Source organism: Ruditapes philippinarum, unplaced genomic scaffold (genome assembly GCF_026571515.1).
Source record: "Ruditapes philippinarum isolate M1 unplaced genomic scaffold, ASM2657151v2 ctg1068_1_1_1_1, whole genome shotgun sequence".
NCBI lineage: Eukaryota > Metazoa > Mollusca > Bivalvia > Venerida > Veneridae > Ruditapes > Ruditapes philippinarum.
Genome location: NW_026864182.1, coordinates 913865 through 985953, shown reverse-complemented (window position 1 = coordinate 985953; position 72089 = coordinate 913865). Strand labels below are relative to the sequence as shown.

General features: G+C 30.6%; 1 protein-coding gene across 1 annotated transcript; it reads left to right on the top strand.

Annotated features, from left to right (window-relative positions):
• The first annotated feature begins 52000 nt into the window (after nt 1–52000).
• LOC132724747 (uncharacterized) lies at nt 52001–57921 on the top strand. The gene is made up of 4 exons (XM_060709705.1): nt 52001–52298; nt 52753–53808; nt 55352–55760; nt 56354–57921. Exons 1-4 carry the CDS (start codon nt 52062–52064, stop codon nt 56659–56661), a joined length of 2010 nt encoding a protein of 669 aa, XP_060565688.1. The 5' UTR covers nt 52001–52061; the 3' UTR covers nt 56662–57921.
• Nucleotides 57922–72089: the final 14168 nt, after the last annotated feature.

The following is a 72089-nucleotide window of genomic DNA, read 5'->3' as shown; positions in this document are numbered from 1 at the left end:
ATTAAAGAATTCCAACATATATTTACAAGCTGGTCGAAATTAAAATTTCAACATTTTCGAGTGGAAAAGTATTTATGAGAATATTTGTTTATTCATACACAATAATAATTCAACCAATACAATTTGCATACGCCTTTTAGTTAAATGAATTTGATATATGTAAGAAAAACACCGACATAAATTACACTGAGGACTTATTTTACACCCGACTATGAAAAAAACAACAGCTTTCGTTTAATTATCTTTTTACTTGCAGTTCGGAATGTTAAAGTTATTTATTATCTTCGTTTTTTTTAGTTAAAAATATGATAAACAAGATCAACAAGGAAAGGCGGCGTTCAATGAACGCAACCCCCACACGACCCGTCAACAAGGACCAGCGACAAGAAGTCCAGGCGGACCCCTAACAACAACAGGGCAGGGCACAAGGCAGAGCAAGATTACCGTTTTCTGTAGTTTGACATCTTAAAGGGTAACAGTCCGCGGAGAGCAACGACTTTATAATCCGAGGATCTCTGGTTTGTGACAATGGTTAGTATAAATCTGCTCCCCAGACTTCGAGACTAATGACATTTGTCTCTCACCTCTTGTTCTGAAATCAGGTAAGATTTATAGTCCGGCACTGGCAAAGAAGTTAGTAATTACTGGTCTGCCCAGATATGACTTAAGATTAATTTTGATTATTCTCTCTTTCGTACTTTATTGAAAAATATATAATAGTAAACATACCTAGCACCTGAACATAAAAAGTCAATTTATGGCCATTAAAGAACATAACTATTATGGTATGTTATGAAATTTCCAAAAGATATAATATTTCAAGCACCTTAATGTCACTTAATATTTATTTTCTGAATAAATATTATGCAGAAATATTGATATAAAAGATTGTCATCGTATTAGATGATTTTTCTTCCAGTTTTCACTGGACATTTGAATATGTAAAACATTGTTTTCTTTACATTAAAACATTAAAACGCTCACTATGATAATAATTTATGATGAATACCATAACAAACAATAAAGTTTATCAGAAATCAGCATTTTATACACAGCTTTTAGAGAAACATGATGTCAGTAAGTACTGCACAATCAAGATAAAAAAATGCGACGAGAACGCAATGATAGTTATCAAAAACATAATCTGCAAATCACTAGTATTGGTCAAACATTACCTTTAGATTAATATAATTATTCTATAACACGTTTTTATCGGAGCATCATATGCTCTCCTCTAATTAATTCACAATAGACGAACTATTTATTTGGTCGTTCATATCAAAAGCTTACATTTTCATAAAATCTTGTTGAATTGCTTCAGGAAAGCTTGTCTAAACAATAAATTATTAGATCGAATGCATATTCTTTCCGTTCATAAAGACGTTATAAAATGAACTGTTTTGAATTTGTTCGTTGGTGTTTTCACTGTCAAGCGGCGTTTATTAAGAAAAATTCGAATGTTATAAAATGCGAAGAAAATGATTGGAAGTTAAGCGAAAGACTTCTGCCGACGGCAAGTAATTCTTTTTAACATTTCCTTTACTAAACTAACAGCTCTAAAGGTTTACAGCTAAAAATAAATTTCAAAAGTTTTATACGGACAGATTTAAGTAAAGATTTAAGGAAAGTATACTGGAGATTTAAATAGAATTTTACCTGTTGTGCATCATTAACAAGTATCGTTTGCACAAAAAGATTTGGAAGATAAGCAAAGAATCAATTAATCTTTATAAAATTGTTAACAGCACATTCCTTTTAGCATCGCATTGCTAACTTAAATGAATAAAATCAATTATATATTAGATAAGTGTGTGTTTATACAAGCTGTATACATAAAAGACCCTTCTCTGAACTGATTACAAGTTATAAGAAGATTACAGGACAAATCGGAACCTGATCAATCATTGTTTACACATTAACCAGTTGCTTCTGTATGTGCTGAACATTTACCATAACTATGTTTTATTCATTTGCATGAAATTAGATTTTGTAAAAACTGTAAGTATTCAAAAAATGCTAGATTTATATAGTATAGTAAAACAAGATAAGCGCATAGACCCTACTCTGTAGATATACCTTGTCGTTAGCAACATAGAGATTTGATGCTAGTACATGTGATATAATAAGAAGACAATAATAAAATTATTCGCAACGTTTGATACACAAAATGAGATGCACAAGAGAATGAAAATAACCTTGAATTTTGAAATTACTTTGTCATTTAAAACCTTGTAAGAAAATTACTTTAACAAGCAACGAGCAACTAAGAAATAATCACAGGAGCACTACATATGAATATGCATTCACCTACACGACGTTTTTATACTGAATGTTGGCAAACCTATCAAATATAGAAATCATTGATATTATTACGACAGTAGTTCATTATGTATAGACGAAATATCGATTAAACTATATATTATAAAGATTTGTAATGGCTTGGCAAAAATAGCAAGCATTATCATCAAACATGAATCATTATTATCTGCTAAGTGAATGACGTGATATAAAGTCATTATCAAACTATTAATCTAATTTCCTTGTATTAACTGGTCATATGTAATATAAAAGAGACCTGTGCACGTAAGATTGATATTATTTAAGATGTCACAATAAAGGTGCATTTTAACAACAACAACAACAAATTTGAAACGATATTCATTTGAACTTCATATAATATCATGAGCAGTTAATTTGAAATCAATTTTTATTTATTTATGCCACCTGAACACATTCCATATTTTCGCCAGAATGTACATTAAAGAGCCATTATGCTTCTACTGTCGCTGGCAAGTGGGTTGATTTAGTAATGTATCTTAAAAGGCTGACTATTGTAATGGTTATTGACAATTATTGTAGAATGAAAAATGTGAGCAATACAATATAAAACGCCCTAAGTTCTACAAAGACTGCAACACAATTTTTAAGAATTGAACGTAACCGATTAATCTCGGTATTTACGCGAATTTCCGCTGGTCTCGTTGAATTGATTTTTTGACTTTGTTTTTTTTAATTAAAATAGAACTTTGAACACAATTAAGGCAAAGTGTCAAGTTATTTTGACTTTTTACTCTTCGCTGATCAATAGCACTTATTATCACTTTAACATTTGTCTTTAAGCTAAAGCAGCAAAGACCTATCATGTTTTTATATATTCGAGCAAACTGTATTTTCATATAATGATTTACAGCTCGCACATCAATAATTTCATTTCGAAATGTATTCGTTGGATTGATGATACAAAGACTTTAATTGTTGCTAATGTGAAGATTTACGTATAAAATAAATTTACGTCATCAAGATATTACGTCACATTGATCTTATTGAAAAATAATTCTCTAATTTTTTACGTATGTTGTTTGATTTTTAAAAATGATTTGTGCAGATATACATATCCTTTTTTTAATAAAGCATATTTTACTAATGACGGAATGTATATCTGACGATAGTTCCACTTATATAAGATATATTCTTTCCATAAGCATTCAGATATAATCCGGCTACTGTGAAAATTATATTTTATAATTTCACTTTGAAATGATCACAGTTTAATTAAGTCCTAGTCTTTTCATTGAAAGGCATGTAATACAAGAGATATAATCACATAAATGACATATGTTAATTGTGTTACTAATAAGACATAATGCATAGTAACGGACTATAACTATATTCATAGTTTTAAAGAACACAGACTACTTTACACCTCTAAAGATTCAATGACTTTAAATTCTATATATGGTGGTCATTGATTTAGTATAAGATTATAATTCAATTGGGGATAACAGCAATGAAAGAAACCAAAAACAAATGGTTTAAAATGCATGGCTCAATTCATCCATTCCGTGCGCAAGATTTGGATCCTCCTTAATATTTAGATACTTATTGGGTAAAACCGTTGTCTATTTCAATGTTTAAAGAGTAAACAGCTGATACGTTTATGAGTGGCATAACAACAAGTGAAAATGCGACAATAGTCGCTCATAAAAGAAAGACGAGTATATCCTTTTTTGTATATAACAAATATATATTTCATTTATATTTATTTGTTTTACAGTTTCCTGTCATGCTTTTTGCCGAACTCTCTTCCAAGTAGCGTCAACAAATCATGAAGCCGTCGATTGTAAAATTATCAAAAAAAAATATAGAATTTATAACAAACATGGTGACACCAATTTACAGAAACAATATATATATAGTTTACATGTAATATAAGAAAATGGAATAAATTCAATTGAAGAAAAAGTTAAATAAAGATGTTTGAATAAGAAAAGTGTCTTAAAGTATTAACCGATGTGTAACAGTTAATATATCAATAATTGCAGGAAGAATAAATTTTCCTTTTGTAAAAATAAACCTAAATACATAGATAGATTTTAACGACCCAGAAAACAAAATAGCATGAATGTTTCCTCGGTTTTTGATTTTGCATACAGTAACACCTCTTTTTTACAATTAGTTGAAAGATATAAGTGAACCTTCAAATTAAAATCCTCGACAACATATCATTTTTGTTAATGCATTGATTACATTGGAAATGAAAACTGGTTATTTTGTTACGAAAATGAATGTCTCTTTAACATACATTTATCAGTTGATCATTCATATATGTAGCTGTTTTCAAGCAATCAAGATAATTCCCAGACAGATAGAAACCTCATTCTAATTTTGTTAACTGTCTACGAAAATAGACCTCTTTATCCAAAAAGCTCTTATAAACAACACGGAAAGGATTAACTTGTCTATCACATACTTTTGTTTAAGAAGAAAAATAGATGCAAATGTCCAGAATCTCCATAAAATACACTCTATAGTTAAAAAGAAATAAACTATTATAAAAGCAATTAAAGGTCTCTCAAGTAAGAAATATGGCAAAATATTTGATATTTTACAGTCAGAAATATATATTAGTAATCTTAAACATACACAACAGCATATGATAGATGTAACAACACTTCAAAGAGCAATGTGCTTCTAACATTCACCGTATTACCTTTTTTAAGGTGAATATATATATAATATATCAGCCATAATAACTTGTTTTAAATGTGCAATTCCAACACGACTCGTTTATCCCTATACTCAATGGAAAAAAAACGGTGTACAACTGCCAATAAACATCGATTATTGTCCACATGTAAATAAAGCTGTTCTTTTCATACATTTTTTGATAAACATATGTAACATTCTTATTGCATTTCTATTTAAACCTTTCCGTTCCAGTTTTCTTTACATATTATGCTAATATAATAGCTCATACACATTTATGCACACTTTATATTTGATTTACACACTGCTGTTTAAGAAGTTCTACATCATTCATAGCCAGATAATTGAAAAGGCAACTCATTTAAAAAAGCGCATGAATGACATTATTTGACATCTTGTCAGGGGGTAGGGGTTATGATAGGTCTATATAGGTCTGGTGTTAATATTCAATCCTGCCTAATATGTTAGCTTAATTTGTTGTAAACTTAATGAAATAAATACTAAGAATAATGAAATGTACATTAAAGGGATTGTTTTTAAAATTTGCATTTGACTTCTTATTGTTTACTATTTATATCTTTAATGAAATGATGTGCAAACATTGTTACAGGAGAATTTTCTTCTTTCATCGACATATTCACAGAATACGGTCATTAGCAATAAAAATGGTAACTATATTGTCAAATAATCTTGTAATATTACTTCATTAAATATGTTCTGAATCAATAAATTCATGTTAAAATGAATATTTCCCCCGTTCAAAAAGTCGTCATATTGAAATGAACTCATTTAAAATTACTCATTGCTGCCAAAGACTACCAAGAAGCAATCAGTTAAGAAGACCTCCAAGCAAATCTCGTACATTATTATTATAATGCTTTTACAATATACTTGCCGCTACGTGTTATAAAATGTGAAGTTAGATGGCTTTTGGTTCTTTGACATTAAACAGAGGAACTAAATCTGTATTATTCCCATGTTTATAACGTTAAAATAACCCAGAGTGTAAGACAGATACAACTGGAATGCATAAACATACTTCATAATGGTTGTAAAATGAAGATAACTAACGCTGCCTTTACTTTTTCATAAATTAAACATGCACTAATATTCTAGCTAAATAATTGAGTCATCTCGCCAATCAGAAGATTTTAAGTTAGTGAATAATGATGCGAATGAAATACTAAAGTAGAAAATACCAACTTTTCTTGTCCTGTATTAGAGAATGTGACTTCCGATATAGTTTATTATTAATTCTTTATTTAAATTAGACATATTCAGTAAGAATTTCATAGGTTTTAATAAATTTCTTCGATTAAAATATTTTACTCAAAGATGAGCATAGTATATCTTTAATAAAAAAATAAATAAGTAAAAAAATTATAACAAGAAATAAACCTTTTTTTGTTAATAAGCTAAGCGTATTTTAGATATTCTATACTCATTTAAATTTCCTCACACCATTTTGTGGGGTCATATTGTTAATTGAAATTCAGTGTTAAACGCCCCAATAATGCAAACACTAATATGTTATTATCTTAACTCTTTTAATGTGGGTATTTTAAAACATTGGTCGCGTCAATCAGATAATACAAAAAAGTTTTAAAAGTGCTTTGCTGTAACATGCCTCCGTTTATTCCGAGGAAATTTAATCGGAAGTAAAGCGAAAACCTCATGCCAGCGGCAAGTCATTATTTTTGTCGACATTTCCTTTTCTAAACTAACATAGCTAAACGTTTTCAGCTAAAAATGAATTTCCAATTTGCTGAAACAGACATATTTAATGATAACCCAGAATTTAATTGGTTGTGCTGATTGTCAAATACATATAACAATATTGAATAATAATCATTCGGAAGATAAATACAGCTTCAATAAACCTTTTTTACATAAAAAGAGTAAATTCCTTAAATCCTCACATCCTTTAACTAGAAGGATAAATAACTGATTTGTAGGATAAATGTATTTTATACAAGCTATCAAATTCCGAAACTGTATTACAAATTATAAGCTAATTACTAAAAGAATGACCTTACATCATAACACAGACTATACCGTTCTTTATGTGTCAGCATTAATTAGTTTTTGTCAAGACTATTTGTAATGAGTTTCAAAAGAATACTATCAAATCTTTATTGCAAATCTTAAGTGAAACAAGGAATCTGTATGAACCCATTTTAGTATTAATATCTTATTGCCAGAAATGAATAGTTGATAATACATTTAAGAAAACAGTGATGAAATTGTTCACAACTTATAGAGATACAAAATTAGGTGCACAAAGATAATGAAAATAACGTTAATTGGTATACATAAACACAGACCGTGAAAAATTCGAAGCAACTAAATATATAATTCATACGATTACATAAAATGATTGGTTACTAACTGTTAAAATAGGATAAACAATATCAACAAGGAAAGGTGGCGCTCAACAAACGCAACCCCCACACGATCCAGCAACAGAAGGACCCATTTAACATTATTATCAACTTTCCAGTACCGTCCATTAACAGGCTCAATCAAACCGAACTTGCAATATTTTCAATTTTGTCGTTTTGGACGTTCTTTAGGGATTCCGTTTTCTCTATTTTATAATTGAATTTATTACGTCAATAGCTTTTAATGTTCAGACAAGATATTGATTGAGCTATAAAATATACAGATTTGTTACAAACATAACAGGCTTTATCTTTAAACACAAAACATTTTATCTGTTAAACGAATGAAGCGAAATAAAGTCATTATCAAACTGCTTACTCTTTCTGTAATCAATTAGTACTTTAAATGTTCACTCTTCGATTTCTCATTTTAAACTAGACATACTTTCAATCAGAAAGTCGTAACACGTAAGTCAAATTTCAACAAAGAAATAAAATCACTTATTATTTATTATAGTAAGGATATTATGAGCATATAACTTGAACACAATTTCATTCGAATTTGCTATTGAATCCATTCCACGTCTCTGTTGGAATGTAAATTGACATGTGTACCAGAGAAAAAGCAGGAAAGACAAACGTTTAACTATTTGAGCAAAAATATAATTTCATTTAACAATTTACAGCTTTCACTTCGACAGGCATACATCCCCGACATGTATAAATTTGATGGTATATGGATTTTTGCTGCTAACGTAAAGGCTTATTACTTAATATTTCTCAATAAATTTCATCGCATGCATTTATTTATAACCGCATATCGACACAATCACACAGTCAAATGACATATTTCATTTGTTTTACTTTACCATAACACTTTAGATACGATTTTAGCAATTGTTTTAAATAGCATAGACTACTTAAATACCTCAGTAGATTAAATTTTCTACATTTGGTGGCGATTCCTTAAGTATACCAATACATAAGTTCACAATTTAAGAAATAGAAGATCCCTTGAGAGAAATAAAATCAAACAGAACCAAATGGTTATAAAAGGCTGGCAGTATTTTATTGAGTCTACATGCCAGTTTTTGAAGAGTCTTACTAATTTCTATGCATAAAGTCGCCATGTTTTTAAAATGTGCTGAGAAAATTGTTTATAGTTTCAATGTTGGCATTGCTGCTAGTAAAAATGTGAAAACTTAAACACTCAAGTGAAAGACGAGCAATCATTTTGTGTAAAACAAATATATTTTTTTTTTTATTTTCTCTCATAATACGTCAAGAAAACATCAGGCCGTAATTTTATATGCATTTTCGTGTATATTGGTTACATTAAAACTCTACTTGTAAAAGCAAAGAACAAACATAAACAAAATAATGTTTCAGTGTTGTAAAACGCCATGTCAATATATTACATGCTATGATTATCTTATACAATTAAAAAAAATTTAAGCATATAAATACCATGTACACTTCTTATAAGAAGTAAGTTAAAACATATTTTATTCTAAAACCTACGCATTAAATCACGATATACATTTTTAAACATTCAGACATACATTGAAATATCGATACTGTGGAAATAAAGTAGAACGAGAAATATCAAAGATTATCAATTTCTTTCCTATAAATTTATATCAAAAGAGATGACATGAATTTACTCCAACAATGTGTCATATAGATCTATTAGAATGTTTTTTAAAAGAAAAAAATATTAAAGTTTCAACAACGTTTTTATTAACTTACTGTATAGTCATTGAGTAAGCAGTTTTCGGATAATGGTTATTAATATCTTGATAGATTTGAATAGCTTTTGCACATTGCTTTTTGTATAACGGATCTGTGAAATACATGAAATGAGATTTTCCGAAAGCTATAAAAACAAAATTTATATAATCGGCTTAAATATATTACTGTGCGAGGGAATAAAAGTGCAACATTTCACACCCTAGCACACTTTCATCTTTTTTCTCATACATTCTTCTTATATAGCAACAGATCTAATAAGGGCATGTCCATATTCTTTAATGTCTACTCCAGATTGAGTGATAAAATATTATACAAATATGGACTTTTTAGCTGTTGAATATCATGTGATATGTACTGAAAAAAATAATATATAATATTAATTTTTCAGTACATATCACATCATATTCAACAGCTAAAAAGTACATATCTGTTTTATTATATAATTTATAAATAGCTTTTATATGGTTGATCAAATCTGCCATTTTTCATCTTGTCTACTTTTTCCATAGTTTGGCCCTTTCTTTTTTAAATAAGCGCATTGACACGCTTATTTGTATTGTTATTGGTCACTTAAATAGACTTATTTGACTCTTATATACGAGTCACTAAATGTTTATTCTGTTATAACAACAAACTTAACATGACGTCACGTCATAGTCTCGCGTCTTTAGTGGGATTTCCAGAAGTCTATTTGTAGATGAAAAAACGGTGAATATACTCTGAAAATATATTTTTAAGGAAAAAAAAACAGTGAATATACTCTGATATTGACCTGTTATTTTTTTACAAAAAATTGCTTGTTAGCCAATCAGGGAAAGGCATTTCAAAGCTATTTATTGATTATATAATAAAACATTATATAATTCTCTTAAATCATCTTTACAATCGGAATTACACAAGTTAGCTGTAACCTTAGCAAGTGATACTTATAAAGTATATTCGCATAAACTTATCGGAGATTGCAGCTTAACAGGTCTTAAAGTTCTTTGATTTTTAATGCATTGATTGCAATGGAAATGATAGCTGGTTGCTTTGTAAAAGAATCTGATTCTACTGTATACTACATATCTGTAGATCATTCATATCTATAGATCATTTAGCCATTCTCGTGCAATCGATTTGTTTACAAGATAATTGCAATGCAGATAGAAACCTCGTTATCAAAATGTCTAAGTTGGTTAACTGTCTTCGAAAATAGATCTTTTCATCCAAAGCGCTACCATAAACAACAAAGAAGGGATTAACTTGTCTATAACGTACTATCTCTTAAGGAAGAAAATGTATGAACTTGTTCAGAATCACCATAAAGTACGCTGTGATATTTGTTAAAGTAATTCGTTCATTTACTTGTTTTTGTTTGAACGGCGAAATGTTAATAGACATTTACCATTCGTATGTTAAAGTTAACTCCTCGTCCTCGTTTATGTGAGGTAAAGTGCTTGAATTTATTGTATCCTTTACTGTTGTGTGGTCCTTCCATGCTATATTTCAAAAGCAACCATTAATTATATGAGAGGAATATGAACACATGAAAGAAAAACTCTCCAATTCCCGGGTATAAAAGAGCAGTAGATTCACTCCTTTTAAGCATTATTCATACTTGTTTGTAAGTTTTATAAATAGAGTAGTTAGCATACCAAACCCATGGACCTTGAGTTCTACTGATTTATAAATATATCTGATAATTTTTGTTTAATAATTTATATTGTTACGATTTCTGAATAGGTGTTGTACATTTTTATAATTATGTTATGGAGAAACAGCGCCTCGATCTTGTGATCTGTCCATTCTCTCACATAATGGACAGTTTGAGGAGTTTCTCTTAATACTTAAACATGCTCAATGTTGTCTTGATAATGAACAGTTGTATCAATCAACGATTTCCATGCAAAAATTGAAAACAACTTGCCTCTATACACTTACACCGGAATTAAGATTTTTTTCCCAGCTAAATCCGTATTTACAAACAAACTTTTACAGTTATTAGTACAGCTTCGAATATAAGCGAAAAGGGTTTACTAGTCTATTGTGATATGAAGTGCACCGTGAAGCTATAACGGTTAAAGTTAGTTTGTACCTACGGATTAGCTGGGAAAAACTACATTTGATAACGTCTTTTGTTAATTTATTGGACTATTAAAATAACTTTCTTTTTAGGGGAAAAGGAAATATTACACCAGGATGATATTCTTGTCTCACCGGTACATGGGAAAGTCCATTTAAGTGGTAAGTCTGCATATTATCGGAAATCGAAAGTGTCAACAATTATATATAGTTAATCAAAAAATAATTATACGAAGAGTGTGCACCGTCGTTGTGGCTCAGGTGGTAATTCAACGTCACTGTAACTTTTAATGATTTGGACTCATAGGTTCGAACCTTACGCTCCGCCATGTTATTATGATGCTGTTGTTATTTTTCTCCTTTTTTTATTTACTTTGTCTTTTATTTGAATATATTTTGTTCTTCTAAATTTCTATTTCTTTTTTTTCCTTTTTTTGGTTTCTTTTTTTTATTTCATTTTGAAAATCATATTATTTTAAAAACATTGCGATTACGTAATATTAATAATATTAATGATTTTGATATATACTGATCAATATAAACACACTTTATTTCGTTATTTTTTACATTTCTAATAATGCATTTTCCTGATGTTTGACGCTATCAAGGCACAAGGCAGTAAAATAAATTAAAAAGCAATATGTAAATATTGGACACTTTTTTGCACACATTGGATAGTTCCTTCATCTGTCAGTACATAAAACACATTCAACACAGTAATGTACAAATGAAACAAAAAAATGACGTCAAAAATATGTTTAAAAGCTAAATGCCTCCAGGTGAATCAAAATATTTCAATAAAATTGAACTTGAGAAAAATGTACTAAGATGTTAAGTTTCAAATTCAAGTAATATTTTACATATTATGTGCGTTTAATGACTGATTTTGCGTATTAACAACTACATTTCTACTTCGTTACTAACGCAGTAAATGCAATTTATGCATATTTTGACCGTTTTTTTTTTTGGTAATTTACGTGGTTTGTAAGTGCAATTGATAACGTGTAAATTGCTTTCTTTTGGTAACTTCACAATATCACTAATGAAAATACATTTTTGGAGGCGTGCTGCTTTAAGAAAGAGTGTTATTTGATTAGATGTCGTTTTAAATATACATTTCATTGGGCGTTTGACCAAGGTCGTAAAATTGTTTTCTTTTCTCTCTTTGACAAACAGCCCAAATAAATCTTTATTATCCTCAGGTTTATAATTTTTACATCATACCAATGGCAGGACAGATGCAACTTGAATGCATAAACATACTTTGAATATGGTAATAAAAAGTGAATGCACAACGCTGACTATACTTCGTCATACATTCACAAATGTACTTAAAATCCTTTCTAAAGAAACAAGTCGGCTAGGCAATAAGAATATGATAAGTTGGTGAAGGGTGCCCAAAAATAAAAGATCGCAATAAGAATATGTCTTATAATCTTTAGACAAATGTCAAATTATGATAAATGTCGTTTTGAAAGAAGACTTTGGGTAAATGGAAGAAGAAAAGTCACAAAAGCGTTTCCTATTGGACTAATGACAAAATTAGTATTTAGGTCATTTTAGAAGTATAATCTAACAATAATTTATTGCAAAATATATGAAAAGGAGCAGAAACAATCAGAAATAATCGTAAAAAGAACAAAAAAATAAAAATTAAAACAACAACAACAACAACAAATAAATAAAATGAAAAACTACACCAGCACCAACACCACCACCACCAACAACAACAACAACAACAAAAACCACCACAGTTTCATGTGGTAAACTTGTTACATTGGAACCACCGGTATGACACTTCTATAATGCAAATACTAATTTGCACCAATATTTTACTACCTCTAATGTGTGTATTTTAAAAACAAACAACGGTCGTGGTAATCTGATAATAAAAAAAGTTTTAAAAGTGAATTGCTGTAACGTGCTCCTATTATTTCTGAGGAAATTCAATCGGAAGTTAAGCGAAAGACTCATGCCAGCGGCAAGTCATTATCGTTTCAACATTTCCTTTACTAAACTAACATCGCTAAGGTTTTCAGCTGAAAATAAATTTCCAATTTGCTAAATCAGACAGATTTAAAGATAATGCATTGAAGTAAAATATTGTTAGACAATTTAAATAAAAATCTGATGAAATACTAATTGTCACAATAATCGACTTTAAACAAGCACATATAACCTTTTCTGAAATCAAATTACAAATTATAAGATGGTAACTACAAATCGAAATAAGTATCATACATTATTACCATATTGTTAGTTTGTTCTTTATTTGTTTAAGATTAATCACAACTTTGTTCTTTCCATTTAATTAGGTTTTGCTAAGACTATTTGTAAGATTCAAAAGACAGCTTTTAAATTGCGAATCTTACAAATGAAATACCGAAAGTTTATAAGAACGATCAACCCCTTTTCTGTAGATATACCTTATAAATAAAAATGAATAGATAATGCTCAGAATGTATTCAAGAACACAGTGATAAGTTATTCGCATCTGTGTGGAAGACAAAAAAGGTGCACAAGAGAATGAAAATAACGCTGCATTCTAACACAGAATTCAGAATATTACTTACTAAATTACGTAAAAAAACACAGAACAAACTTAAAAGAATCATAGGAACGAAAAGGAATAATTAAATCATAATAATAATAATAATAACAACAACAACAACAACAACAGCAACAACAACAATAATAATAATAATAACAATAATGACAAAACGAATCAAATATGCATACTCCTACACAAGTTTTTTTTTTATACAGCATATTGACAATTATGCAAACACTTATTTGCGCCTATATCTTAACTCTTTTAATGTGGGTATTTTAAATCAGCGGTCTTTTTAGTCTGAAAATACAAAAAAAGAAATGTTTCAAAAGTGCTTTGCCGTAACGTACATCCAATTATTCTGAGGAAAATCAAGTCAAAAGAAAGACTAATGCCGGTGGCAAGTTATTATCATAAAAATTACTTCTATTCATTCAAATTCCAATCACCAAATTTCGTCTCTAAATGTTTTTGTTTCATTTTTTTACAGTCTGAAAAATACATTCCTTCCACATGCAAAACTGCTCTTGATGACATTTGGGCATATTAAAGTATCCTACGAGCAATAACTGCCGTATGCTTTATGAAAGATTGAAAAGCAATGACAGCCATCACTCGTAGAACAAGTAAACCACCCAGCGTTCCTGAGCCAGTTTCCAAGTTTTGCATTGTCCTAGCTGCTTTTCAGAATGTTTTCACAACTGTCAACACTTATTTTTTGTCTGTTACAATCCTCATATAAGTTCTTTCTTTTAAAAAGGTGTATGACTAACAAATCCAAATGATATTCCTCTGAATCAAACACAATTATTTTCCTCCCGTGAAATACACAACTTTAAAAAATGGCTGCCGCTTACATTTAACAAAGCCAGGTCTAATATAAATTCGCAGTAAGTAACAGGAATATGGATGGATGGTTGGACTTTTTCTCCTACAAGAATTGCTTGTTTTTATTATTTAAACAAGCGACCATTCATATTTTTTAATATCACCGTCATTTAACGTTTATTGTCGAACTTATTTTTCAGCTCAAGACTTCTTGTTTTTAATGAGAAATTCCGACTAAATGGGGCTCTCAATGGGGAAAACAGATTTTAAAATTAACGTCAATATTATGGAAATTTCGTTTTAACTTGTTTTTAAGCATAAAATAAGAAGAAAATTTGTTTGTTGTGTAAGATGTAATTTTATTTCATCTCGTGAACTTTAAAAACAGTATTCTCACTCGTGGCTACGCCACTCGTGAGAATACTGTTTTTAAAGCCCACTCGATGAAATAAAATTGCATCTTACACACAAACAAACAAATATCCTCTATATCTATAGTTTTAAAGAACATAGACTACTTTAAACACCTCCAAAGATTCAATGACTTCAAATTCTATATATGGTTGTGATTGTATTAGTATACCTACCTCAGCATAAGATTACAATTCAATTGGGGAAACCATAACATCCATAAAAGAAAGCAAAAACAAATGGTTTAAAAAAGCAAGACTCAATTTATCCAATCCGTGCGTAACATTTGGATCCGCCTTAATATATGAAACTTTAGATACTAATACTTCTTGGTAAAACCGTTGTCTATTCCAACGTTTAAAGACTAAACAGCTGATACGTTTATGAATGGCATAACAACAAGTAAAAATATGACAAAAGAAAGACGAGTATATCCTTTTTGTATATAACAAATATATATTTCATTTACATTTATTTGTTTTACAATTTCTTGTCATGTTTTCTTTCGGACGCTCTTCCGCGTAGCGTCAACAAATCATGAAGCCGTCGATTGTAAAATTATTACAAAATTATGGAATTTATAATAAACATGGTGACATCAGTCTACAGAAACAATGTATATAGTTTAATATAAGAAAATGGAAGAAAGTCAATTGAATAAAAAGTTAAATAAAGATATCTGAATAAGGAAAGTTTCTTAAAGTATCAACCGAAGTGTACACGATTTCGTTTATATAGCAGCAAAACAGTTAATATATTACAAATTACAGGAAGAATAAATTTTCCTTTTGAAAAAATAAACCTAAATACATAGACAGATTTTAACGACCTAGAAAACAAAATAGCATGAATGTTTCCTCAATTTTTGATTTTGCACATAGTAACACATCTTAATTAGTTGAAAGATATAACCTTAAAATCGAAATCCTTGACAACATATCATTTTTGTTAATGCATTGATTACATTGGAAATGAAAACTGGTTACTTTGTTTTAAAAAATGAATGTCTCTTTAACAAACATTTATCAGTTGATCATTCATATATGTAGCTGTTTTCGTGCAATCAAGATAATTGCCAGACAGATAGAAACCTCATTCTAAGTTGGTTAACTGTCTACGAAAATAGATCTCTTTATCCAAAAAGCTCACATAAACAACACGGAAAGGATTAACTTGTCTATCACATACTTTTTGTTTAAGAAGAAAAATAGATGAACATGTCCAGAATCTCCATAAAATACGCTCTATAGTTAAAAAGAAATAAACTGTTTATTTAATTACATTTTCAATATTATATATTGTTCAGTTATTTGCTTATTAGAATACAATATATATAAAGCCTATAAAGGTCTCTCAAGAAAGTAATATGGCAGAATGTTTGATATTTAACATTCAGAAATATATAGAAGTAATCTTAAACATGCAAAACAGCACATGATAGATGTAACAACAGGTCAAAGAGCAATGTGCTTCTAAAATTCACCGTATTGCTTTTTTTAGGCGAATACAAATAATATATAAGCCATAATAACTTGTTTTAAATGAAAAATTCCAACACGACTCGTGAGTTTATCCCAATATACAATGAAGAAAAATAAACGGTGTACAACTGCCAATAAACATCGATTGTTGTCCACATGTAAAAAAAGCTGTTCTTTTCATATTTATTTTCATAAACATAATAATTATGTAACATTCTTATTGCATTTCTATTTAAACCTTTCCGTTCCAGTTTCTTTTCATATTATGCTAATATAACAGCTCATAGATACTAATGCACACTTTATATTTGATTTACGCAATGCTTTTTTAGACGTTCTACAGCATTCATAGACAGATAATTGAATAGGCAACTCATTTATAAAAAGCGCATGAATGACATCATTTAACATCTTGTCAGCGGGGGAGGGGTTATGATAGGTTTATATAGGTCTGGTGTTAATATTCAATCCTGCCTAATATGTTAGCTTAATTTGTTGTAAACTTGATAAAATAAGTACTTAGAATAATGAAATGTATATTAAAGAGATTGTTTTAAAAATTTGCATTTGACTACTTATTGTTTACTATTTAAATTTTTAATGAAATGATGTGCAAACATTGTTATAGGAGAATTTTCTTCTTTCATCGACTTATTCACAGAATACGGTCATTAACATTAAAAAGAGTAACTATATTGTCAAGTAATCTTGTAATATTACTTCATGAAATATTTTCTGAATCAATAAATTCATGTTAAAATGCATATTTCCCCCGTTCAAAAAGACGTCATATTCAAATGAACTGATTTAAAATTACTCATTGCTGCCATTGACTACCAAGAAGCAATCAGTTAAGAAGACCTCCAATCAATCTGGTACATTATTCTAAGTTTTTTACAATATACTTGCCGCAACTTGTTATAAAATGTGAAGTTAGATGGCTTTTGGCGTTTCTGTGACATTAAACAGAGGAACTAAATCTGTTTTATCCCCATGTTTATAACGTTAAAATAACCGAGTGTCGGACAGATGCAATTGGAATGCATAAACATACTTTCATAATGGTTGTAAAATGAGGATAACCAATGCTGCCTTTACTTTCTCATAAATTAAACATGCACTAATATTCTAGCTAAATAATTGAGTCAGCTCGCCAATCAGAAGATTTTAAGTTAGTGATTAATGATGCGAATGAAATACTGAAATAGGGAGGTCGTATGTGTATTTAACAAACAACTAAATAGAAGTATTGTGATGTTGGAAGAATACGATAAATACAATCATGTAAATGAAGACAGGACATAAAAACAAGACAACTGTTAAGATATGACTTATGGCACAATAACATTCATGTTGTTTGAGCAGACAATTCCTATGACGTTTTATAAAAAAGTTGTATTAAAAAGTCCATGAAAAGGAACAAACATAGAATTATATAAAAAGCATACAAAACTAAATAAACAAAAAGAAAAGAAAAACGAACAAACAAACAAAAACAAACAAGAAATAAACCGTTTTTGTTAAATTAGTAAAATACGCATTTAAATTTCCTCACACCATTTTATGTTTCATTTTATGGGGTCATATTGTTAATTGAAATTAAGTGTAAAACGCCCCAGTAATGCAAACACTAATATGTTATTATCTTAACTCTTTTAATGTGGGTATTTTAAAACATTGGTTGCGTCAATCAGATAATCAAAAAAAAGTGCTTTGCTGTAACATGCCTCCATTTATTACGAGGAAATTTAATCGGAAGTAAAGCGAAAACCTCATGCCAGCGGCAAGTCATTATTTTTGTCGACATTTCCTTTTCTAAACTAACATAGCCAATTTGCCGAAACAGACATATTTAATAATAACCATGAATTTAATTGGTTGTGCTGATTGTCAAATACATATAACAATATTGAATAATAATCATTCGGAGGATAAACACAGCTCAGCTTCAATAAACCTTTTTTACATTGGAAAGAGTAAAATCCTTTAATCGTCACATCGTTTTACTAGAAGGATAAATAACTGATTTGTAGGATACATGTAAATGTATTTTATACAAGCTATCCATTTCCGAAACTGTATTACAAATTATCACGACAGGTAATTACTAGAAGAATGATCTAACATCATTAACATACAGACTATACCCTTCTTTATGTGTCAGCATTTAACAAACTATGTTTCATTCATTTAATTAGTTTTTTTCAAGACTACTTGTAATGGTTTTCAAAAGAATACTATAAAAATTTTATTGCAAATCATAAGTGAAACAAGGAATCTGTATGAACCTATTTTAGTATAAATATCTTATTGCCAGAAATGAATGTTGATAATACTATGAATCTTACACCGGCTGCCGGTACAGACCGGAATATCTAGCTCGAGGGTAACTGTTTATAGCGGTAACGAGGCTCAGCCGAGTTTCCGCTTAACAGTTACCCGAGAGCTAGATATTCCCGTCTGTAAAAACAGCCGGTGTTTGATTCTTTTTCTTGCATATTTCATGTCAATTATTTCCGGAACCGAAATTATGCAAACTGATATTCTCATTACGCATCTTTTCTTCACTATTATCGTGTAGCGATATGAACAATTGACTAATTCTATTCGACTTAAATCTACCCGAAAAAATTGACATTTGGTTAACTACGGAAAAATAGTTTACTGTCACTATCTTCTAGTTAAGCTTGGACAGATCTTAAGCTCTATTAAAAAACTCACAGTAATCACTCTCTCACAAAGTCGACTAGCTCGTGCGTATTCACTTGATCGCACGGCGGTGGTAAGACAGAAGTTTTGTCGTAGCACGTGAGTAATGCGGTAGTCACATTGCCGGAGACCTGTCCTGAGATGAAGAAATTGGCATACCAACAGCAAATACTTGTTATGAAATGAAATTAACCACCACAGTTATTAATGAGATAACAATAGAGCGCATCAGGCTGAACAAAGATAATATAAAAAACACGAGATTAATAATAATCTTATCAGATTGTCTCATGAAAAACAGAAGCGGGGTTACATTATAATACCAAAGGGTCATAAAATAAGACACGGACGATATGCACAAATCGAAGCACTAAATATATAATTCATTAAACGAAACACAGGTGAGGAAAAAGTAATTTGGGGATAGTTGACTTAAGCATTTTAACTCCAGTGCGCGAGAGAACACAAGTGACTTTTATTGCTCTCTCAATATATCATCACTAAAGCTTGCTACATTTCAAATATTAGGTTTTGGAGTTCGGCACTGACGAGGAATTTTATCTATCGCTCAAGGATTGCGCACAAATCCGAGTATACCGCACAACGAGTGATGATCGAAGCAGATTTAAGAATTACCAGCTGATTAATGAAAATAATAATATAGTTACTCGTAATCATTAATTCAGCACATCACGAGCAGCATGGAGAATAGGGCTATATGTTCATGCCGTACACTGATAGTTTAATACATTCCACTCGACCTATTAATTAAGACGTTTCGCTGCGACGACAAAACTTATAAGGGTCTCCGTAATCTTTTTCCTCGTATTATATGAACTTAGTCGACATGTCATGCTAAACTGATTCGCGTCGAATGGCATGCTGATTCTAAACTAAATTTATATACAGGTCTTGTATCTAAATGATATTACCAGTAGATGGTTGAGAGGAACACTGCGGGCGTGTTATAAGACGCTCACGCTGTGTTAAGACACGCGCATTTTTAAGAATTGACACAATACCTAGTTTCAATCGGACCGCAGGCTATACCATATAATATACTTAGTGACCATCTCAGTTCTATACAGATTACCACTTCTGAGTGAGGAACACTCACGAGCCATGAAGATATACTCAATTCTTATAGCATCGCATTTGTAGCTTGTTTTTTTTCTAGGAACAAGAATTAGCTCGTTTTCAACGTTTAACCACACTACTATATTCTTATCAATAATTGAATTAATCATAATTAAACGCGAATCGCCAATATGATAAATGTTTCAGTTAAAACTACAAAGTATGAAATAAGGTTTACTATTTATTGGATCTTTTATTATGGATTTTGTTAATTCCAGAAACATAACAGCGCTTTCAAGTCTATTTAATCATCTTCCAAATATTTCACGTATAGTTACATGTCTAAATGAAATGACCGCAATAAAAAGGCGAAAAATATTAACTGGTGAGTCATGGAGAGAATAGACAGGATATGCACACTCTGCTTTCTGGGAGAGAGAAATATTCACACTATACTGATATAAAATGGTTACTATCTCTGAATGATCAATTATGTTAAGTACTAAGCACATACACCTTTTCAAATCAGAAAAGAGAGGAACAGAGTGAGAGCATCGTCAAGTTTATTATAGTTATTATATTATACCACTCACTACAATTAAAGTCAAATTTTCACAACAAACGAAGACACTCAAAATCTTACTTACCTTATGTGAGTGTGAATGAATATAAAGGATATTACTTGAAGTTTATAATATAACTTTGACACATTTTCTATCTCCACTGAATTGCTGTTTGAAATCCTTCCACGTCTACTTTGAGGTTTTGGAATGTAAAATGTTGCACCAGGAGAAAAAGAGAGAAAGCCATAACCGACTATTTAACTACTTTGAGCAGAGAGAAAACATATGATGGCAATTAATCATATGTATAACAATGTTGGTCATAGGCATTCAATATCAAGTGTATTATGTATTTTATTACATTGATACAAGCACTACATTCGAAGATGTGGATGGTACAAATACTGAGATTTTGAGTTTGCTAAAGTCACTAAATGGCTATATTACTTAATATATTATTTCTATTCAATAAAATTTTACACGCATGCATTTGTATATAACTGGCATATAGACAACAATCAACACTACTACAAAGTACAAAATATGAATCAATATTTTCATTTGTTTTATTTTAACCATACACATCTATAAAGAAATTCTGATTTTTAAGAGCGCTAATATTATTCGCTCTTTCAAAAATAACATAGACTCAACTCATTGGGTGAGTTGCGCTCAGATAGATTAAAATCCATATATTTAGGTTTGCGAAAATATCCCTTTTATAGTTGTAGGGCGGTATACATATAGTATACACCAATTTACGAAGAAAAAGATCCCTATCGAGAGATATGGAAATCAAACACAGAACTCTTACATAACGTTAAAATGGTTGACATAGGTTTTTATATTGGAATTAGACTAACCGGTGTTGCATATTTTGGGAAGAGTCTTACTGTGTGTTGTAGACTATTTTTTTCTATTTTGTTAATAACCCAAGTCAAATGTATTTCCATTTATTTTACCTGAGAAAAATGGTTATATAAAGTTTAGTGGAATGTTGGCAATCTGAGAGGCTATAATTTGATAAAAATGGCATGTATATACTACAACTACTCAAGTGAAAGATCAAGCCAGAGTCATTGCACTCTTCGTGGGTAAACAATATAATTGTTTTTATTTTTCTCTCATAATAACGCACAAGAAAACATCATGAGCCGTAATTGTTATTTGAACTTTTCGTGTATATTGGTTACATTAAACTCTTAGCTGTAAACAAAGAGACATAAAACACTATAAACTTTGTTTTGGTGTAAAATGTTGTACGGAACACGCTCCCAGACAGTTATCAAGGGAACTCAGCACATGTCAATATAAATACCTGCTATACAGTATATAACCGTTAATAGTAATTTTATAAAAATTAAAGCATTATCAAAGTACACATTGTACACTTCCTATAAAAAGTAAGTTCAAACATAGGTTTGTTCTCTATTAAAATTCCCTTAAATAACGCACCATTATTTTTAATATCACCGTATGTAAACAATATATTCTAATTATAATCAACAGTTAACTTTTCATGACCGTACAGCTGAAAGGTTATAAGGATTAGGCTTCGATTGGGAAATAGAATAAAGAAAGCGAACATTATCAAAATTTTCATTTATTTCCTAAGGTATGAAATGTTATAGTCAGAGTAACACGGACTAATATTGAATTTATCTTCTCTCTAGGAGAGATTCCAGGGACGGTGGTGTCATTAATAACAATTTTTAGGTATAGAAATTAGTTTTTTATATAAAAAGAAAAAAATATTAAAGGCTTTCATTTACATTTATTCTTTAAGGTCTACCTTATTATTAACATTATAAGTATGATCAGTCACTTTTGTGAGTAAGTACAAATTCAGTTTGGTTACATTCTTCGGAGATAAATGGTTCAGGAATATCGATATGATTTGATATTTAGCTTTTCTTTGTCAACACTTATGGTGTGACATTTTTGTATTATAGGCATTTCTTTGTGGAAATTTATACATAAGAAATTAGGTATTTTTTTCCCGAAAGAGACTAATAAAAAACCAAACTTTCATTACTTATAATTACGGCCTTAAATTTCTTCTAGTCTGTCAAGTAAGAGATGATAAATAGTGCCAACATTTCACATCGCCCTTCAAGCATTTCATCTTTTTTTCTCATCATTCGATATCTATATCTAGCATCATGTTATTAACTTTTATACAATTGTGTTCATAATCCTGCCAGAATTTGAGTAGGGTAGATGTTAAATAGATTACATTATATTAATGTGTGCTGGAACTTTAAATTTGGACGAATTGAGTCATTTACGGGGAATTCAGGATGATTTGAATCAAACATCGTTATAGCTGTGTAACACAATTAGTTCCACAGCTGGATACATTTATGGTTGTGTATAAATTGTAATATTTACTTCGCATATAAGCTTTACACTATCTTGGAGTATTTGTGCAGCTTACATGTTCTTAAAGATTCTTAGAATTTTCGATATGACATATTTGACATATGGATTACAATTGAGAAATCATGAATCTAGGTAGGTTACTTTCTAAGAAGTTAAATACTGGTGAGCGCACTTATGTGCCAATATTTTAATGCTTATTTTCTTATGGCCAGGGCAGTCAATTATAAATTATATATAAAAGATAAATTGCAAGCTAGAGTAGGAAACCTATTATTACGTTATTCAGTAATAATATATACTAAATATTGTGTGATTGAAAACTTCGTATAAATACCCTTGCGTATAAATAAGTTTTAGGATAATACTATATTAGAGGTCTAAGGTTTTTATATCACGCGAGCAGACATACATCCCACACAAAGTAAGGGATTGACACTTTTGTTGCTTTACCTTATTAGACGGTAACTATCTGTTAAGGACAAAGAACTAAAATGATTAGGAGCGATGATACGACTAGTTACAATTACTAATATTCTTTCTTTGGGCTTATAGAGACATGAAATATACCGTTAATTCATCACTTTACTAGACATCAATTACAGTAAACAATGGGATTATTGGTAATGCATGAGGAACTTAATGAATATTGAACAAATACCTTCACAGTAAATTTTTCAATGTCTATACTCACCACTCAGAGAAAGTCTACTTGTTTGAGCTACATCAGAAACTTTGATAAATTTTAGGTTCTATGTTATCTCTTTACCAATGGAAGAAACTATTGGGCATTAACAAGTATATAGATTATAAACGCATCCTTTGTCCAGCAAAAGTTGCTGAAAATATGAAGTTGTAAAGTTGAACTACAAAACTTGAAATAAATTTAAGACAGTGCTATAGGCCCTAACTGATTTGTACATTTCTATTCTTAAAATGGAAAATAAAAAATTTGAACAAGATACTAAATGTTTGTAGTATTTTCTTAGATGAAAATACAAAAAAATTGACAACTGAATAAAGATTTAAGCTACTAATCTGTTGTCACATCCTCTCTTTAAATGAGAAATACGAAAAATTTTGACAAGTAAAGTAATAACTTGCTGTCGCATTTTTTCATGTGGAAAAATACAAAAAAAACGTATATGACAAAGGTCAAAAATATACCTAATGTTGTAGTTCTTTCCTTTAGAATGAAAAAAATAACAAAATTATTGACAAGGTTTACTACACATTTCTGGCTACTTTTTGTTGTTAGACCATTGAGTTTTTCAATTTAAATTGTAATCTTGAGTTGCAGACAAGACACAATTAAACTTGAATAAAGGTTGAAAATATTTGGCGACCGGCTTAAAAGCTAATAGTTATTAGAGGATATATTGGCGGGTACAACGAGGTCGGATGACGTGCGAGCAAGTATACGGAAGCCACAAACCGAATACATAGCGCACATTTACGATTTTCATATCACTCTTAATTTGCAAATTTACACTGTACATTATATAATCTGTTCTCTACATCGACCATGCGCTATTTTCAAGTACGTTTTTATCGAGTATCGAGAGAGATCCTACGTTTCTATTGCAATATAGAGTGTATGTGGATGAATCAGTACTAAATTTGTCCAGTGATATTCGAAATTTTGTGTATGCTAACTTTATTAAGCATGCTTCGTTTCGAGTGAGCGTTTATAGATCCTGTAGTGACGATAGTCCTACTGAGAATTTGCCTTAATATTGCTATACCATTCTTGCTTGTAAATGTCCCAAATATTCTAATTATTACTTTGTTGAAAATTTTCGATTTCGCTCGAGACTGTTTCTTTGAATAGGTAAAATCCATTATTTATTGTTTTGATTCCTGTACCATAAAATTCAATTTTAATAAAGCTGTTTATAAAAATTTGGCATGCCCAGGGATTGTTATACCGGGATCTCTATATAAGAAACACCGTTTCTGCATCTAATTATTATAAGACATTAATACATTACGTTTATATCAGACAGTTTTATTTTAGTTAAACTAATTAAGTTCTTGTATCTTAATTTATTTAACATTATAAATTTACGATGTTTCGGCATTGGATTTGTTTCTTACCGGTTTCGCCATACAAGACATCCAGGTTGTTGCTTTCTTAACAGCATAAGACTTTTCTGAGAAATTTACAATGGATCGTTTTCTATATATTTTCCTTCCCACTTGATATCTCATAAACATCAGTTTTACAATACCTCAAATTTACATATAACGTTTTTCCTCAAAACTGCGGGAGTCCCACATCAGGTAACATTTATCAAAGTTAATTATTGTCTGCGTCAATTAGATAAAAAATTGATTTAATCCACTCTTTACATAGCCTAATTTAATGCATGAAAACGAAGCATGTTGTGCTAATTTCTTTTTCCGGAGCTTTCAAACATTTCAGCAACTTCTATGATATTTATTAAGAATTAAAATTATCGAGCGGCCAATTATCAAAACAAAAAGATACTTACCGTTATTCCACAGAAGTACCCTATTGTGATACATTATTATTCCAGTTTAGGGCCTCGACTATTGTAACTGCCTAGAATGTAATGATAGTCTGCCATTTTAGAGAAAAGAATCATCTTTATAATATAATCGATTTTTTAGTATTTTTAAATACTATAATTTCACAATTGAACAAATTTATACTTGTAAAATTCTTTAGCATAAAGAGATTGGAGTGCCATAAGGGCAGTAAGGTGGTGAGTCAATCAACACTCGGATTGACGTGCGGATCCCGGTAGACGACGCAGCAGATATATATATTAGTACAAGGTCGTATCGATTGTTATAAAAAAAGTGCCTGATACTATTAATTGTGATATAATTAATATTTATCTAACTATAGTCACTATTTCCGAAGTAATAAAAATAGAAATCAATGCGCCACTGGGGTCCCTTGTTTTGCGCCAATATTGTGAAGAAAAAAGACGAGACTGACTGTGTTTTATAGAATCTAGATACTACGTATTTATACGGATGCGTACATACATCTTCATAGCCGTTACAAATTTTGAACTTACATTCTTTTGAACAATAATTCTGAAAATTAAATGTTCGATCCAATTTGGTCAAAAACATTTTTTTCGGAAATCGAGAAACAGCATATAATTTTTTTTTCTTTCTGATTAATGACTATAATTTTATAAACGATTATATGAGTATACAAAGAATTATGCATCGTTTTGTGAGAATTTTCCCAGGTTCTTGGATACCATCAGATTGCTCAAAAATCTTCCACTATTGTTTAACGTTGACCACTTAGTTAGATTCGAATAAGTAAAATTTTGAGAATAAATTTTTTGCAATTAATATTAAATGAGGGTTATGACTGTATTTTAGGATACTCACATACATTTCTCTCCTCTTTTAAAAATTGGTATCATAACGGTATATACCAATCGTCACACACATTTGGAGATACATTCCCATATATGCTTCATTCAAAATTATTCTACTATATTAAATTGCTTATAAAATGTGGTGAACATAATATCATAGTAACGAATGTTTATGTTTAGAACACCCGAATAACAGAATCCGCACAGCCGCTTTTATTATTATTTTGGAGAAAACACAATCGCTACTATTTCATTATCGACGAGAGAACGAATGCACGTATGTAGACAGGCTATCGTCAAATGACGTCATTCATTTTATTAACACTTGGATTCGTAATTTTTGATCCTGTCATGTCGTATTCCGGCACGCAATACTAAAGCTTAAAGTTTATATGTAAAAGTAGATTCTTAATATCTAATTACAGAAATATTAAAATCAATTATTGCATCTGAAAAGAATTTTAATATGACGCGTAATCCATGTTTCTTTACTCCTTATCCAGAACTTCTGCGCGGTTGCGATTCTTACTTCATTTCGTAACGTAGATTATGCTTCGAGCCCAATTATTTATTATTTGTATACTTTTTGCTTATCGCTTGATTATACATAGTTTTGAACGTAGAAGTACAATGATTCGTCTTAAGGGTATCATTTTTTAGGTTTTAATCTTTTAAAACACATAGTTCCTCAGTTCTCTTTAAAACTAAAATCTGCTATTATAGCAAGCAGAAAAAAGGTGTTTTTTCTAGCAACGCGACACATTGGCGAACTCTTTTTAACTTAAAAATGGCGTCTTTTTACGTTACAATTTTATCGAGTTAGCTCACCGAACAAGGTTTTAGAGGCTAATTACATAACAAATAAACTCAGTTCACAATTCAATTATTAACTATTCCACCTTCGGAAGCTTATTTTTAATTATCTCATGTAAGTCATATGAGACACTAGGATCACTTTTCGTTAATTGCAATAAATATTTGTAATGGTAAATCTATCTCATTTTTATACAGTCATCCTCCCCATTTTAAATCTCATTCGATTTCTGCTTTAGATCATGTTTAATGGTTCGAGCAACCAGACTGTTTAATAGTTAATAACTTAAAAGTCGGAGAACAATCCAGGGCTTCTGAGTTGATGCATTTAGATAAATTTGTCAGTTTCCGAGGTTTGTTGTAAAACCTGAACAATTGGCAATGTGACGCAATATATCTAAAATTTAATACGGGAAGTGATAATTAAAAAGGCAAGTAAGTCCACTTGAACACTCGATGGCAGTGAGTTGAAATGTTGATATCGTTTAACACTTTCTGTACAATCACAAGGTCCGATCGTGTATCTAAATCCGTTAACCACTCCGGGTATAGACAGAAAATGCGAGGTCTGAATAATGGCACATAACGATCTTTGAATATTATAACGCCACTCCCATATTTTTATCCATATACTTGACTCCTGTTATGGGCTGAGTGTCGCGTAGGATTTAAAAACTTGGTGTTCAGAAGACACAATATAATTAATCAAGATCTGCAATCAAATATATACAGTGTCGATATTATACTAGATATATGAATACACATAACAAAGTCAAAGGGTAATGAGAAACTAATTTAACATATATATATATAACAACCAGTTACATAAACACATTATATACTTATTTCACTTGTTGAATATATATCTATTCTCTCTAAACCTTAAGTTTCTGTTACGTTTTCAAAGTCATAAAAATACATATATAAAGGGGTAAAATTACTTAATTGATTACGACCAAAAGCAGTGCAAGAGCATTATTTGGAAGTAATATACGTATTAACAAAATATAGATTCATTTTTACTATTCACACGGAATTATAGCCAAATTGGATTTATAGTATACAAGCAACATATTGGGACATGTTATATTAGTTTGTTAATCATGACAAGAGAATATGGATTTTATTACACCAATAATATATTATCATTGTTCATTCTTATTCTTTTAGGAAGCATAAACTACATGTAGTACTAAGAAGGTTCTTAATTGTTGTAGAAAACTCATGCATTATATTTAGATAAGAAACTTTTTCTGGAATGATCTTTATCTGGTGAAGTTGCTAGATTAATGATTACTCAGGAAGCGTGAGGTAATATGGATTTCTAGATTATTCTAAGTGAAGACTTTCTGTAGTTAAACTATATAGGTACGATTGACCTTTTCATTACCTTCGTACACCCTTCTCTAAGTCATCAGTGATCTAGTGATAAGACATCATACAGTTCCTTTTTAGTCCTGCAGTGATCTTTTAAGTCATCAATAATATTTGGAGTATAATTCAACTTGGAAATTAAGTGATTTATTGAGGCTTGGATTAATTAATTCTTCATTCGTTGGATTTATTTGTGGGAAACTCTATTCATAACAAGTATTTCTTTGGATGTTAAACTTTTGGTTTAAACCTCGTGGCACTATTCGAAAAAGGATTCATTACAAGGATAGACTAGCCATTTACGTATATTTTATTTGGACTTTCCAGGTATTTGTAAGGAGGAGTAGATATGTTGATTCTTAATTTTTTTTCTAACTAGACTGTTTTTCTGTAAATAGCATGGTCTTGTTATTGATAACAAGTTGATTTAGTCTAGGCTTCTATCTTTACAGTACTAGTACGACACCTGGCTCGTAACAGAACATTGGGGCTGGGATCGTCTCGCAAGAGATTTTGAATAAATATTTTGGTCTACAATTATAGATAATTATTATTCCTTTGAGTATATCTATTATACAGTGATTAAAATATAAATTTTAACCCGACTAAAAGTTTCAAAATTACGTATACTTAGTATATAATAATTCCAGTTTAAATTTGACCGAGTATTTTTAATAACCAGGACTGAGTGGTGAGAATCGAGAGATAGTTGTTGAGGATATCAAAGACTGTACTCTTTACATCCTGTTTAGAACATTTTATGAAAGAAGAACCAATTGGTCCAATGACCTTTTACGAACCTTCTGCCATACCTCACAAAGTCGATTAAACCTTAAACTCCAAAGCCAGCAACCAAGTCTATTCAATGTTATGTTAATTATGGTGTGAGGACAAAGTTGTAGCTGAAAACACCTTCCCAGAAGGGGTATTAGAGTTTGGCTAAGAAAATGAGAGAAGGTTGTGATGGCGATCGAAAAGAGGCCATTACGACAAAATAAGTATAACTTAAAATTTTAGAAATCCTAAATCTAATGCACGCTAAACAAGAAATTAAAGAAATAATCTCTTACACTGATCATAAGTAGATACTTGGTGAATGATGAATGGATTAATTATTTTTGACAAGAATGGGACCGCAGCGTATATTCTTACATTGTTGAAAAAAACACTCTGAATTTTCTGAAATAAAATCAAAAGAGACTTGGAAACTGGAACCTACAAATCTTATAAAATTTGCAACCTCAGTGAAAAGATGTTCATGCGTTGAAAAAGAAAGCGGAAGAAAAGACAGATGGAAAAAGACAGGAAGAAAGGCGTTTGAAAAAGAAGAGAAGAGAGGAGGAGAAGGTGTTTCAGTATTAAAGGAATGAGAAGAAATTAGAAATCAAAGAGAGAGCAAATCAGTTTTGAAACATAGAATCAATTCACAAAATTTGATGCTCACATTTGGAAATGTGATAGAACTATTTTTTCAAGAAGCATATGTGTTAAATCACTTATTTCCAGAAAAAGAGGAGTTGATACAGTATTTTCTATGCATTATTTGAGAAACGGTTGTGAAAAGTTCCTATAGAAATGCGACTCAAGAGTTATTCACTGAGGACCATTACATTAACTAAGATGATTTATCAAGCTGCGTCATTCAAACTGGTAAAGCTCGTGAAAATCCAAAATACATCACTTACTGAGAGTTGAACAAAAGCCAATAATTTATAGAGATAAATGATACAGGAACGAATCTGTACATAATTATGCATAAAGCGCTCAGAGTTAGTACCACCAAGAGGCCTACCAGAAGCAAAAAATTAGGCAAGCAAATTTCTAGGGAACAAAAGAAATATGAGGATCACCACACCCATGTAAGATTAGCAAATGAGAAAAAGAAGCAAAACTCTGGAGATCGGGTGGTGCGTCTAAATCTAAGAATTCACTAACAATCCAGGTAGAAACAGCTCATCCACGACTACTCGCTTAGCTTATTAGAATAATCAGTAAAACGAGTATACTTATATATACTACTCTAGGCATGGTGATAACAAATCGGTATAGATTCAGATGAATATATCAGGTAGAAATATATTGGTAAAGAAAGTCTGAGTACCCAGATTTAACATGCTGATAGGATTTATTCTCTTTATCAACCACCAAGATACCATACAATTTTTAAATAAAGGGAAGTCCAATCACTTTCACAACAAGATATTCTTTGGAATCCCACAGGTTATCACGTTCGCATTGGAGATTAATCTTTATAATACTGCCGTTCTCATAACTTTGTTGATCGGAGTCAAATAACTCCCAAACGCGAAAGTCAATCAAAGATGACTAGGAAGATCATGGAGATATCCCTATATTCTCCGAGTCCATGACAATGCAATTATTGCACCAAAAATGACATCTTATTTCTGGATTGTCTTTCACTTCCATTAGACAGGGAGGTGACAACATTATCGGAAACGATGCATTAGAGTGTACCATTAAAACACAACAGCACACAGGTCTTTTACACTCCTCAAGTCTGAACCTCAGTCTATGTATATGATTAACACATGAGTCAATTTTGAAAGAAGTCCACAAGGATACCCGAGATCATGATTCTCAATACTATATGAGAGATTCATTTTAGAACTAATTCTATCGGAAAGGATTTCCGTGACTTATTCGGTTCAGATACTCTTGCCATCCTATTTTTTCGATTTTTAAATTTGTAACTAGATGACAAACATGGATGGCTTCTTCGAATTCATCTATATTTTAGCAAGATATAGATCAAACTGCCTTTTTTATGCCCTAAGCACTCTTATACTAGAATGCTAGTCGTCTATATCTCCATCGGTGTAGAGGGGTTATATTATCTAATGCCTCTCCATAAATAATGTAATTGATGTCGTCACAAAGATTTGGATAACGATGGCACCGCGCGCGCATGATTGATGGATTATACACAAGATCTTTCTTACTTTAAAGGTGTTGCATTTATTGCTAGGTATGAACTTAGCTGGAGATAAGGTAGTGGTTAAATCCACTTGTAAACTGACACTTCTTGTGTGATCAGATCCCTGACCCCATGTGAGCAGGATTCTGACCTTTACCCTTCACTGGTGCAGTTACCTCGAGCTACTGGCTAAGAAGGCCATTCAGAAGATAATATATTGTATCAGATTTGACATTAGCTGACTACTTTATTATAGGTCAGTCTTTTGAATAATGCAAAAGAAGATTTTCTAACTTACTCCCATACACTCACCTGCACTGATAAATTTCAAGACATTTGAGCATTTTGCATATCTTGATCTTTTTCTACGGTACGCAATGAATTTTAATAGATCACATGGTAGATTGATATAACTGACTGGTCAAGGTCACAGAGCTTATTCCAAAGACACACACATATAGTATCCTGGAGATTATCAGGTTCATATATATCTTGAAATTAAGCGTCTTCTTTGTGGTAGTGAAGATGAAGCTATTGACAGAGTACCTGTTTTGTTTACTTCATAAAGAAGAGTGGATTTTACGAGTAGATTGAAAATTGAGCGACTTTCGCGCCCGATGTCACCCCTAGACATCAGAACCCAAGTTAAGGAGTGAGACGCTCTAGATGCACCATAAATTGTGGCTCTAAATCATACTCTGTCAATATTAGCTTGGCTATAGAACTCCCCATGGCAGGATCAATTCTCTAGGTGTTACATAAAACATCCATACTTTACCTTCATAAGAAAATTACTGCCTAAATTATGTACATTTATTGGCTCCCTGTACCTTAAAGACAGGAACCTCTATTCGTAGAGTGACTGGATATATAACTCAAGTCATTATACTTGTCAGATGGTCAACATCCCAATATGGTCTAGCACAATTATTCTAAAAGGCTCATTTATCAGCCAATATTACTCTGTGTCATTCAGATGAATCCTTTTAAGAGTGTAGTTTTTTGATCGTGTTGGTCATTGCCCATCCTAAAAACTTAATCAGGTTCTCAGTATTCGTATTTCAATACTCTAGTAATGCTGTGTCTTCGGATTACGTGCGCTTCCGCTGAAGCTAACGTTTACACTGAGATATATATAAGCCAAATCTATACTCCGTTAAGGTGCTGATAATTTACTATCACATGTATGTTTGGATTTATTACATAAATTCAGAGTCCATGACAAGGAGTTGCTGCGATCAATGGGTCAAATTTTATGTCTGGTATTTCCAGCGAGGTCATGGATAGAGAATTACGGAAATATTCTCACACTCACTCACCAAGAAACGTCTCTTACCCGACTCTATCAACCGCCGGCTCTTGATTATAGAGTCACTGTTAATTGAAGCTCTAGAAAAGATTTCACTTTTGACCGGACATTCACATTTGAAAAGAGGATAGGATATTAGGGTCATGATTGGTTTCTTATTCTACCCGGAAAAATAAAGACTGGGAATGAAGAGCATCATTTATTAGGTATATTCTGCTGTAAGTCAGATAATCTACAATCTAGAGCGAATCTCTTGATTAGCCCTTCTGAAGTGTATTTTGGTCTCCAAAGTCTATGATCCGTATGACACCCTCTAAGTATATTCTCCAAAAGAGAGCCATACCTTTATGTGCGAAGATGAACATACCATCATTAAATTTAGCTCTCGAGTATGTAATACAAGATTTTCGCGAAAAATATAGGATTGACCTAATGGCAGTGGTGAAGGTCTTAAAGCTAGGTTAAATATTATAAACCGAAGCACATTTAAAGTGTTAGAAACACCGCATTAATATGTAAGAGACATTAGAGGATGGGCAAGGAGTATGATGAGTAGATGCGCTCTCGAGAAAGTATAGTTTTGGTTATACCCTGGTGATGAGTATGCTTCTTTTACTATACTGGAAAACGCATTACACGGCAAGATCTTTGAGGTGCTTATACCTATTGAAAAGAAAGTCAGCTGACTTACGAATATATATCTATAACTTACATCCTCAGGATTGCGAATAGACATAATTAGCAATATTTGATGTCACTACTTAAACTATGTAATTATTATAATAAGTAGTTCTTGATCAAGAGATAAGAGCAGATTAGTAAGGTTAACCCCTCATATTTATATTGATAATCACTCTGCTATTACTTCCTCAATATAATTCTAATATAGGTATTTCAATATTGAAAATCCGTACATAGGTGTGATAATTCTTGTAAGTACTGATCTCTATGTCGTCAGACGAAATTGCTTGAGACATATCTCCTGATATTTCTGAACAAACTTTGTTGATGCAAAAAGTTGACTTACAACTTAGAAGTTCTCGTCGAGAAACAGATGAACTGAACAGCTTATTATTTACATCCGCACGTAAGAACCAATTTCACACTTAAATTTTATTCCCTTGATATTAATCTCACCACAGCGGACTTCCATTTATATCTCATCAAGACTGCCATGTCACTAATAAAATAATCCATTAAGAAATATCCTTCTGTAATTACACATTACATAATTTACTTACATACATCCTATGAAATCGAACAAATTCGTCTCTTGTATAACACAAAAAAACGTAACCTTAACAATCGGGCAATAAAGACAGAAGGGTTCAAGAATGAATTAATTTGCTGGCAGCTGAGTACGGTTATCAGATTTATTTTGAAAACCATAGCAATAATTCAATTTAAGAGAGCCAGTGGGTATCAGTGTGCTCCCACAATTGTTATTCTTTCTTGTAAATTCCCAATGAAATTCAAATGGAACATTTATAAGAAAGAAAAGTAGAGTACAAGAATTAACATAATAAAACCCTGACTACACTGTGGAAAAATAAAATCTGTTAAAATCATATTACGTAGATACCCACTAAGATTAATTGATGATCTGTATTGACAATTATTTTCAGTGGGAATTCCATGTCTAATTAGGTAAAGATTAAATACTCATTAAGTCTGGAAATCTTCGTAAAAGGATTCCTGGCAAAGTTCCACTTAATGATAGAGCTAAAGGAATATCAACCTTTGTAACACCAGACGAGCTTATATATATAAAAGTCGGTATTCAATTTTAGTCTCCTTTGGTTTTATAGAAATAAAACTCACACTCGTTTCGGAGGCGGAATACTATTCGAAGAAAATATACAAAACATGGTAATATCTGAGGTTAACCACGATTTATGTGACTGCCATAACACTGATCACAACGGACAAAATTTCAGTGGCACCTATTCTGAAGTTAGCAATTGGAAATGAGAACCAATTGCTCAAACACGAATCAGTAGACCTATTCTTTTCAAAAAGACTTAGTGATTGCTTATCTTAATAAATTTGAACTGTTGAAGTGTTCTTTTGTTCGTAATTTTACTTTTTTATACTGCCAAAAAGTGAATTTTTGTGTATACAATCTAAATATTCAAACATTTATTAGGAACATAGTAGTAGTGGACTATGAGGATATAAGCTAAAACTGAAAGAAAGCTATGGTCAAAGCTGATCATCTGATTATTACGTGTGCAGCGCCAAGACTGTTATTGTAAATAGACAATCGAGTAAAATACGAAATTGGCTTTGTCTTGCTCTATTAGGTCAATAGATGGGACATGAGTGTGATACTCTATCGTTATAAATTTTGTACTTAATCGAAGGATATTTTCCACTTTGTTCTCTTGCGTAATATATTTAAGCAGAAGATCTTATTTGAAATTTGTTACAGAAGAGACAAGAAACAAAAATAAGTCACCCCATATATTCGGAATTGACAAAGCAGTCACATGTTTGAAAGATTTAATGCCAACAGGGCACTAAAAAGCATCCACACTTTTAAAAAGGTTGAGCGATCAACACTATTCGTATTGGACCACTCCATTTATCAACTCGACCCTAGAGAGATTTTAATAAATTCAAACGGCTTTTCCAGTTTAGAGCTGTGTAATGCTGTACGAATTGCTAGTATGGGACATAATTATTGACAGTTCTTGGATGGAGGCTGATGAGTTGAATGGCGGAAACAAGTACGATCAATTGCTCGAGATACTGCTCTGGAACAACAAATGGGACACTTTTGTATACATGATTGTTTCTAAAAAAGTTTAAATGATTACATTTCGAAGAGAGTAGTTACTCCTAGACTTTTTAATAACATTGTTAATTTTTGAGCAAGAATGTAGCCTTGCTCCTTTGATTCTTTGGCTATTCAGCTATTTTTGAAGTTTATCTAACTTCTTAATTAGTTTCCGGTAGTCTGTTGATACTTTAAGTTGATTTTCATTCAATTCTCCTGCTCCAATGTCTATGAAACTTATTAACTTAAAAAAACTCAACAAATAAGCCCAGGTTGTATGTAAGTCTTAGAATCAGTGGAGCTCTAACTTTTTTGTATGAGACCAAGAATAAAAGAATAGAGCTATACTTTTGACATTAGAATCAACATTAAAGGGAAAGGATAATTTATCACCTGTCGATTTTACGTTTTCACGAGTGTCCTAAAGTAATGCTGTGTTACTTCATATTGCAGTATTCTTTTAAGTAAATTTTAAACAGTTTTTAAATGTCACAATTCATGATTGATTATTTTATTGTCATTTTGTTCTACGTACCTCGATCACTAAAAGATTCAACATTAACATCGCTCATTGTGTAAAAACTGCATATTGGTATATTATGACTGAATTAATGATATGAAATTCTGGGCATTTTGTTTTTTTATTTTACAGTTCTAATGTTGCTATTCAGCGTATTTATGCTTCAGTTGTTTGTAATCATTCAACATTAATGATTACTCGTATAGTCTATCATATATTAAAATTTAGAGAGATTTTAACACACTTCTGCCTTTCAAATAAATAATTTCAGTTACGTTACCAATTAAGTTGTTTGCAATCATATTCATATAAATAATATACTTAAAGATACATGTATTTATTAAGATAATAACCAAAATTCCATTTTTTCATTATATTCTTGGGCTGGATTTTGATATCGTTTTTTCCTGTTCGCAAGAAGGGAGGGTAATTGATAATATGTGTATCTATAGTTCGCGAGACATATTTAAGTGTACTTATATTTATTGCTCATATCGTTTACTCAATGACACCATTCTAGTTAGTTCGGAAACTATATATAGTACCAATACTTTAATATAAAATGGCGTGTCTCACCGGATAACAATCATATAATTATAAGAACTTACTGATCACACCTGATCCAAACATTTGTATGTACAATATTATTATAGAGATTTATTCCAAAGGTTCCTTTACATTTGCTGATAGAAAACTCGCATGATGCACATACTTCTTCTATTTAAATCTACATTATGATACACCACTATCAAAATTTTGTTCTCCTTGGAAATACTAGATCCTCGTTTTATTGTGTATCAAGGCAAGCGTATAGTCCGTGACAGAAGTTCTTACCATTATACCTTTTTTTGGCGGCCGTAGTAATAATTGGTCAAAATAGGCAACATTTTCATCCTATTACAGACTTTTCTATATAGTATAAATTATATATTCTGATTGACATTTTTCAATTACCTTACATTACCCACCTTTTAAGTTCATCAAGTGATCTATTAAGTAATCTCGAGATTACCATTTTTAAAGTACATCAGTGAATCTTTTTTAAAGTCTCATATATATATTTGGAGTAATTATTCACTTGGAGAAATATAGATATATTGTTTCCAAAAATAACCACTTGGACGTTTCGTAATTGATTAATTCAATTACCCTTGTGGATTTTAACACTTATAGATACGTGGTTTATATTTAATTCCTACGCAAAATGTAGTCTTCATATCTATGAATATGATACTCCACTATTTTCATCATATACTTTTTGTGCGTGGTTTGATTTAGAGGCTTGATTTACACCTAGTGTCTAATTATTGATAAAGGCAATCATTCCAGGATCAGATAATTCTTACATTTGTAATTTACATGTTTACTTTTTTGAGTTTATCTTCAGAGTATTATGTAATGTAAACGTATATCTATATATGGGTTTTATTTATTCTTTTATTTATAAATAATTTCTTCTTGATTAAATAAATTATAGTTTCTACGCTTTAAAGTTTGTTGAGACTCACATGTTAATTCAATACTATCGAATAGAGCTATTCATTTTCTCTTTATACGTAACCCACAATAGAGGACCATACGTAAACAAACACCATTAAAAGAAGGTTCTCTTTATCTCTAAGATTGCGGGATTAGCCTCTTGTTATCATATCCGCAGTAACTCCCAAAAATATAGAGCTCAGTATTTCTGTTATTTATCATTTCTACCAATCAACAATTCAACACACGTATATTTAATTACAAACTATATTCTACAATGAATATAAAGTTCCTAGAAATTGTATTACAATTCACACACTTAATCGAAATAAGTTTATATCCATTGGGTAAAGATCCCACCACTAAATCTTGCCTCTGTTTGGGCATTAAACGTCTGTAAATTTTTGTTTATAAACCCATTATAATTTTTAACTTTATTTGATTTCTACATATAATAAAAAACACTCCGTTTATGTTTAGATTAACAAAGGGAATGTAATTATTAGATCATCAATAAGACTATTGCCGTATAAAAAAAAAACCAAAATTGTATCATAATTTTTTTATAAAGGAGAATTTTTAATAAATGTTCTCCATGGGGAGGTCTTGGTGAGATATTCCTACTACTTTATTAAGGATATCATTTGTAACAGGATTCCCATGAACAAGAATTTTTTAATGATTTCTACCACTAGAACATTCTAGTCATATCAGCATAAAAAATACTCAAATTCTCAAATTTACCAAATTTTTATCTTGGGATATCTAAACATGATTGTGCACCTCATATATGTTGGCATTCTATCGAGTTCGCGATACGAGCGCTATGTATCTCCTGAATTCCAAGTTTGCATGTCGTACAGTCGTTCAGAGTAAGTACTGAAAAAACAGTTGCTCGTTAACTGTGCATTCACCTTTGACAAATGATTATCTAACAAATCATATTAGGGAAAGAAATCTGTTCTCAGTCACTTTTTATCATCTTATTAGTATGCATTTGGAAACCCGGATTCCAGAAATATCTACTCATACATCACTTGTAATCTCATTTAGACTTGCAGTCTTCTTGAATCGTTATATTTATGCCAAAGTTAACGTCATTGGAATTCTCTATTGAGTCTAACTTTGTTACCGGAACAATATTATTCTTCTATTTACTTTGATGAGCTATAAATCTCACACAGGGACGTCACTTTATAGTATCTCGTACTGCGGCGAACGCTTGCAAACTATGAGAAATGTTAACGTAAAACAATTTTGGGGCCGTTGGTAATTATTTTTTAGACATCATTGATTCTGCCCTTCAACCACTCATGAACTTAATACAATGTTTTTGTTCGGCATCTGTATCCTGTTGAATCTATATCATTATATGAGATTCTAAATAACTATTTATATCTAATGTCTCTAGTGTTTTTTGTCCTTCAGTATCTCTGCTTCACTCACACACCTTTCATTTTACATAATATTCGTTTTACTTTCTAACGCTATAAGTTTGGTTTCCATCTCCGTAATTTTTTACACTGATTGTTTTTACAGATTGGTCAATTTTGGTCTATTTTAGGAAGCATTGTTTTAATTGTTTTTAAGTCCTCCATCAAAGTGTTCGCCCACATGGGTACAGGCTGTGGAGTTGCAGGGAACACTGCCGGTCTAAGCGGAGATGTTTGCATTCCGAGGGGATATCGACTGTTGAAATTCATAACGGGTGTATTGCTATTCATCATAACTGATTGTACATAATCCTGTGAGTTCGTTGAGATTTTGACAAGTTTTGTTTATCCGACATGAAAATAGAACACTTATATTCCACTTGCAATAGAAATTATTTGCTTTGAAGCAATTGTAAAGGTCATAAAAAGCCATAAAATATAGAGAGTAAAAATCCATGTCTTGCCATTACATGACCACGTGACTCAAAAAAAAGTAAAGCTGTAACCTTAGCCAGTGATACTTGTAAAGTATATTCGCATAAACTTATCGGAGATTGCAGCTTACAGGTCTTAAAGTTCTTTGATTTTTTAATGCATTGATTAAAATGGAAATGATAGCTGGTTGCTTCTACACATCTGTAGATCATTCATATCTATAGCTCATTTAGCCATTCTCGTGCAATCAAATTGTTTACAAGATAATTGCAATGCAGATAGAAACCTCGTTATCAAAATATCTAAGTTGGTTGACTGTCTTCGAAAATAGATCTTTTTATCCGAGGAGCTACCATACACAACAAAGAAGGGATTAACTTGTCTATAACGTACTATCTCTTAAGGAAGAAGATATATCAATTTGTTCAGAATCACCATAAAGAACGCTGTAGTATATGTAAAAGTAATTTGTTCATTTAATTGTTCTTGTTTGAACGGCAAAATCTTAATAGACATTTACCATTTGTATGTTAAAAGTAATTCACTGACCTCGTTTATTGGGGATTAGGTGCTTGAATGTATTGTATCGTCTCGTCCATGGTATTTTCTTTAAAGTAACCGTTGATTATATGAGGAGGAATAAGAACAAAGGAATGACAAACTCTCCAATTCCCGGGTATAAAAGATCAGTAGATTTACTCCTTTTTTAGCATTATTCATACTCGTTTGTAAGTTTTATATCATACTCAACTGCACTTTGAGTTTCACTGATTCATGAACACATCTGATAATTTTTGTTTTACAATTGATATTGTTACGATTTCTGAATAGGTGTTGTACATTATTATAATTATGTTGAGGAGAATCAGCACCTTGATCTTGTGATCTGTCCATTCTCTCACATAATGGACAGTTTGAGGAGTTTCTCTTACTTAAAACGTTCAATGTTGTCTTAATGCAAAAATTGAAAATTACTTGCCTCTTTAGATTTTCACCGGAATTAAGAATATTTGGGTTTTCCCAGCTAATCCGTATTTACAAATTAACTTTAATAGTTACAGCTTCGAATATAAGCGAAACAGATTGGCTAATCTATTGTGACATGTAGTGCACCGTGAAGTTATAACGGATAAAGTTAGTTTGTACCTACGGATTAGCTGGGAAAAGCCTACATTTGATAACGTCTATTGTTAATTTATTGGACACAGGAAATATGTCCCAGGACGATATTTTGGTATTAACGGTACATGGGAAAGTCCATTAAAAGGGTCAGCCTGTATATTATCCGAGATTGAAAGTGTCAACAATTATATGTTGCAGAAATGCCTATCATTACATTTTACTGATAGAATCTCATTTTTAGAATAATATGTAAACAATGTATATTTTTCTTAGCTTTATTTATTAATTGTCAATACATTTAGTATCTTTTTAAAATCATTCAGTCGACACCATTTTTTCTATCTACAGTAACAGTAAGCATAACTTACATTATTTCATGATGTTCATGCTAGTCATATCTTATGTAAGGTTTTTATCTAATAGAGGTTCGTTCACTAAGTTTAATCTTATACACTTTATAACATTTGTCCAGCAAAAAATTGATTCTTGATATTGTTTACACAATATTTGATAACATTTTTGGGGACCATACGCCGCTTTTCAAGGAATGACCTTCTGTGTCACATTGAAGGTTTAATGATGACCGCCGTATTAACACATCTGCGGATGTTTCTTAATTAAAAATTTCACCATTTTCGTGTTAAATTCGGGTTAAATGTTGCATTCTGCCTAAGCTTGTGCTAGGGGGTGTGGACGGTACTTGCACTTTCCAGTACCGTCCATGAACAGGCTCAATCAAACCACCGAGCCTGCAACATTTTCAATTTTGACGCGTTGGACTTTCTTTAGGGATTCTGTTTTTCTCTATTTTATTGTGTGATTGCAGAGAGGTGGTTATATAAGCCAGTATTTTCGGCGATTTTATTGCCTTGTCTACAGATACTAAAGGTAGCGTATACCTATTATAATCTGATTTGGTCATTTCTCTCTATTTTCCCTTTGATGATTTTTTGAAACTAATATTTTCATTTTTTTGGTACTTTAAGAAACCAATTTTATATTTTGGCTTAGAAAAAACTTATTTAAAATCTGTTTTTCAATAAAACTGTTGAACTCTGAAATGCCTATGTTCTTCTTATTTGAATTTTAAATTTAAATCTTAAATGAACCTTGGTAAATAACTAGGACGTTAATTGTGATCACTGTGTGTCCGTTTGTTACATATATATAGTTTAATTATAAAAAGAATGTGTACCATCGTAGTGGCTCAGGTGCTAAATCAACGTCATTGTATTTGTTAATGATTTGAACTCATAGGTTCAATCCCTACGCTCTGTCATGTTATTATGATGCTGTTGTTATTTGTTCTCCTTTTTATATTTACTTTGTGTTTAATTTATTTGAACATATTTTATTCTTCTAAATTTCTCTTTCTTTCCTTTCTTTTTTGGGGGGGTTTCTTTTTTTAAATTTCATTTTGAAAATGAAATTATTTTAAACACGCTGCGATTACGTAATATTAATAATTTTAATATATATGGATCAATATAAACACTTCGAGATTTTTTACATTTCTAATAATGCACTTTCCTGATGTTTGACGCTATCAAGGCACAAGGCAGTAAAAGAGTTTCCATGCTTTACTGATTTATTTTGTGGGTATGTCCAGAAATGATATAACATTACTATCATGAATGATGAAGTGTGTATATATGTTATGATCAGTTATTATTGTTTGTTGTTTCCCATCATAATTTTGATTATATTTTTTACAGTTTTATTATTTAACAGTTTAACTATTACAGAATTCACGTTTTGCTTTCTTTCTATAAAAATCAAAGCGATCAAAGCAGTTTACTGGCTACAGTTAATTAAGGGAAATAATTATAATAAAAAGACGCAATACACTACAAATCCACGGTGTTGCACATTGTCGTTTGCATTATTCTTCTTCTTTTTTAATAACACTAAGTCAGAAACAAAGTGTTATTACGGGAAAATGTCTGTGATACAAGCGATATAAAACTTCTTTTTAATTCAAGTTTAAGAGTTCGGTTTAGTTTATATATTTTAAGTTTCAGAAGTTAACAATTTTGTTTCTGATGTGTGGATTAAATGTCTCAGTACACTTTTTATTGAGCCATGATATTCACTGATAAGCATGTATGAAAAAATAACTGTCCATTTTGTGATAAATAATGGATAGAAAAGTATCCTATATTTAAATAATTGACACTATTTTTAGCACATACTGGATAGTTTCTTCATCTGTCAGTACATAAAACACATTCAACACAGATATAACAAAAGATGACGTCACAAATATGTTTTAAAGCTATATGCATCCAGGTAAATCAAAATATTTCAATAAAATCGAACTTTAGTAAAATGTACTAAGATGTTAGTAAAAGTAATGAGTTTTAAAATTCAAGTAAAATCTTACATATTATGCGCGTTTAATGACTGATTTTTCAGTATTAACAACTATATTTCTACTGCGTTATTAACGCAGTAAAGGCTATTTATGGTTGGGGGAATTGTGTTTTACACAATTTGTGGCAATATTCTTAGAACCCAACCTTTGATAATTTTTGGGATACGTGTGTATATATTTTTATATACATTTTTCAGAAATGTTTGCTGCTTTGTATACAATTTTATGTTATATTATAACTTTCATATTGTTATATATGTTTTTACGTCATTTATTATTAAATGGCCATTTCACAATTTTATGTTAGTTTGATAACTTTCATATCAACATTGTTTATATGTTTTTTCCGTCATTTATTATTAAATGGCCATTTCAATTCAAAGTGTAGTTGTTATTCTTGGAAATTATCAAACAGAGAAAACTTCTTAAGGCAAAGATACAAACAAATTGAAATGTTGACATAAAACTTAATTTATTGGCAAAATAAATGTTTTTATGGCTCACTTACAAGTTTGATGGTGGGTTTCATTAGGTCTTTTAGTCATAGGTCGAAATATATTGGGTTCGAAAAAAGCCGTACTAGTAAGTACACTAAGTTTATCGTTATGAGTAAATACAATGTGATAATTTATGCTGATTAAGTCCGCCATTTTAGAAGAAGAAATAATTCATAACAATTTTCAATAACCCACCATCCCACCCACATTCGGTATTCAATTTTTAACAAACTGATAAACATTCAATAACGTTTGGTGTTTGTAATATTCTTAGAACCCAACCTTTGATAATTTTTGGGATACGTGTGTATATATTTTTATATACATTTTTCAGAAATGTTTGCTGCTTTGTATACAATTTTATGTTATATTATAACTTTCATATTGTTATATATGTTTTTACGTCATTTATTATTAAATGGCCATTTCACAATTTTATGTTAGTTTGATAACTTTCATATCAACATTGTTTATATGTTTTTTCCGTCATTTATTATTAAATGGCCATTTCAATTTCAAAGTGTAGTTGTTATTCTTGGAAATTATCAAACAGAGAAAACTTCTTAAGGCAAAGATACAACAAATTGAAATGTTGACATAAAGGCTATTTATGCATATTTTGACCACTTTTTGGTAATTTACGTATTTGTAAGTGCCATTGAAAATGTGTAAATTGCTTCCTTTTGGTAACTTTACAATATTACTAATTCAAAATACATTTTTTGGAAGCGTGCTGCTTTAAGAAAGAGTGTTATTTGATAAATGTCGTTCTCAATTTACATTTCATTGGGCGTTTGACCAAGGTCGTAAAATTGGCTTTTTCTTTCTTTGACAATAAACAGACCATATAAATCTATATTATCCTCATGTTTATAATCTTTACATCATACCAAGGACAAGACAGATGCAACTAGATTGCATATTACATACTTTAAATATGTTTATAAAAAGTGAATGTACAACGCTGACTACATCTTGTCACACATTCACAAATGTACTTAAAATCGGCTTGGCAATAAGAATATTTGATATGAATAAGTTGATGAAATTTACAATAATGTTGTGAATGAATTCCCAAAAATAAAAAAAATTGCAATAAGAATATGTCTTATGATCTTTTGACAAATGTCAAAATATAATAAATGTCGTTTTGAAAGAACACGTTTTAGGTAAATGAAAGAAGAAAAGTCAAGAAAGCGTTTACTATTGGACTAATGACAAAATTAGTATTTAGGTCGATTTAGTAGTATAATCTAACAACAATTTATTACAAAATATATGAAAAATAGCAGAAACAATCAGAAATAATCGTAAAAAGAACAAAATATAAAAATAAAAACAACAGCAACAGCAACAAATAAATAAAATAAAAATAAACCACCACCACCACCACCAACAACAACAACAACAAAAACCACCACAGTTTCATGAGATAAACGTGTTACATTGAACCACCGATATAACGCTTCTATAATGCAAATACTAATTTGCGCCAATATCTTACTACCTTTAAAGCTACATTTAATAAATATGCAAACATATTTTTTGCCGTCGGCCTAAAAACCAAGCATTCTTCAGTTTTATTAACCTTTTAAACAGTATCGTTGTAAATCTCATCAAAGAGTGTTTATAAATTAGGGTTTTAAATAGAAAACCCCACGATAACACTAAAGTTCGTATACGAATTTTAACATGCAAATGAAGACTATAATCAGCTCGTGTATGCGCTACGTCACTGTGTTACACTTTAAATCAGACGACATTAGTAGGTAAAGGATTAAAAGCTTTGAATGTTTTAATACATAAAACAAAACATTATGCCGTTAAACCCTCTGTTATGTGCCAACTGTTTGATGCTTTTGTTGCCGCCACCTTGAATTACGGATGCGAAATATAATATGGGGCTTTGGAAAATCGAAAGAAATAGAACGTGTTCATTTAAAATTTTGTAAACAATTATTAAATGTTAAAATGTCAACATGTACAAATAGTATTATGGAGAGTTAGGTCGATTTCCAATGTATATATACGGAATATTATGTTGTAGTAGCTTTCCGAGGCCTTGTATTTTACTACGCTGCGAGTAGCAAAATACAAGGCCTCGGAAAGCTACTACAACATAATTTTCCTTTTATTATATACCTATAAATTTTTAAAACAAAAAGAATTCAATTTTATAACTTTTATCATTTATTTCACAATCAGAAACATATAGATATGGAGAAATAACATTTATGAACGGCGGATGAATATATCAGTTTTTCAAAAGAGGCCACGCCTCCAACACAGTTTTCTAGGAAATAGACAAATGGCCGAACCATGTCGTGTCACAATACTCCGTCACAATATCAACTAACGTTTAAAAGATAACAGTTTTTAAAAGCTAGAAATGCAACTTTTGATTTGGATTGTTCCGCTTAGTGTACATGAATTATTCACTGTCACTGTCAGATTCAATTACCGGACAAATCCTTCTTCGGCGTTTGGGACTTGGTGAAATGTCATCAGTTTTCACGGTTTTGTTAATAATTGTTATTGGACAATTCATTAGTCTTGCATTCTGAAGAATTTGACCAGTATGGGTTGAAAACTAATTCAATTCCCGACATTGTACGGATATTTGATGAAACAGTTGCGTTAAAATGGTGATTGTACAGGTGCTAGAATTTGACGAGGCGGACCAGTGGAATTGGTGAGTGATTGTTTACTTTGAGTTTGACACATCTGAATTGCATTTTTAAGCTTGGGAGGATTTGGGTTATGGGACAATATATCAGACATGTGTTCTTGCATTTCACATGATGCCCTGGCATAATTGTTCACACTTTGAACATTTCTATGGGCACTTAACTGTTGTATTGTAGTTGGTGCAATTCCACTATGTAATAGATCAGTGCAAGTAGTTTTCCTTGCACTGTGATTTGTTTTTTTGCCTTGCAAACCACACTCAATAGCCATGGTTTTCATTAACGTATTGAGCGTGTGCTCACCAAGAGGCTGAGATTTATACCATTTATCTGAACCCGGAAGTCGTTTATAGTTAATACCTAAATAAAATGGCGACTCGGGCTGACACATTTCTGTTGGCCTGTGTTGTGCAAATATTTTGTAAGCATATACAGGGCAAGTTTCTAGAGTATCATGTGCAAATTGCTTTGGACTAAAATGTCGTACTTCAGTTGTTTTTTCAGCAGTACGTGTTTTTGTTAACCTTTCATTATATTCAATGTATTCCCTGCCATGATCATTTGTTTTAAGTTTAATATCCCCCCACCTAAGTTGCCTATTTTCATTTCCACCCCGAAGCCCAAACAGAACAGTATTATTTAACCATATTAAATTCAAAAGTTTTTTTGGAGAGTCAGTCCCTGTCAATCCTTTTTCACGCAACATTTGTCTCTCGTTAACTGTCAGGGGCTCTGCAGCATTTGGATGATTACCCTTTCCCTTGCCTTTGAGCTCCTTTCGTTTTGAAGCTAAAACTTGTCGCGATGTTGAAAATTCCTTGTCAGTTATGATGCTGTGAGGATATTTATTTTCCCTGAGGCACCTAAAAGTAAATAAAAAAATATGTGTTCAAAATTGGAATGAATTTATTTAATTGATTTGAAGTTTTGCACAATTAAAAAGTCAATTAAATTGTAATCTTTTTGGATTTATGCTACATGTAGATCTATATAAATGCAAAAAAGGGTAGAATGCCTAGAATGGACTCAAAATTAGTAATTATTAATACCGAATTCGAATTTCATTTTTGAATATAAGAAAAAATTGTTTAGTATTCAATCATTATCTAAAAATAGTACAATACATAATGATAAGGTGAATTGAAAGTTTGAAAAAAAATTCTTGACATAAAATTTGAAGAAATGACAAATTATGCAAAATGTTATGTCATAATATTGATTTATTATATCTTACATATGCTTTTTAAATTAAACAGTGAAATAATCAAATACAATTCAACAAATTTCAAAGTAGCCAAATGCAAATGTAAAAATAGTATCTTACTGGAATTGAAATTTTGCCAGAAATACATTCCTTTGTAATACAAGTAAATGCCTTTTTTAATAGAGATCTAGTAGTAAAATATTCATGATTAAACTGGAAGCACATATTTAAGTTAAAATGTACAATTTTCATGATTTTTTTTAAATGTAGTGTGAATTGTACAATGAAAGCAAATTGCACATTGCATCTGCATTTATTATATACTTATAAATGAAATATTGAAAAATATAGATGAAATAAAATGCGTATTTTCATTTTCCGCATTTTCACTGTAAAAATTTATTTTTCACCACAGTAAAACATATTTTTGGTATTTTCACTGGTGTCTTGCCGGACTAATTTCTTTTAAATTCTGCCAGTACACAAAATTTCAGGGAAAGTCTTTCAAATTTTAATGTCAAAAAGAGAAAAATGTATATATAATAAACAGAAAGTTCAAGTTTTTTCTATAAATACATGATTTATTTTCATCTTGTGGCATGAAAATTACCATATTTCACTCATGAAATATTTATTTTCATACCACTCGATGAAAATCAATCAAAATAAAAAACTTGAATAACCTCTATAAATTATCAAAAAGAGGTCAAAATATACAAAAATGTCTCTAAAATTACTGGGAAAGTCAAATCAGTGTAAGCGCACATAAAATGTAAATTATTACTTGAATTCACTTTTGTATTGTTTGAATCTTTTTAAATTTCAAGTTTGTTTTTCTTAAAATATTTTGACTCATAACAGCTTTAATTAACATAGATTATAAGATAACACATATTTTTTTTTTTGCCACAGGATGAATGGAAGCTGTGTCATATGACGACCAATTATTTTAGCACTACACTCTGCAGATTGACTCATGAGTCACATAAGAATAAATGGTCACCAGTGGTAGAAGCATGAATGGAAAAAAAATACAGAACGGTTTGAATCGCTGTTTAAAAGTTTTTGATGTAAAACAAGTCTACTGTATTACCTGTCAATGCCTCTGTGGTATGAGGTGAGTGTATCAGGCTCATATTCTGACCCATCGACTTTACGAATTGACAGCAAGAATGAACCAATGAAGTTGTCAAGTTCAGCTGGTATTATATTCCAGATTTGCCTCAAATCATTTCTTGGTGGCTCAGCCAGCCAACGTTGAAAACTGACGGAGACTTGTTTCAGTTTTTTTTTGCAGTGTTTTTGTTTTTCATTCCTATAACAAAGTTTTCTTTTTCTGCATCAGTTATGTTGAGGAAGGTTGGATTGTTAGTATTTGATTTGCCACAGTTTAGCTCACCAACAAGATTTTCTGGACACTGTGTGGTACAATTCAAAGTTTCAGTGATGATTGGATTAACTTTATTTATATTACCAGTGTCATGCTGAACTGGATCAGAATGATGATGTAGATCTATGAGGGAGTTGGCTATGTCAACACTCAGTTCACTGGCATGGTCAGTTTGGGAAACCTCCTCCTCAAAATCAAAGCCAAACAATTCATCAGATTGTTCAACAACATCAAAATACCCATTCTGAGTTAGGGTTAATAGGTCCAAGTCATCGTCAAACAAATCGTCGGACATTTTTAACAGATAGAGCTCCGTTACGTTTTACCATTGACAGTAACGCCCACTACATGTATATAGTACAGTTGCAGACGGTCTATAAAATCACGAACACTTTTTTAACGCGAACGTTATTTGTGTATATTAAACAGGTTTTGAAATTTGGACAAAATTATAGGTTTTTCACATTTGAAATGTTGAAAAAAGTGAATAAAACTCGGTAAAAAATGATTGTTTATATATTTTGACAGCGGAATTTCGTTACTAAATATAGCAATGGATTCCCCACAAAGTGCTCTTTGCAGTATTGGTTCCCGTTTCAATACACCACGTAACGCAAATAAAAGGCGGGGACCAAACCAAAAAATAGTCCGGCACTTCCATATATGGAACCGTATTTGTCACTAACATAATACGGAAATTTCTATCCGTCGAAGCGTATTTGCGCTTCAAGATTTGCGTGTATTTTAGGGAGAAAATTTATAGGTATATAATAAAAATAGATATGTTAGAATTATTAAATTTTGGTGCAAAACTGTATCGACGGAAAATATCTTGATCAGTAAACTATATGATTGTCTACTTGAAATTAAGAATAATAAAAATAATTGGGTTTATAATGTTAAATCTCTTTTAGATGAATACGGATTTTCCTATATATGGTATAATCCAGGTTTAGTTGATTTGAAAAAAATTCATATTTTGTTTAAAGGAAGAGTAACTGATGTTTTTAAACATAATGGGAACGTTAGTAATCTACCAGTGAAGTATCGTATGGATATATTAAAAATAGCTTTGAATTTGAATCTTATATAGACATTTTACCTAAAAAGTTTAGAATTGCTACATCCAGACTGCGTTTATCATCACATAAACTGAGAATTGAAACAGGCCGATATGCGCCAAATAGAATAGACCGCAATCAAAGAAAATGCTTACTTTGTAACAAAAACGATATAGAAGATGAATATCATTTTGTAATTATTTGCCCGTTTTACGATGAATTAAGAAAGACTTTTATAAAATCTTATTATTACAGACATCCAAGTGTGTACAAATTTGTAGAATTGATGCAATCTAGGAATTTTAAAATAGTAAAGAATCTCGGTAAATTTTTGTATAAAGCTTTTTCTGTTAGAGCGAGTCAAATTGTTTAGTTTTTCATATCATTTATACCATCTACTAGTAAATGTTATTTGCATATTGAACTTTACTAAATCTAGGTTGTGTATAATTTGTGTATTCATAAACTGAATTGCAACTGTATTCACATACCCATCCTCCTTCTCCATGTGATAAATATTATTTTTTACCGTGGCGTGCGTGTGTGCGTGCGTGTGTTGGTGTACGTGTGTGCGTGCGTGCGTGTGTATGTGTGTATGTTTACTTTCTCCCACTATGTTATGCACTAATTTCAATGTTCCTATGTATGCCATTGTCATGTGATTGTAAATTTGTATCATATATTATTTGTTATAACGAAAAACTTGTAAAAGTTTAAGTTAATAAAGTATCTATCTATATATGTGTTACGGTTGCTATCCGGAACACAGCAAATATATGATTTTCTTGTGCAAACACACTTTAACCGTTTAAGCTTCACGGTGCACTAGACCTGGGTTTTAGAAAAAATAATCATCTCATTAAAAAGATTAAAGAGCTAGGTTCACTAACCACCGAAAATGGCCCAAAACTGACGGAATATAAAAACTACAGAAAAACTATATTTTGTGTTTTGTTTTTAATCAACATCATCAATTAAATACAGAAATTGATTTTCTTCCATAAAAATCATCGTATAAAGTGATTTTTATGATTTTTGTTTGAACCCTGTTCTTGCCAAAATGGCAATATTTAAGTGCTATGATAGGGAATTTTTCAGTGTCCCAGTATGAGCGCACGTTTGTTCCACCTTTATTCCAGCTTAAATCGATTTGTTATTCAATTATCTTTAAATAAATAATAGTTATTTTGTGGAACACGCGTGCGCTCATATTATAAAATGAGAAAGTGTGAGACCCTTTGTTATTTATCAAAGGCCACATATCGATTTAAAAACCAATATTACCTATAATTTTCGTAACAAATAACGTTATTGATAAGCAAATTGTATAAGAAAAAATTTAAAGGAGATATTTTAAAGTGAATGCGAACCTTTGGAATCACAAAAAAAAACCAACAAACGATTATAATTTATTAACGCGACGTTTTGGAACGAATTGCAGTGGGTACGAAACACAGCGCTGGTAATGTAAACAACATGACATAGAGACAGCAATAAACCGATTTTTTCAGGTATTTGTTTCCCTGTAAAACTAAAAGGAAATATCTCACATGCTCTTACAATAAAACACTACTGATTTATTATTACTTTATTTTACTTAATTTAGATCTAGACTACCATGGAATAATAAAAAATCGTATGCCGAATGATGACTGAAAAAACAAGTCGAATGGAAATATCATCAACGACGGTGAATTTTAGCCTAGAATCGTCCTTTAGTAGAGTTTATATTTAGAAACAGCTATAGTAAAAATCAGAAATTGTATACATATGTAAATAGTAAGTTTCCATCGATTAAATTATGTGAATGTTTTAAATTGTGGTCGTCTGCATTAAAAATTTCTTACTCGATTAATGTTATAGACATAAAACTGTGCTTCTAGAGTGAAAGCCGCCGTAGGAGAGAGGAAGAAGCGATGGATTCACATGCAGGAGATCTGGGTTCGAAACCAACAACCGACATTTTTTTTTTTGAAACAAATTTTTTTTTTTTTAACATATATATATTATAGAAATGTTTTAAATTATATGGTATAATATATTCAAGTATGAAAATCCCTTCAAAATAAACAAGACTTGAATAATTGTTTTTTTTCAGGATGGTTAAACATTATGAATGCGTTGTGTGTAAAAAAAGAATAAAACCCTCTGGAAGACGTCCCATTCCTGACAAAGCAAAAAAGTTACTAAGAAAGATTCTATCTGTTCTTCCCTGTGATGATGACGTAATATGCACTTCATGCCGGACAAAACTTTACCGGAGTAGGCAGAAGAAACTTAAAGATACAGTCAGTGTGCCACAGCCATCAACAAGTCAGCTTATCAGTCCTCCATCGGTAAGTTTATTTTTGTAATAAATTGCATTATAATTTTGTAAACATTAGATAAGAATAAATCAACATATATGATTTTTTTTACAAATGAAAAAGCATTATTTAAATATTAAACATGATGTACGTAATATTAATTTTAAACAAATGACAGAAAGTTTGGGACAATTTGTGTTCTTACATTGTAACTTCATTAAATATGTAAACTTTCATTTATGATAGATCTTGGTGGTTTTGATGAATTGGCGATTAACCCTTACCACGCTAAACATTTCAAATGAACTTGTCCATTTTTAAATCTGGACAAAACCATTGATCATTTTTGGGGGGAAAATTAAAATATTTTCTGAATCAGGCGACATGGATGTGCCGGTTGATCTTGGTCTGCACTGATCACATGGGTAGATTATGTTGCAGACGGCAGGCTAAAGGTAAATATAGAAATAATTTACTGTTTTAGGTAGTTCTTAAAATCCCATCAACAAGCAGGAGCCATTCAAGATGTTTTGTCTGCAAAAAAGCTGGTCCAAAACTTGTTCGCCTGGGTTCAGAGTGTCGACTTCAAGCATTTCTACAGCACAATATCATAGTTCATTCAGATGCCAGATGTTGTCCAGTACACGTTTCAGATAAAACGCTAAAGATAGATTCTGTGGAAGGCATTGATCACCTCAACGCATCTTCATATCTGAACAGGTCATCTATTTCTAATCTCCTTCAAAATATGCGATCTTTATGCATTCAACAGAATTCTTCCCTGAACTTTGACACTCTTCAAGAAGCAGACTACTCTTCACTTACAGGACTTTCAAAACCACAATTTAATGATCTCTTCTCACACATCAATGATAAGATAAAATCAACACCGTCACGATCACCTAGAACAACTGTTGGACTGTTTCTCCTTAAGTTAAAGTCAGGCATTTCTAACAGGCTTCTTTCAACTATCTTCAGCCTTTCAAAGTCAAGTGTTAGACGTGCCATTGCCACTGTAAGAGAGGCCCTGATGAGAAGTTTCGTGCCGCTCTACCTTGGATTTGAGAGTGTGACAAGGGAATCAATACTATGCAACCATACACGACAGTTAGCTAAATCCCTATTTTGTTCTTCTTCTGATAAAATTGTTTTGGTTCTTGATGGCACATACATTTACATCAATAAATCGAACAATTACAAGTTTCAAAGAAGAACATACAGTCTTCACAAAGGTCGACCTCTCGTAAAGCCAATGGTCATTGTTACAACCACAGGACATTTCGTGAACATAATTGGTCCCTACCTTGCTGATGGAAAGAACAATGATGCAGCCATCCTTAACCACATCCTCAAGTCAAACATAGATGATGTGAAGGATTTCCTTGAAGAAGGAGATGTGCTGGTAGTGGATCGCGGGTTCAGGGACTCTCTAGAGCTACTGGAAGACTTAGGCATACATGCAAAGATGCCAGCATTAATGACAAAGGGACAGAAGCAGCTTCAATCTGATGAGGCAAACGAAAGTCGTTTAGTCACAAAGGTAAGGTATTGACTATTAAATACTTTTAAATATATAAATATTCCTGAAATATGTAATATATTTAGAAATATACATGTATACAGTCAAACATGTGAACAAAGTCTATCTAGTGAGAGACATGGTCTTTATAGACGAGTTGTCGTTGTGTAGAGGTACTCAGCTTTTTTAACCAGTAGAGGTTGTAAAAGCCTTTATTTTCAGGGTGATCTTTTTTTATATTAATTTCTAACACAGGTTTAACTGTTTATGGATGAAAATGAAATTTGAGTTTGAATATTGTTTTTAAAACTGGTAAATATTAATGCAATTTATCCACGAAATTACACTGAGTAGTATTAAAATGTGATATGTTTCTTTTTTAGCTCGACTTTTCTATGAAAAGGGGAGCTATCCTACTCGCCCCGGCGTCGGCGTCGGCGTTAGCGTTGGCGTCACACCTTGGTTAAGTTTTTCGTACCACCCCACTTTATTTCAGAAGTATTACAAGTATGGCTTTGAAACTTACCATACTTGTTCACCATCATAACCTCCATCTACAGACAGGAGTACATAACTCTGTCAAGGTTTTTGACAGAATTATGGCCCTTTTTTGACTTAGAAAGTGTATTGAGCTTGGTTAAGTTTTTTGTACCACCTCACTTTATTTCAAAACCATTGGAGGTATTGCTTTGAAACTGACCATACTTGTTTACCATCACGACCGTCATCAACAGACAAGAGGACATAACTCTGTCAAGGTTTTTGACAGAATTATGCCCCTTTTTGACTTAGAAAATACATTGAATATGGGTAAAATCCACTTATTGCCTTAACCCTTTGAGATATTGCTTTGAAACTTTTAATGCTATTTCACATCATTACCCCCATCTGTACGCAAGAGAAGGTAACTCTGTCAGGGATTTGTTTTAAAAATTAAGGCCTTTTATCGACTTAGAATCTTGGTTAACTTTTTTGTACCAGTCAACTTTTTGACTGAACTGGTTGAGATATTAAATTGAAAGTTGGAATACTTGTTTACCATCATGGTCCCAAAACATGGGCAGGAGAAGGTAATTCTGTTAAGGATTTTATTTGAATTATGGCCCTTTTTGACTTAGAAACTCAGTTAAAATTTTCATTCTTGTCCACTTGTTGACTTAACCATTTGAGATATTACTTTGGAAGTTGGAGTTCTTATGTGCCATCATGAGACCTATCTGTAAGCAAGAGAAGATAACTCTGTGAAAATGTTTCTTGATTTGTACTTAGAAATTCCTAGTTAAAGTCTTGTGTGCCCTTAACTGTCAAAGTTTTGTTTTATAGGCAAGCACTAAAAAAGTCGAGCGCGCTGTCCTTCTGACAGCTCTTGTTTCTATTGCAATCGGATATTCATAAAATAACTGTTATTTTATATTAACCGTGAATTAATTAAACAGTGAATTAATCTATCAATATTTAGGATAATTTACAATGGCTTCATCGTGTTAAAATGCAAAGTATAAATTAATCTAATTTTAATTTATTAAGGTGTATGACCTTTTTCATTTGTTTTGTCTATTTTCAGATAAGGTGGGTTGTTGAGTCAGCAAACGCGCGGATCAAGCGTTTCAAGTACTTAGACAATGTGATGCCAAATAGCCAAATACCATTCATTGGCGACTTTGTACGCATTGTTTGTTCCATCTCGAACAAATACTTTCCCCCACTCAGTAGCACTGACCAGTCAGAGAGTGATGTTGCTATGGCAGCAAAAATGGTAAGATTGTTAGAAAGGGAAAATGAGCTTCAGAAAAAAGTAGAGAAGACAGGTTTAGATAGAAAACAGACAGTGTGGAAGAATGTCGATGAAGAAGACATATATTTCCCAGTTCTAAACAGTGAACAACTGAGTGAGCTGACACTGGGAGTTTATCAATTGAGTCTGTCACCATCATACATTCAAGAACATTTAGACGGAGAGTTCGACATTAAAGGTAAAAAGTCACATAATGTATACATTTAAATATATATGTCCATATCAGCAAAATGGTAGGAAGGTTAGTCTTCTTTTATAAATTAAATGTATTATACACGGTAATGTCCTATCTTCTGTGTATCCTATTTTGACTTAATATACCTGTTTACAAATGACTTCTTAAAAAGTATGCTTTGTTAGTTATCTAGTTTAAAAATTATTATTTTGGTGCTCATTTCTCAACTCACTTTTCATATATATTATTAGTTATAAAGATTTTGACAGGTTATATGGCCCTATATAAACGGTTGTGTGTAAATATAACCCGAGCCGCTAGGCGATGGTTATATTGCAAACAACCAATTATATAGGCCGTATACTTTGTCAGTAATATTTACATCGAATTTATAATACAGCAAGCATCATTTTTAGAGGAATAAAGCAAGATTTCTTTATAAATCTTCAGCAGCCGCGTATATAAAACTATATAAACGTCATGAGTAGTCAATGAAAAGCGACGTTACAAACGTGCAGTATTATAAAGTATCTAGTAAAATGATAAAAATCTCATCAAAACTTGATCAATTGATATTTAAACATTTATTTCTACAGTCAACACAGATGATCCAAAACTACTTTGTGTTAAGATGCAAAGCAGACACTCTTCATCAAAAAGATATATGCTCTGGATTCAAGTTGAAAACGAGGCAGTAGATGGATGGTATTGCACGTGCAGGTGCGGCTCAAGAGTCGTTGGAATGTGTGCCCATATTGCTGCAATAGTATGGTATCTGTCTAACGGGCGTCATAGCGGGAGAGAAAGTTATGGTGTCCGTGATTGGGGTGTACACCTTTCAGACGCCGCTGAATTTAAAATCGACGTGGCAATTGACGAATCATCTGGCAGCGATACAGACTGATATATCGTGCGACGTTGTTTACCTCATTACCATAAAACAATGCTGATACAACTTTCATTTTTATTAACTTTTTCGTTTTTTAAAGTAAATATCAAGCAATATTATTACATTATTCATTTACACAGAGATAAAAACATGGTGTAAGAACTGATACCGACATTCTATCTTTATGGTGTTATGATGCTGAATAACAACTGTTGAATTTTTCACATATTTGTTCAATATATCTAAATCAATTGCTTGTGGTTAAGTTTCAAGCGAGATCATATAAATTTTCTTTAAAAAGTTGTCATATATTTTTGTAGCTTGTTGATTGTTCAGATTCAAGAACAAATATTTGAGCCGTGTCACGACAAAACCAACATAATGGGTTTGCGACCAGCATGGATCAAGACCAGCCTGCGCATCCGCGCAGTCTGATCAGGATCCATGCTGTTCGCTTACCAACCCTATTACAAGTAGAGAAACTAATAGCGAACAGCATGGACCCTGATCAGACTGCGCGGATGCGCAGGCTGGTCTGGATCCATGCTGGTTACAAACCCATTTTGTTGGTTTTGTCGTGACACGGCTCATTTAAATATCGATTTTATTTTCTTACCCTTTATTTAAAAAGCAATGTTAACATTAATCATTCTGTTATTTACGCTATGTTTGTATTTTACTTTGCAAGCATCATAACCAAATCATTTTGTTTTATTCATTATGTTTATATTTATTATGTTAAATATGTGATATTTATGAATATTATACTTATTGACTATTCCTGCAACTAGTTTTATTTATTTCGTTATCAATTCTTCTTAAGTAATTTTGTAAATCTAATGGTCATTCAATTCATATTCAAATTTTAAAAGCGCAAAACTTATATTTTTCAAGAAATAACATTGTCCGAATTTTGTATATCCGAAAATTGGTTAACTGCTTAAAAAATGCTTTATTCTTGGAAAACATTTAATTAATACAGTTAATTTCATAAAAGCTAATTAGTTGGGTACATGTAAGGATTATTCTTAAAGGGAAAATAAACATTAAATATAGTAGACGTTATTTTTATTTTGCGAGATCAATAAACGTTTGATTCTGATATTAACTGGATTAACGGGCGTTAATGATTAAGAGAAAATTTCGACGTCATCGTTAAGAATTTTTGTTAAAAAATGTTTCTTTCATCAACTAGATATATTGAACCTCTAATTAAAATGTTTTTCATCTATTTCTGAGGTTGGGCCATTTTCGGTGGTTAGTGAACCTAGCTCTTTGTATGAAAACATCCGTTACAACGCGGAAATATACCGTTAAATTAGAACTACATGTACTACCTAAAGTCATGTTTGTTGATTTAACATTCATGTACGGATATTTTGAAGGCGGAGTTTCTCGTGCAAACAGAAATTGTACTTCCGAATTCGCCAAAATGAGGTTGCACATTTTATGCACATAAAACTCATTGGTCGTCTGGACACCAAAATAAGATCTGGAGTCAATAAGAAACCCAATTCATTAATGAAATGTCGATATTTCTGTTTTTATGAAATTTATTAAATGTAACTTTAATGTGGGTATTTTAAAACAAAAAACGGTCGTGTTAATCTGAAAATAAAAAAGTTTTAAAGTGAATTGCTGTAACGTGCTCCTATTATTTCTGAGGAAATTCAATAGGAAGTTAAGCGAAAGACTCATGCTAGCGGCAAGTCATTATCGTTTCAACATTTCCTTTACTAAACTAACAGCGCATAAGGTTTTCGGCTGAAAATAAATTTCCAATTTGCTAAAACAGACAGATTTAAAGATAATACATTGAAGTAAAACATTGTTAGACAATTTCACTAAAAATCTAACTAAACTGATGAAATACTAATTGGCACAATAACCGATTTTAAACAAGCATACATAAACTTTTCATAAATCAAATTACAAATAATTAGATGGTTACTACAAATCGACATAAATATCATACATTATTACTATATTGTTAGTTTGTTTGTTCTATATTTGTTTCAGATTAATCACAACTTTGTTCTTTCCATTTAATTAGGTTTTGCTAAGACTATTTGTAAGATTCAAAAGACAGCTTTTAAATTGCAAATCTTACAAATGAAATATGGAAAGTTTATAAGAACGATCAACCCCTTTTTTTGTAGATATACCTTATTAATAAAAATAAATAGTTAATGCTTAGAATGTATTTAAAATAACAGTGATAAGTTATTCGCAACTGTGTGGGAGACAAAAAAGGTGCACAAGAGAATGAAAATAACGCTGCATCATAACACAGAATTCAGAATATTACTAAATTACGTAAAAACACAGAACAAACTTGAAAGAATCATAGAAACGAAAAGTAATAATTAAATAATAATAATAATAATAATAATAATAATAATAATAATAATAACAACAACAACAACAACAGCAGCAATAACAATAATAATAATAACAATACGAATCGAATATGCATACTCCTACACGAGTTTTTTTATACAGCATATTGAAAATCCTATTTGAAAATGTAATCATTGATTTAATGATCTTTAAAGGAATAGGAATGGATGGATTGATGTCTGTCTAATATAAATATTCATCATTTAAAAAGAGGTACCATGACAGTTTTTCTGTTGACATCAACCCTATAAGTGAGAAATTCGTGTTTAAAGACACTATTTTTAACTTGAGAAATAAGTTCATGGGCGCCGCCATTTTGGCGTTCTGTCATTCTCGCGAGACAGACGAGACCGAGATTGTGACGTGTTACACCCACTTCCGGTATAGGTGTACACGCTAGTACAACTGAAATATATCTTGATGAAGAACTTATTAATCTTATTGCGTACATTATATATTATTTATGAAAACATCATATGGAACTGAATTGCTTTAATTAATTAATTGAAGACGCCTCGACATTAATTATCATTTGTCCGCTTTTCAAGCTTGCTTATGATCCCACGATATGATTTAAGCAATGACTGCTTAATTTTCAAAGATAAACCATTAATTTAATTTGGGTACTATGAGAAACTTCTTCAAATTGACGGTATATCCTTTTATTTTGTACTTAATTTTCGCTAGACAAGCTGTCCGAATAGGGTACATCGCCGGTCATGTATCTATTTTCAGCGTAAAATATCAACTTAATCAATATGCAGAGATCTGTTGAGGATGCGATTTTCCGCCATTGACGCTAAAATGAGAATGGCGCAGGAAAATCGGCAGCCAGACTAATATCGTATAAAAACAAAACTGTCCGTTAGGTTATTTAGGCACCCAATCAAAACTGGTACCAACAGCAACAGGTTGCCCATTCCCCTGTAATTACGCGTATTCTCGGGTTTATAGCTTTTTTCCACGTTATCTACTTACCCAATTCCTTTCCCACACAGATACGCATTTCTACTACCGTAAATTTAATCCAATAAAACAAAATATCATAAATCTACTTTATATTTAAAATGATTATTGGTAACTGAAAAAAATGTGTTGCTATTTTATGACATGCTGTAATTTACAGTATAATTTGACAGGTGTGGAACTTAATTTCCCCTAAGGTCATTCAGTTCACTGATGAAGCGTAACAAAAAATAGATGTCTATTTCGTCATTAGAATATTTAACAAGGGTGATTAACTAATCACGGGCAACATTTTCGTGATCAAAAGGTCTGTCGGCACAGAGGCATACAAGGAGCAATAAAAATCGTTAGTACACAGTGTGACAGGAACATTTGGTGCAAATTAGGAACAATTAAAATGGACAATGCACAGTATTAGACATAAGTAGTAAGAACCAGCAATTGTGTGAATAATTTATGCAAATTAGATTTTTGAGCAGCCAATAGAAATGTTTTGACTGCAGTTAATATTAGGCTACGATACGTTGACAGACATGTTACCAATTTACTTTTGAAAAGAGTTGCTTATATTTTTGAAATGTGTACATCAATTATAACAAATGTTCACACCTTTTAATTTGAAAGTCAGAATCAAACTGAAAAAAATTAATTACATGTACCATTACGAACACGTTTTAATAGGATTTTTATAATAATGATAATTATCGCCGTTCAATAATTAACAGCCAATTATTCGTTGGTGCGTTTGTTTATTTAATTGCATTATTTGATTGTGAAAATAATAACATGTGTATTTATTAAATCTGTGAAATATTGTATAATTACATTAAGATGAGACTTTAATGAACATAGCATTGTTTGGAGTAACGGGCATCACTGGCCTGAAGTGGTGCGACAGGTAGACGTTGATTTTTTTTTGTTTCTTTATTTTTTTATTTTTTTTTGATATTGTTACGTATTTTGAAAAATCTCCTCTACACCTCCTGTGAAAATTAAATTGTCTGGTCAATACTTTATTATATTAATATTTCCCTACGATTCAACTAGATTAATCATAAATCTAAAGATGTGGGGAAATGACATCACGCGCACCTGTTTTTATACGACCAATACACAAACATGGCCGCGCTTACTGATTTGTAGAAATCGGTGATTTAGCGATTTAAATTTTGTTATCATTCGTTTAATATTATTATTTGGCGGCAGAAAATTTGCAGATTTATTATTTATAGTATTATTTTTCTGAAATCAAGTTTTTATTCTAACCCTGTCTTTCCCTTTAATATATCATTTAATATATCTTCGCTCCAATAATGCAAACACTTATTTGCGCCAATATCTTAACTCTTTTAATGTGGGTATTTTAAATCAGCGGTCTTATAAGTCTGAAAATACAAAAAAAAAATGTTTCAAAAGTGCTTTGTCGTAACATACATCCAATTATTCTGAGGAAAATCAAGTTAAAAGAAAGATTTATGCCGGTGGCAAGTCATTATCATTTCATAATTTCCTTCACTAAACTAACAGCGCTTAAGGTTTCCAGCTACAAATAAATTTCCAATTTGCTGAAACATACGGATTTAAAGATAATGCATTGAAGTACATTATTGTTAGAAATTCTAAGTGCCGTTTACTGATTGCCAAACATTTTATATTTACAAATACTTTTCACTGAAAAAGATTCTGAAAATTATCACAGCTTCAATTAAAATTTCGAAATTAGTCACATTAGATTCCAGTTTTACTAAACTGATAAAGTGCTAATTTGCACAAAAAACGACTTTAAACAAGCATACATAACCTTTTCTAAAATCAAATTACAACTTATAAGATGATTACTGCAAATCGAAGTAAATATCATACATTATTACCACATCGTAATTTTGTTCTATATTTGTTTAAGATAAATCACAACATTGTTCTTGTCATTTAATTAGTTTTTGTGACGACTGTAAGTATTCAAAGACAGCTTTAAAATTGCGAATTTTAAGGTGAAGCAAGGAAATTTGTATCAGAAAAATTAGCCCTTTTAAGTAGATATACCTTATTTATAGAAATTAAATAGTTGATGCTTATAATGTATTCACGAAGACAGTGATAAATTTTTCACTACTGTTTTGGAGATTAAACGAGGTGCACAAGAGAATGAAAATGAGGATAAATTCAAGAATGCATTGGCATTTACAAAGATGTCAGAAAGTTACTAAATTCCTTTTTAAAAACAAAAAAACAGTTAAAAAACCAAAGGAAAAAATGAATATGTATGCTCCTACACGAAGTTTTATACCATAATTTACAAACCTATTCAGGTTAGTAAAATCATTGATTTCATGACATCAGCAGCTCTTATTGTGAAAACAAAATATTAATTGCACTATGAAATATAAAGATGTGTTTTAAACATTACACATATAATCATGGAGTATCTATTAAGTAAATTAATTTAAACAAAGTCGTTATTAAACTTTTATTATCTTTTTGCTTTTCCTTTACAAACATATCCGCATACAATCTTTATTAACCTTAAATGTCATCTTAAAGGCACGTTTCAACAAAGAAACAAATTGTTACGTGTAACACAATGAGCAGTTAACTTGAGAACAATTTTTATTTAAAGTTACAAATAAATCCATGAAAAACATATCTGTTGGAATGCATTTGTTAAGAATATGCAGAAAAGACCAATTAAGTTTTAATAATTTTTATGTACTTTTCCATGTCCTTTTCCTGTTATTAACTTTAAGATTTATTACAAAATAAATTATGACATATGCATTTGTACATAGCTAAATTAGCATAAACAATCACAAAAATGACATATTTGAGTTAATTTAATTAACACATAAAATTAAACCATACAAAAGTTTAAAGCAACACTTGAAAATAACTTGACTACTTAAATACCACAGTAGATTCAATGCTTTCATGTTTTACATTTGGTGGTGCTTCCTTTTGTTTATCTATACCGATACACAGGTTAACAATTCTTGAAAAGCTTCTCTCTACAGCAATGAAAAACACAAACTTTCAAGTTCAGCCAGTTTAAGAAGTGTCTAAATTGTTAGGAAATTACATATTTCTAAATGTTAACTCATAACTTATGAGTAAATTGTTTATACTTACATGGGTGTAATAGCAAAGAGCGAACATGTGACAACTGTCGTACACAAGTGAAAGACTTTTAAAAAAATTTGTGTGAATCAAACAAAGAATATTTGTTGTGTTATAAATCGCCATGTAAAGATTACATTTGAATATTAAACTGTTTGTTCTAGGATATATTAATTATATCCAACTTTACAGAAATATTTGGTTGAAACATATTGTATTCCGAAAGATACTCAATGCATGATATATAGAATTTCTAAACACTTTATATCGTGAAAATGAATTAAAACGAAAGATCAAAATTGTGCTTAGTCGACAATAAATTTACAAAAAAAATCATTAATTAGCATAAAAAAGCATGAATTTATAAAAAACAAATTATATATGGCTTAATATAAGATAATTTGAAGAAATGTACTGTAGGTAAATAACACTGTTTATATCAATATATTAATACTTCTTAGAGAAATAATCAGAGTGTAAACAGAAACGTTCAGAATTTCAAATTCGTCTCATGTCTCCATAATAATTAAATGACGACATTGTATCGGAACTTACTAGAAATCTTTTTATGTCAAGCATTAAAATCGCAGAATATACAATTTGCACAAAAATGATGTTCTTTATTTTACATATGCTAAAATAACATCTCATAAATACTAAAACCCTGTAATTGAAATAAAGTAATACTTAAAAAATAACGGAAACAAATTTATTTTTTAAGCGATAGTAGGGTACAAAGAGAACAGCTGAATACGAAAATAAGCAGCGAAAATAATATCCTCAAACAAAATTGGCGGTTGCGATCTTCCTATGTTTCTCTTTTCATGTACATGTGAGAACTGAAATTATATCGATCTGAGCGGTGGTTATCGCCTATTTTGCACGTACTTATTTTTTATTTCAAATACAAAAAAATAGTTTTTATCCCTTTTTTATGTTAGGGGAAAATCGGGGAAAATCCCTGCAAATCCCAAACCCGGCCCTAAAATGGGCAATATTTTTTTAATTTCCATGCCAGAGAAATATTTTTTAAAAATAAAGTCCCTTTTAGAAAAAAGAAAGGGAAAGGTTTAAAAATTCCAAATTTTAAAAAGTGGGTAATTTATCGTCAAAAAAAAGACTGAGGGTTCAAAAGTTTTGAAAACATCGATATTCTTTAATTATAATTAAAAAATTTCTGTTCAGGGGGCTTCTGGATGTGAAGCTAAAAAATTTTTATCAAAATTTTTTTTGAAAAAAAAGTAAAATAGGGAAAATAAAAAATTAATGTTTTAAAATATTTTTTTTTTCCAAAGATAAACCCCAATGGAATTTTGAAAGACCATAACAGAGTATACGAAATAAAGTCTGTAAGAACGAAGGGCCTTTAACCATGGCACTGCAAAAAAGCAGGAGAGGGCAAAAGAACAAAAAAAAGCCGCCCAAGAAGTTTTTAAAAGGTCAAAAAAAACTTTTTTTAAATTTAATTTTTTAAAAATTTTAAAAACTAAAGAAAAAACATCGTAAGGTTTGGATTGAGGAAACAGAAAAGTTTATTAAAATTATCAATGAACTATTTTCACATATATAATTGGCTTTTGTGTAATCATACTTTATCATAGGCATGCAATAATTGTTCTACAGTCGATGAACATTTTTGTTATAAAAACTGTATAACTGCATCATCGTTATAACAATTACACTAAAGGTCTTGTTTCAATAGCGCAAATTTTTGATAATTTTTAATATAAAAATATGCCTATCATATGTTAGCCTCGTCCATCTATGAATTATATACAAGAAAGAAAAATTCCTTATAAGTTATCACATGACGTTAAGTAAGTAACATTGGCTAGATGCAGTATAATATTTCATTTTTTGTTAACAAATACCCTTGAAAAAACATTTGGGATTGTTTTTTTTTAAGAAAGGGGTTAATGTTTAACCCATTTATTTTTCATTTATAAAGCTAAAATAAATAATAAAATCCCTTTTAAAGCCAAAATTAACAAAGGGCAATTTTTTATAGGAAAAAAGGGGAAATTTTCAAAAAAAAAACCGAGTTTTCTCTGAATGCTGAAATATAAATTGAAAAAATTAAATATCAACTTTTGTCAGCGTATTTTTCCCCTTTTAAAAATTAGTTTTAAAAAAAATTCTTTTTCTTTGGGAAAAAAAGTCCCATTTTTTCACATTTTCCCTTTTGCAAACTAAAAACTGATTTAAAAGAAGTTTTTGTTTAAAAATTAAAACAAAGTATTTTTTGAAAAAATATAATTTTTGTCTTTTGACGTTTTAAAATTGTAAATATGCAGGCTTAAATAACCTTGCCCCCCCTTTAAAATTTCCATTTATTTATTTCCCCGGGGGCCATTTTTTTTTGGGCCGCTTTTCATGGAAGGGGCACAAAAGTTTTTAAAATTAAAGGGTTTCCAAATGAAAAACCCCCAATTGAACAAAACTGGGGTTTTTCCAAATTAAAAAACGGTTTATTTTAAAAATGTTAAATTTACTGCTTAAGCCGGTGAAAGGGATTTTTTATTTTTTAATCATTTTAAAATTTTTGCCGTGAAATCAGGCAAATGAAGGCTTCAACTGTGTCACTATTTGGTAACCATGAAATAATGTGATTATTTCATTGAATATTTGATATTTAAAAAAATTAGAAGATCGGTCTTAAACTGTAGATCTTTTTAGCATAAAATGACACTGTTTTTAAAAAGACTTGCCCTTTAAAGTAAAAGGGGGCCCTATAATGGAAATATGAAAATACCATAAAAAATTTATGTTGTTTAGAAAATTAAAGTATTTTTGGGGGTAAAAAAAAAACCCATAAAAAAATTTAATAAAATTCACGTTTTTGGTAAGTGGGGGGTTTAATCTCAGATATTGCATATATTTATATTTGGGCAGTTTATAAAATTTCAAAACAAAATATTGGGTAATTATATAAAAAATCACATGGGAAACTAAAAAACATTTTTTTCAAGAAATTTTGTAAAAAAACCCAAATTTCTTTTCTTTTGTTTTTTTTTAAATAATCTATTTAAATAAAACTTCTTAAAAGGGGAAAACCAATCCACTTAAACGTTTTTATTTTTGGAAAACTAAACTCTTGTTTTTTTAAAATAGTTTAATATTTAAAATAACAATATGGCTTTTTTTATTCACTGTGACAAAAGTATTTTAGGAAAAGCCGTAAAAAAAGGTAGTTGAAAATTTTTTTAAGAAAAAATTTTTAAAACCAAACATCCCAGTTTTTCCTTTTTAAATTAAATTTAAAAGATTTAAAATTAGGTTAATAATTTTAAATTTTGCTTTTAAAAAATTTTTTTTTAAAAAAAAAAAATTTTTTTTTTCAATAAAAAACCTTTTTGATTTTACCCCGTTATCTGAAAGAATATTCTACAACTAATATAAATTGTCAACGTTTTTTTTTAATCACTTGACATGAGAATATACCCCATTTTATCCTAGTTATTGAATAATTATAACTAACGACCTTGTTAAATACTAGAATGTACTCTATACATAAACTACCGTAAATTTCATATATGATTTATATTTGTATAAAGTCTTAAACGATTTATATCATATCTGGTGTAAGTTATATTTTGTTTCTCAATTTTGAATATGCCAGTGGAAACTGAGAATATTTTGAAGGACAAATCGATGTCAGCGTATGCATTCTTAAAAAAAAACATTTAAGACCATTTATATAACAACCCAAATACAGCTGTTTGATACACAGGGGAGCAAAACTTTCGTTTGATTTTTAGTACTGTCTTGACATGTACGTTAACTAACGAAGTAAAAAAATGAAGAATAGAAGGCAGCTTCTTAATTTTCAACCGTATTAGAGTGCGTCATTTAATTGAAAAACAAGATCGATGCTTCCTTAGCCATGTAAATTTTGGGACGCTCACAGTGAGAGAAACCCTGACTTTTTCGGGCCGTAGACATTCAAAAAATTTTTCCCTAATAAACTTTTGCAATGTTATTTAAAAGAAAAAAAAGGGGGTTAAAAATACCCTGGCCCTTTTAAAAAAAATATATATTTTTGGGATGAAAAGCCACCTTCTTTTTAACAATAAAAAATTTCAAAAAGAACCAAGCTTTATGTTTAAAAGCTTTTAAAAAAAAGTGTTTAAAAAACTTTTTTTTCGATTAAAAGAAAATTTTTTATGAAAATTTTTTTTTTTTGACTTTTTATCTAAATAAGCAAGACATAAACTACGTGAAAAAAGGGGAAAAAGAAAAAATTTTAAAATAATAAACCCAAAACCCTTGCAAAGCTACAAAATCAATACCCGTAAGGCCTTTTTAAAATATTTTTTTAAAAAGTACATGTAATAAATTTATTCATGATTTTCACAAGGGTTAGTAAAATTATTTCCCCAAAACTAAACAAAAAAATTTTTCCCTTAAAAAAATGCCGTGATATCTTATGATATTATCAAGATAAAAATAAATGATAATAATAATAATAAAACAATTATTGGAAGAATTCTCCGAATCCGAAAACTAAATTTTTTCGGGGAAAAAATAATGAAAATACAGTAAAAAATTAAAGTAAAATTTAAGGTTTTATTATTTTAAAAAAAAAAGAAAATTCCCCTTTCCCAAAATGTAAGACGTCCCCTTTTCCTTTTTTCCCTTTACCTCAGGTATCTAGATTTGCTAATTTTTTTTTTTTTCCTTTGCTTTTACCTAACAACTTTTTCCATGGGATTGTTGTTCTTCTTTGCTTGCTTTACTTTTCAAAATCATTAAAAAAACATTTTTTTTCATTTTTCTTCAAAATAAATTCCCCGGGTTTTTCAAAATGTTCTTTTGGGGATTTCCAAAAAAGAAAACAAATTTTAAAAACTAATTTTTCTTTTTTTAAAAATTTTTTCTTTTCCCCTTTTTTTCCCCCTTTTTAAAAATTTTTTACTTGTACTTCCCTATATATTTTTTGTAAAAATGTTTTAATCAGGGGGTTTCAAGTTTATCCTTTGAAAAATTTTGAGATTTCAAAGAATCCTCAACGGGTCGGGGGAATTCTTGGAAACCATTAAATTTTGGGTAGCGATTTATGGAAAAAAGCAAAAAATTTTTTTGTCATATTACAGAAAATTTTTTGACCATTTAAAAATTTTTTTGGGAAACTTCAATATAATTACTGGTAAGGGCAAAAAATTTCTTCCCGGGCAAAAATACAAAAATATACGAAAGGGAAGGAAAGACATTTTTAAAGAACAAAAGGGGTTTTTTATTATTAAGTTTTAACTGTTTTTTATTTCAAAGTGGGTTTAAAAGGCCCGTAAATAAAAATTGGAATTTTTGGGTTTGGGTGTTTTTGTGATGGGAAATTATTTATATCGATACTGATGTTGTTGCCCTTTTTTTTGCTGGGTTTTTTGTTAAATTTTTTTCACAAAAAAAAATAAAAAAAAAAAAATTTTAGGTCTTTTCATTTAACCCTTGATTTGCGGGACAGGGGGTGGCTGCCGCAAAATTTAAACTGCCCATGTTGCCGGTTAAAGCCTGTACGCCAAATTTAAAAGACCCCTCAACCCTTAGTTTTCTTTATTTCATTTAATATGATGACGCAAAGGGAAAAAATTTGCAGAAAAAATTTTACGGCCTTTTAAAAAAAAACCCAAAAAAAAATTTTTTTAAAAAATTTCAAAAATTTAAAACCCTTTAGATTCAAAAAAAAATTTTAAAATAAAAAGAAAAAAATGAAAATTTCCGCCAGTTTTGGGCGAAAGAAAAAATACCCAAAAAGTGTCCCCAAAAAAAAGGGGCAAATTTTAAAAAATCGTTTTTTTTTAAAAAGAATTTTTGTGGAGAAAATCCTTCTCTTTTGTCCCTGCGGGTTTAAAACAATTTGTTAAATACACATAAGGGGAATTTAAATTTTCCCAAAATTTTAAGAGCAAAAAGGGAAATTTTTAATTTAAAATATAATTTTAATTGTCCCATGAAAAAAAAAAGAAATTTTTAAAGGGTTTTTAAAAAAAAACAGCCAAAACCAAAAAACATTATCATTTTCCTTGGGAAAAAAAAACTTTTTTAATTGTTGGGAAAAATCGTCTGTTGGGTTATCCTGATAAAGTTCCCGTTTTGCTAAAATTTTACATAAAGTTTGGGGTTTTTTTGGAAAAATTAATCCTGGTTTTTGTAACTGCTTTAACAAAACAGCCAAAAACAATTTTTTTTCAAAAAACTTATAACCATCCTTAATAAAAATTTTTTTTGCCCTGATCTTAAAAAATTGCAAAAAAAACCCCTTTTTTTTTACAAATTTTAAAATTTTTTTTTCGAACCAAATTGGGGTAAGGAAAATGGTTTTTAAAAATTAAAGGGGGTTAAGCAAAAAGTTTCCCCCAATTTTTTTCCCCCAAAAGGGAAACAAAATAAAAATAAAAACGGGGGGTTTAAAAAATAAACCCCCCCCCCAATTTTTTTTGGGGAAGGGAAAATTAAATTTAAAATTGGGAAAAACCCAAAAAATTAATTTTCTAAAAATCGATTCCCCAGTAAGTCAAATGTTATGATGTCAAAAAATTGAAATTATTGAATTATCTATTTAAAATTTTTTCTTCTGATTGAAACGAAATGTACCTGCTGTTAATGAATATATAAAGAAATTGTATGCCAACCTGTTATTAGCTGAATGTTTGTCAAGCAGGTATATTTCATTGATCCTTTCGAGAGTTTTTGCGCAAATTTGATGAATTAAAAAAAATATAATTGATTATTAATAAAAATATATCTAGTAGCTGAGGTATTATGGAACTTGACACATGTCAATTTAATATGTATCTGTTGCGACATGACATTTCCGAACAACAATTAATATGTTTTATTATATATGGTAGCAGAAGTATTATAAAACTCGACATTTGTTTAACATTTTCTAATATAATTGAGACATGACATATTTCCGGAAATCAATATTAATCCGTTTTGTAGTTTTTAAAGTCTTTGTACTATTATCAAACAAACAGAATGAAGTCTCTCTCAAATAAAGAATATGTTAACTTTAAAGTAAAATCTATAAATAACGTTTTGTTAATGAGCTTGAGATAAGCATTAAAAAAACAACAGCAAAAATCTGTTCCAATTGACAAATGTTATAAATTTCAGACAAAGTTGCCTGCATATGTGAACATTTTGATACTTTCTTTGCCCAACTTTTCTTCAATTTGAAATGAGAATGTCTAATTTTTAAATTTCTGACAGTTTTTTCCACATAAACTGTCCTTTAAACACTAAATTAACTATTCATTTGAACCATGATTTTTTTACACATTTTAAACAGTTTTAGTTGCTTCTACTTCCCTCCTTCTGAGTTATTTTAGGCAGTGTCAATAGAAATATTTTCTTTATAAACTTTTAATTTTATTTTCAATCAACACTATTTGTTGTGCTTAAACTCAAAATTGTTCTACGGAATTAATGCAATTATTAAAAAGGTATCAATATAAATACAGATTATTTATGTCACAGTTTATTTATGTCATATTTTCAGTAAGCTAGCTTGATTAGAATTATATTTTAATATGAAGAGTTTGTATAATACACTCCTCCGAGACGACGCAATTGAATCAAACAACTAATGGAAAGTATTAAGATATTCAATAAAGATAGTTGACATTAAAGAAATCATCGGGAAATTGATTCAGAGAAATGCAGCATCATGCAACTGCGATTTCAAAAATAGTTTTTATTTCAAAATACTAAAAGCATTTTATTTCTCCTACGATTGCACTTTTATGAAGAGATGTACAAATATCCACTTACTTTGAAATATACTTACACGATTTTGGCATCTTTTTGCTATTTATTATGCTGTTAGCAACTATTTACAACACTGAATGTGCTAGAATCTAGAATAAAAGAACCCGAATGACCAGATAGTTCGGTTCAAATGTGCTAGAAATGATTTGGATTAAAATTAACGTTTAACAGGATTTGGTTTTCATCATGTACTATTATCTTAATACCCTAGCTCTAAAGCAATTGTATATTCTTATAATTGTGTAAAAACAAACTATTACTGTAATGAAGAATTATAAATGTTTTAACTTACAGAAATCATGTCTAACATAGACATTACATATTTCAACAATAAAGGCATATAATAAACGGAGATAACTAAACCAATTTAAATATTTTATGTTTTAGTCTTTATTGTAATCAATTAATAATCAAAGAAAACAACTTCATACTTAACATATTTTGGTATGCTCATACGTTTTTTTGTTTTTGTTTTAAATTTGGGTTTACGTCACACCGACACATTATAGGTCACATGGCGACGTTCCAGCTTTACTGGTGGAGGAAGACCTCAGGTACCCTTCCGTGCATTATTTCAGGCACGAACGGGCACCTGAGTAGAACCACCGACGTTCCGAGAGCTAGCTGGATAGCTTCCTCACATGAAAGAATCCAATGTCCCTGCCGGGATTTGAACCCACAGCGATGAGGGGCAAGTGGTTAGAAGTCAACGACCTTAACGACTCGGCCACGGACGCCCCATGCTCATAAGTATATATTTTCGGAACAGTATACTTTTATTGTATGTTTTATAGTTATTACATATAGACACTTTTATGTAACAATAAAATATATAACCGCACAGTTTGGTTACAAACATGCACGATTAAAGGTAAAAGTACTAATATGAAAATAAAAGTATTTAACAATATTTAATCTTTGACATGAACATAACTCATAAATATTACAAAAATATATATTAAAGGTTAAAGACGTGTATCAAATAGTAAAAGAAACAACATGATTCCTATTCATGAACAACTTTTTCAAAGTTAATGAATCTGCATAACATGAGAAACTTACGATGTGCATGCAAATGTTCGTACTTCTTGACACATATTCAACAATTCGATATATCTTCAAAGTTAAGGAAATAATCTTTCTAAACCAAAGTTGTCGACAATCAAAATATACAATATTTCTGTATCTGATCTTGC

What these genes read in the sequence shown, in the direction of transcription:
- LOC132724747 (XM_060709705.1), top strand. Translation starts at nt 52,062, where the DNA reads ATGGTTAAACATTATGAATGCGTTGTGTGTAAAAAAAGAATAAAACCC. An exon ending in AGCTTATCAGTCCTCCATCG is followed by an intron (nt 52,299 to 52,752) that starts GTAAGTTTATTT and finishes TTACTGTTTTAG; the next exon opens with GTAGTTCTTAAAATCCCATC. An exon ending in CGGAGAGTTCGACATTAAAG is followed by an intron (nt 55,761 to 56,353) that starts GTAAAAAGTCAC and finishes TTATTTCTACAG; the next exon opens with TCAACACAGATGATCCAAAA.